The following is a 72,089-nucleotide window of genomic DNA, read 5'->3' as shown; positions in this document are numbered from 1 at the left end:
TCGTGTACGCTGAAATAAATAGTCTCCACTACTATCTCAAAATTGACCAGTTCGACTGAGGAAATCATTTTATGTACGCGAGTCAATTGAAATATTAAAAATCAAGTTTTTATATTTACAAGTTCAATTTCGTGAACTGGTAAAACAGTTTGTGAACTTTAAGAACTAACTTGACTACTCCTTTTAGCTTGCAACCTTCTTTGCAATGTTCATCATAATACTAAAGTCACACGACATGTATCAGTAGATATAATGGTAGATAATATGAGTAAATAGGATAGTCAGTATTCGCATACCTTTATCGATGAAGTTTCCAGTGACACCGTTTTTAGTCTTCAATTCTTGAAGGTCGATTGGTGAATTTTGATACTCAACTACCATGTTCAATTCCTAATTCGAGACTAGCTTTAATAGGTTATAGAAAAAGACACAACTAAAATTGACAACAATCTTGACTTACCAAAACTTGTGAGCTTGGTCGAGTGATTCTCTAACACTACGAGTAATTCATTTATGAGGTGTTAGTACCACAATAACCAAAGCTTATCCTCAAGCCTCAAAATCTGTCAAGCGAAGAAGAAATTCGTATGCATCCTCCCAAGTAGTTTCTTACTTGAAATGATTTTTCCACTTGACGGGATAACGAGTTCATGCACGATTCCTCTTTTTAAACATTCTACGACCTGAATATCCTACAGTTCCTATTCGAAATGGTCCACAATAGTGGGAAGGCTTGCATCAACACTAACAGTATACCTGAGTTTCAACTTCAAAGAGGAAACATGAAATACTGAGGAATGTGACTTGTAGACAGCAATACCAACCTATAAGCCATTATTCTAATCTTCTCAATGATACGAGCAGCAAAAACGAGGGGAATGCTTGGAAAATGACTGATTGGCTAAGGTCGTCTGATGATATATTTGCAAACAAAGAAAAAACCCCATCATTTATTTTCAAAATTTTCTTCGTGTGATGAGCATCAGTATAAGTCTTCCTTCGATCTTGAGCATCTTGTATATGGGTTTTCAAAATGTGGAGAGTACGTTCCTGAGTTAGTGTAGAATCTGGAAGGTAAGCTGAAATTGTTGGCGGAGGTCAATTATATAAAACTTCAAAAGAAGTTAATTGGATTGCTGGAAGGAAAATCCTGAGTTGCATTCCAGCAAAATAACAAAGATAACACTCTAAAGTTTTATTGGTAACCTCTGTTTTCCCATCCATTAGAGTGTGGTGATATGCAGAGCTTCAACACAGTTGAGTATCTTGTATAGAGAAATAGTTTCCAAAAAATTACTCAAAAATACAGGATCACTAGTCAGTTACTATAGTCTATGGCATGCCATGAAGAATCACAAGATCACGAATAAATATATCATCAATAATAACATCAGTATAAGGATGCGGAAGAGTGATTAAATGAGCATCGTTTGATAAGCGATCCACGACGACTAGTATGGAGTTTTTACGAATAGAGGATGGCAACCCAAATAAAACCCATTGAAATATTTATTCATACATCTTTTGGAATATGTAACGGTTGAAGAAGTCCTGGAGGAGCAATAGCTTCGGATTTTATTACGTTGACAAATGTCGCATTGAGTAATGTATGCTTTAATTGAGTGTTTCATACCATTCCAATAAAAATTTCGTTGACGACACTTATAGGTACGAAAAAAAACAGATTGGCCACCAAGAGGATTGCGTGAAACTCGTGAAGAAGTTTAGCACACCATGTAGAACTGGAAACCATCGTGACACACCCTTTGTAACAGAGAATACCATGAATATCAATATAAGAATACTTTCCTTTACAATTTGGGTTGTCATATAACTCTTCTATAAGAACACTAAATTCATTGTCATGATGGCTTTCTTGAATAATGTCATCTACACTAGAAAGATGTAGTAAATACCCAAAATAATGAGGATCGGAAACACGAGATATGGTACCCACAACTTTATTTGCGGTATCACATTGATAAATAATCTCATAGTCGTAACATAAAAGTTGTGATAACTATTTTTGTTCAACTGAATATAACTTTTATTTCAAGAATTATTTAATACCATGATTATCCGTGTAAATTTTAAAATGTCGACCGAGCAAGTAAGGTCGCCATTTTTGAATTGCAAAAACAATAACAAGCATTTCTTCGTTATAAATCGTCAGATTCATGTTTTTACCTAATAGAGGCTTGCTATAATAAGCAATAGGTCTGTTGGATTGCATAAATATAACTCATAATCCATTACCAGAAGCATCATATTCTAAAGAAAAATCTTTCAAAAAATCCAGAATTGTGAATATAAGAGTAGTTTTTAAGGCTAATTTGAATTGTTTGAATGCTTTTGTAGCCAAATTTGTCCAAGCAAATACAAAATAGTTGAGTAAGTGGAGCATTTATTTTCCTGTAATCCTTGACAAACTTAAGGTAGTAACCTGTTAAACCCAAAACTCCTTGAAAATCTTTAATTGAATAAGGAATTTGCCAATTGACGACGCTAGAGATCATGTCATTCTCAATAAAAACTATATCAGTTGAAACCGTGTGCCCAAGATAACCAGTAGATGACTTCGAAAAATCATGCTTGTACCCTTTTTAGAACAAATGGTTGGAATACAATACAACAAAAACAAGTTTTGAATGTTCAATATGTTCAGAAAGGGAACTACTATATATTAAGAGGTCGTCAAGTAAGAGACCAAACATTGAACTACTATATACTAATGAATGAAGATACCATTGATTAAACTTTGAAATGTTGCAAGAGAATAAGAGACCAAACATAACCAGAAATTCTTAATGTTCATTACGTGTCCGAATGTTGTTTTATGAATATCGGGCTCGTAGAGACGTGTTTGATGATACCCATAACACGTATCCGTCTTGGAAAAAAATTATTGCACTATGAAACTCATCAAGTAATTATTCTACCAAAGGAATGAAAAATCTATCCTTCATTGTATTTTTTTTAACTTTCGATAATCAATGCACATACGCCAAGAGCCGTCTTTTATACGTGCTAACAACACTGGTGAAAAATAAGGTCTAGAGTTTGGACGAATTAGACCTGCATTTTTCATTTTTGAAATGTGGTCAACTGTGGGGCCTCACAATCACTGGGGAGCCATTCGGAACCAATGAAATTTGGTGATCGTGGTAGCGCATAAGTGTTAAGAACGTAAATCAACGGTCATATTAGATCATGTTTACATAAGGGCTACCGTTTCATCTCTCATTAATATTTCTCAAACCTTAAGAGTCTTAAACATTCTCATCTTTCGTTCTTCTCTGTCTCCCCTCTCTCAATAACTCCATCGTATTTCTTTATCTCCATCGTCTTTCTTTACAAGGACGTGTGTGGATTGTGGACTTATTCGAACTCAAAAATCGTAAAGGTAATCAAACATTAGTAGTCTGTGCTCACAGTAATATGAGTTGTTATATCAGTACAAGTGTGTAACCGAGGAGTCTGTATTTACATATTCAAAAAATTGATGCATACCCTTGAGCTTCCTTTTAGTCGTTCAATTTCATATCTGAACGTCATAAAGTGTTTCTTTATATGAATATGTTTTAGTACATATTACATTACAAATTCTGGGTCAAATATATGAGTTCATGTTGTTTTTGCAAGTTTTGTTTCCACTAATCGTCCAATCACAAGGAGAATGACATACAATATGTGGGTTTCAAAATCATGTTCTCTTTTTTATTTGATATGTTCAATTGATGTTATCATCCTTATTGCATGTCTTTGGATAATTTTGGTATTAAATATTGACTTACTTAAGAAATATAATATATAACAGATAAAGGTAGTTCGATACACATTTCCATTAGTAACATGTTATTTGCGGGTAAAAACAGTTTACTAGTTTTTGAGCAAAAGTGGTGGAGTAGGAAAGTGCTCGATGAAGCAAATGCTTGATGAAACAAATCGTCTAAACCTTTAACAAATATACTGCACGGGAGTACTTTAAGTTCGAGAGACTAATCTTTAGGACTTTGTCCCAACTAAGATATTGTCGATTCCAGAATTCAATTCGGTCACAAGGAAAGAGAAAGGTCGGTATGTAGGGAGGGAAGCTGAGAACGTATATATAGAGATCAATGAAAATTGATTGACTGTAAATGATATTTTGAAGATGGTTTCTCTGTGTAATGTTGAGAGAAATCCATTTTGTTTGATATGGTTGTTGGACGACAAATATCTGACGAAAGGAATTCAGTTATGCTACGTTGTCCGTATCACAGGTTAATGAACCTATTTATTGTTGAGGTAGTTAGCACATCAATCTCCTGTAAGTGGTGACGGTTGAAGAGTGTGGAAGAATGGGAAAGTTGGTAAATTGTGTGTTAACCAGATCCACTTTGCATGGGAAACTTGGTTGATTGGTCATCCACTATTCCATTTACTCCTTCAACTACCAGCACGACTTACTCACATTTCTCATCGTGGATGTATTGCACATCGCACGCATTGTAGACTTCCAGACCAAAACTCTAGTGAATACCAACCCCCCCCCCACCCACCCACCCACATGTTAGAGCACAGCTCGGTTGAATCCACCAAGCATTGGTATGTCAAGTTTGGTTATCATATTTTAGTGAATCAAAACTCATTTAAAGAGTCGCTTGATTATATACTAGAGTCAACTTCGTATAGGTTAGCTTGAAAGTGTTAGGATATGAGACTTACAAGTATTACATGAAGACTTGAAGAATGTGAAGAAGTATGAAACTACAACGACAACATCATCCTTCCTCTTGAGGTTAGTAATATTTGACTTGAATTGTTTCTTTCCCTAACGTATTTTTCAAGTCGTGCATATTGAAAACATAACTGTGAAGCTGTGTATGAAACTCTAGTTAGACATAGTATTAATGAATACAATACGGGGTTTATTGCTTAACCATTAAACTTTGTATATAAGAAATCGTCATGATCATATGAATGCTATTGTGATTATGTATGGGTATGAGTGAAGATTTCATCCTAGGAAACAATGTTTTACATTATTTTAAAGGAAGTAAGTTCATAAACTCGTTTTGTGAATCGAAAGGGAAATCGCTAGGCTTATTGGTATTGTTATTCATTGCAAATCTATTTTGAATTACCAATATATGTGTTTAGTATAACCGCTCATAAACTTGTTTATGTATCTTGGTAAAACTATTCACAAGGACTGACTTATGTATTGGTATGACTTTTATTAGTGAAACCGATCTTAAGTAATCACTCAAGATGGTATGATCGATGCCTTGTAAATAGAAACTTTTATCTAGTCATTGGGGAACCGATCCTATTAAGAGGTGCAACAAATTTCCAAGAGGGAATCAATCCTTGTAAGAGGTGCAACACGTTTTTAGTAGATGGGGGAACCGATCCTATGAACATGTGCAATAAGTTTGTAGTTTTTGGGGAACCGATTCTATGGACATGTGCAACCGAATATAAGTAGTTACCATAAGTTGTGGGGAACCGATCCTAGTACCTAGTCAACCGAATTTTGGTAACTAGCGTGACTATGCACAATACTCACATGGAGGTAGAACCGAACTTGTTTTGGTAGAACCGTGAAACGCATAATTGGTGATTTGATAGGATAATCAATCACATAGTTCTTGGAATTTAGACGAACCAATTCTAAACTTGTTTGGAAGTGTGGCAAATCGTTTCCAAGATTGTAAGTATGAAAAGGGACTTGCAAAGTAAAAGATGTCGACATACTTTGAACATGTGCAGTAACTCTTATCATTAATTGTTCAAAGATATTCCTTAATAGATAAAGGAGAATCCCAGGATCGAAATAAATTGAGAATCTTTTAATTAAGGTTTCTTAGTTTTTATATGCTATTTAATCTCCAGCAATTAAATGCATATCTTTAGAAAGTAATAACTAGTAATGTGCATTTAGATCAATATAGATTTTTTTATTGTGATTTCGGTTTGGACAGTGCATTTCCAAGAATTATGAAAACCAATTTTGTGTTTATTGCATATCTTTGAGAATATTCAGTTATAGAAATTCCTTGGTGTCCAAACTTCCTTGTCTATAAATATTGAAATTTGCATTTCTAGCAAACTAATCCTCAGAGCCAGCAAAACTACCTAGTTGTGTTGTTACTGGTGGATCCGCCTATTCGGAGAGGAAAGTAACCTAATTAGGCGAAATATCTTACGACCGCTCAGTTTAAAGACTTCTTTGGGATTGAGAATCTCTATTAGTACCGCTTGTAGGAAACTAGAGAATTGCGGTTTATTATTAGTTTTCGATTGATTTGATTGACTCACGGTTGTTGAACTTTGATTGCACCTAGTTTTTTTATGCTTGAGAATCTTCTCTTCTGATATAAGATTCACTCAAACTAGATCGAAGTTTCGACGGGGATCTTTAGACTGTTTGTAGATCTAAAGACGTCTTGTGATAATCCAACGTTAACAGACTCTGTGTTGTGTATGATTGATAACAAGAGATTCAAGTTGATTGTGTACAGGTGCTGACTGAAGATTAAAGAAGATTTAAAGACAAGAAGACTTTTTGGGTTCATAATCTTTGGTGTGCACAATACTTGTTTCGGCTGGAAAGGGATCCAACTATAATCGGTTTATCTTTGTGATAGATTGGATTGATTAGTTGAGTAGATCCACATCAATACACTTCTTTGTGATTAATAGTATTGATTGCATAGTCTAATAATTACTTCGGTAGTTGTTGAGAGATTGATCTAAGGACCCGACAAAGGAGTTTATTGGTTAAACGTAAGAGCCTTTGTCAAACTCAAATCACGTTGTCTGAAAAAAGTTGTTACCGAATAGATTTGTTGTTCTTTTAATATTTGGAATACGAACCAAAGGAATTGTTCCAAGTGCGTGACTTATTAACAAGTTGGAGGCGCAGGGATACTGAGGAAACTAGGTGAACTATAGGTTTAGTTGCTTGGTCTCAACTATACGAAGTTGGTTTGATTTTTTATAGCGGCTTAATTCTGAGAGTATTCAATTCTGGACTAGGTCCCGGGGGTTTTATGCCTTTGCGGTTTCCTCGTTAACAAAATCTTGCTGTGTCATTTACTTTTATTTTCCGCAATTATAATTGTTGTTATTATAATTTAAAGTAAATTGCACAAACGTTAATTCCTATATCACTTGATAGACAATCCTTAGAATTTGGTTAAGTCTGAACCTAGTATCAAGTAAATATACTTCGTTGTTGTATTATCTCGATCTTGTATCCATATTCAATCACACAAGTTATCTTGTTGTCGTATTGTCTCGATCTCGTATCCATAGACGATCACACGAAGTGTGAACGGATTAGTTGTACTGTCTCGGCTCAGTCTATATACAATCACTTTCGTAGAAAGGACTTATAGGTGGAAAAGTTTTAGATTGAGGTATATTTGGTACCCTCGTCTTTTCAATTGGTATCAAAGCAGGAAAACATGAAAAGATCTAACAATCTGTGTTTGGTGCGATCCAACCTATAAGAAAATGAATCTAATGAGTGATTCAATTAACGTACCAGCAAGATTTAATGGGACAAACTACCCATTATGGAAATCTGCTATGAAAGCTTTTCTTCAATCCCGAGATTTTAATACTTGGCTATTAATCGAAAACGGATATCAACAATCGATGGATTATTCGGAAACAGAGTTCAAACTTTTGGCGTCTTATACTCATGAAGAAAGGATTCTTGCAAAAAAGAATTCTGATGGTTTGAATGCCATCATACACGCAGTTAGTCATGACCTTCTACATCATGTGCTGACTTGTAGAACTTCTAAAGAATCATGGTATATTCTTGAGACTGTATACGAGGGAGATGATTCTGAAAAAGAAGCTAGACTTCTTTCCTTTTCATCTGAATGTGAACACCTCAAAATGGATGATAACGATACATTCGAGGAGTTTAACTCTAAACTTTCTGAGATTGTTAATGCATCTTTTTTTCTTGGAAAGGCCATACCTGAAAAGGAAATAGTATGCAAAATTCTCAGATTGTTACCATCCAGATACGAGTCTAATACACATTCCATAATAGAAGGAAATGATCTTTCTATACTTTCTTTAAGCTCTCTTGTAGGAAAGTTAAAGATCTTTGATAGAGAAATTCTGTCGAAGAATCAAACTGTGAAACGCTGCCAAGAGGAAAAGGTACCTGTTGAAAAATATCTTGACTCAACTATTGTGCTTCTAGCGCAGTGAATTCAGGACATTTTATCTATTGATAAACATGTTCCTGATACATTATCGTTTTTCCATAAAAAGGGTAATGATGATGTACAATGCTTCAAGTGACTTAGATTCGGACATATAGCAAAACATTGTCCTAGCAGAAGAACTCAGAAGTGCAACAAGGCGTATATCTACACTCTTAATGATATTCCGGAGGAAGAATCCAATGAAGAAATATCTTATTGTAATGCACTTCTTGCCAACTCTAACAGTGATGAAGCCTGTAAGTCTAATCAACTTTAAAAGGGTCTGGAGTTGGGAATTAAGGAAAATAAAATCTTAAGCTTGGTACTTGAAAACCTTTTGAAATTCCTATCAAATAAAACATGTAAGGTAAAATCTGAACAAGAAAAATTGGGTAAAAAACCAAAAGAATCAGAACCTAGTTTTTCTGATAATATGACAAGTTCTTCATGTGGAAGAAATAACCACACTGCAATTTTCCTTGGAAATAAATTTATCAAGACACTTCACAAGGGGATAGGGTTTTTGAAGGCTGGTAAGTTTATGGGATCTCAAAAGGAAGTTGCAAACTCTTGCAATTACAAGAGAAAGAAAGACCAAAAGGAAACACAGTCCATTGTGTTGATAAGTCATCCTAAGGATATATTTGTTAACTATGGTGACTCAACACACACTGATTGTGTTGAAATATGCATCCTCACTTGTTGCCCAAAACTCTGATTGTGAGGAAGCATAAATCTGGGCAAGTTGCTAATGATATTTTTTTTCTTTAGTGAAAAATAATAAATATCTTTTATTTTTGGATAAAATAGTTTTGGTTTCCATAAACCAAATTATTCCTTGATTTTCTCCCATCTTATATACCTTCTTCTTGTCCGAAAGAAGTCTATTTTTTATGGATAAATCGGTAAAAGAAGGGTCATCTCTTGATGATTTTGCACTCTGTGCATCAGTTATGACTGAAACTCATGATGTCTCTATTCATGATTTTGCACTTTGTGCTTGTTGAGACATCAACAAGTTTTGTGGACCATAAACGTCGATTCTGATGGGTCACCAATGATTGTGAGATATATTGTGCTAGATGAAGCAACAATGATTTGGATTCATAATGAGATGGATCGATCGTAAACCATTATGTTGATGCATTAAGCATTTGACAGGAAGTCATATGAAGATGATCATTGTTGAATGATCATAAAAGGTTCATCTTCGATCCACATGTCATGAGTAAGTCGAATGACAACAGAGATATTACAATATTAAAATATTGGTTGACTAACGAACCAATTGGCTGATGGACTAACAAAGTACTGGTCAGTGAACCAGTAAAATATGACATGTTATATCTCCAACATTGATGGCTGAATCAATATGAGAAATATTGCTTTGAAGGGAAGTTGATAGTTGAACCAATAAAATATTGGCAACTGGACCAAATATTAAATTATTAATCATGATTGCTGGATTAGCATAAAATTATTGGGGTTTGAACATGTTCAAAATTATGATACGCAGAGCATTAGGTTCAAAACCCTAATTTTGATCGACGAATGATCTATGAATGATTAAATGAGAATTAACCAATGATCTATGATTGATTAGTGTTTAATCATAATTAAAATTGTTCTCTGCAGAGCATTAGGTCGTAAAAGCTAATTGTGGTAGAAGGAAGGCCCGACCAAGGGTATTCGAACCGGCCATTGGTGGTGGTGGGAACAACTAATGGTGCATGGATGATGATACAAGTTATTGGAGAGAGTTAATAGACACATTTTTGTGACCAAATTGTCCTCAATTTTCAGTATTGTTGGTACTCGATTTTCTACTTATTATGGTGTTTTATGTGTTTGTAGGTATTTTTGGAAAATTCGGCTCGAAAAGTTGGTATAGGAACCCGGAGGACACATGTTATTCGGACTCTCAGTTTTGGATAAGGGGCACCTAACTGATAAGGGGCACCCCGGGGAACCAACTGCTAATCGCACCCCATTACTGGTTAAGGGGCTCCATCTTCTTCCTTGATTTGAAAAGAAAAAATTGGCGGGAAATTTGGTTTCAACGGTAAAGGATTTATTATCTTTAAGATAGGAATATCTTCTTGCCTTACAAACATGAAGTTTTGAAGAAAAAGGAAGTTATCTTGTAAACAAGAAAGATATCCTTAGAAGATTTTATCTTAGATTTTATTCTGCAAATTAAAGAAGATATGGGTTTAGTAAAAAAAAATATATAGAATAAAGAGAAGGAAAAATTCTGAAGATATTTTTAATTAAAAAGAAGAAGATTTTGGAGTTATGGAAGAATATATTTGAGTGATGTGTATTAGTGTGAATAAGTAGAGAGCTAGAGAGCACATTTGGGGAGAATTTTTGGGCGAGAAAAGAAAATCACCGTTTTATCATTGTTTATCCCATTTCATCTTTGTAAACACCCTTTGAGAAATAAAAATGAATTTTGAGCGTGTTTCCATGATGATGAGCTAATTCTCGTGCAACCAAGGCAATGGATGAAACTATCTATGCATGAATGATTGGTAACAATTTTATTTTCTTTAATTTACAATTTATAATTCATTAAATCACCGCTTTTGCGGAGTTCTAAATGTTCACATAATTTTCTTAATTATTTGTGATTCAATTTGATAGATTATACTTTGTTTAATTGATTGATAGTCTATTCTTAGGGAATACAATTAATATTTGGGAATATGTTTGATTATGTGTGAATTAAGAAATAAAGGACTTAAAGGATAGTTAGAGTTTTGAAACATATTTGGTATCGTTCATTCATGTGTAATAGTGGAATCTAGTGTCTTGGTTACTTTTAATATCTTGAAATCAATTTTGAAATAAGTTTTCTATTTTTAAGTTTTATAAGTCTAAAATCATTTGCTTTCACAAGTCTCAACAAACTTATTACTACAACATCATTGAAAAACATATCAATTTTTGGCGCCGCCGACGCGGACTTGTCTTTAGGCTAGAGTTTCTAGATTTTTTTTAGGTTTTTATTTGTTTTTCATTTTTATTTTATTTGTTCTTCTTTACGTTTCTGGGTTTTTGTCTTTTCCTTACAGATTTTGGAATTTGGAGCGAAAGAAAAATTTGCCAAAGCTTTTGGTGAATACTTAAAGATTTGGAGTAAAAGCAAAGTGAAAGGAGCGAAAGAAAAGGTTAATTAAAAATTAATAAAAAAAGAGAGAGAGAGACAGAGACAATTTATTTATTTATTTTAGAATTTTTTTTTAGATTATCTTTTTCTTTTGCACTTTATTTTTGGACTTTGGACTGTGGACTTTGGGACTTTATTTTTTTAAACCCTACGGAAGGGTAGTTTAAATATAAACTGTTTGCAGATAAGGAAGGCGATTATGATATCGCCTCGGCCCCTCGGGTTCGTACATGACATAGGAGTCGTGGCCCGTGTCGACTTCAGCGGTTCATCCCCCGTCTGGTATGGGAGGTAAGTTTGTCGAAACAATCGCGAATCTCCTGTCAGCGAGTTAATGTATTCCTTCGTTTGCATATATGATGAGGATTTGAAAACGGCTGCTTTAATTTCCTAGTAAAGGGCAAGGACTGGCCATACAAGATAAGGGTTCGGATTTCATCACCGTTCCCTTCTTGCCCGCCTTAGAAAAACGAAACCAAACGCGAACCTAAGCCTAAAATTTGACTAGAACGAGACCTATAGGGTAACGAGCTTAATAGGAAAGTCATTCGAAAAATATTGGTTACTCTTTTAAGCATGCTTCAAAGTTCATGATGGTTTCTGCGAGTTGAATACGACGCCTGGTAACGCCGGTGAGTCCTTGGGTATCAAAGCTCCATTGAGCTTCCCTCGTCTCAATTCAACTTATTTAAACTCGGATTGATTCCAGAGGGGTTTGCTTAAATTGTAACGAATTCCCTTTCGAAGGATTATAAGCTGGTCTACAAACAATCTAAGTGGAGCCATCATGCTTTTTGTTTGCTAGAAATCTTTAGGTTTGCTTTGGTGGAGTCAGCCTGCTTTGTGTTTGCATAGAACTTCCCTTCCTTTTAGGATTTCTTTCTTTTTCTTTTGTTTTTCTAGTGTATGCCCAAGGTTATTAAAGACCGGGATTGGAAAAGAAACACTCTAGGTCGTTTGATTAGTGATAAACCTAGTAGTTCTTCTTGTGAAGGCGGGGAGCTCGAAGACTCTTCTTTTGAGAGCCCTGTTTTTGGAAACTTCAGTTTTGAGAATATGTCTCTTCGTGAGGAAAATACCCCTAGTACTTCAGCTGTGCCAGCAATGGAAACTTTGAAAGATTACGTGTTCCCAACTAGGTCCACCCGAGCTTCGTGCATTAAATTGCCATCCACTACGGCTAATTTCGAGATAAAACCTAGTATTCTTCAGATGATCCCTATATTCTTAGGAAAAGATGATGAGAACCCTTATTTTCATATTAGGGACTTTGAGGAATTTGTGGGATAACTAGAATAAAAGACCTTACCGATGAAGTCTTGAAACTTAAGATGTTTCCCTTTTCCTTAAGAGATAAAGCCAAGACCTGGCTGAATAACCTACCACCTGAATCCATTGAAAAAGGGCAGGAACTTATTGCTGCTTTCTATATGAAATTCTACCCTAAGCATAAAACTGCGTCTGTTAGGCAGAAAATTAGTGCTAGTGTGCCACAAGAGGGAGAGTCTCTTTATAGGTTTTTAGAGAGATTCAATGATCTCCTATCCCAGTGTCCTCACCATGGATTTGATAAGATGAAACTCATAGAGATTATTTATGATGGTTTATACTATTCAACCAAAGCCATGGTTGAGTCTATGTGCGCTGGTGAGTTCACTAGTAAAAGTGATGATGATGCTTTTACCTTCTTAGGAGTTGTCGCTGAAAAATCCCAACAGTGGGAGTCTTGTGTTGAACCCCCCAAAAGACTCTTGGTCAATAGAAGTAACACCAATGTGGTAGATACAAGCTTCGGGTCTGATGCTAAGTTTGCTACTTTGTCTAGAAGGTTAGAAGCTTTGGAATTGAATCATCCTAAACATAGTTATCTTGTTGAACCCGATGATAGGTTTAGAGCTTCTCAAGTATCTAGTTGTGGAGTAGAACCCAATAACTCATTTTGGGAAGGTCAAGAGCAAGCCCATGTTTTCTATAACAAAGCTAGGTTTGAGAACCGTCAAAAGTTTGACCCATACTCAGAGACTTACAACCCTGGTTGGAGAAACCATCCTAATTTTTCTTGGTCTAAGGGTCAGAATCAAGGACAGTCTAGTAATTCTCAGCCTCCTCCAGGTTTTGGTTATGCTAAGAACTCTTCAGGTCAACCCCAGTTTCAGAATGAGAAAAAGATCTCCACCTTAGAAGAAGCGCTTACTATGTTAGCAAAGAACCATGAGATGTTATCAAAGAACCACTGTGGTTTTCAAGAAGAAACCAGGAAGAATTTTAAGAACATTTCCCAGTCTCTTGCTAACTTAGAACTTCAAGTTGGCCAAATAGCTAAGTTTCTTAGTGAAAGAGAATATGGAAGGTTCCCTAGTCAAACTAATCCTAACCCTAAAGGAGACAAATCGTACAATCATGTGAATTCTATAACAACCCTTAGGAGTGGAAATAAAGTTGATAATAAGGTTGCCATGCCTGATAGTGAACATGATGTAGTTCACCCTTCTGAGCCAGAAAATGAGGAGATTGATAGAGTCTCCAAAGAGACCAATGAGGGTCCTGCTGAGCCCGACTTTGTTCCCAGAGCCCTGTTCCCCCATCTGCTAGTTCCAACTAAGAGGGAGTCCAACTTTAATGATATATTGGAGGTTTTTGAGCAGGTTACTATCAACCTCCCATTGTTAGATGTGATTAAGAAGATTCCTGCTTATGCCAAGTTTCTTAAGGATATGTGTACGCGAAAGCGAAAACTTAGTGTCCAGAAGAAAGCCTTCTTAGCTAGTCATGTGAGTTATATTATTCAGAATACCACTACTCCTAAGTATAAATACCCAGGTGTCCCCTACTATTTCTTGCACAATAGGTTAACATCGTGTCGAGAAAGCTTTGCTTGACTTAGGAGCCAGTGTGAACTTACTGCCATACCATGTGTACCTTAAGCTAGGACTTGGTGAGATGAAACCTACCCAGATGACACTTCAGTTAGCTGATAGTTCCGTTAAAATTCCTCGTGGTGTGATCGAGGACGTTCTTATTGAGGTCGACAAGTTTATTTATCCAGTGGATTTTGTTATCCTAGATACCGAACCTGTCCCTGACCCAGAGAACCAAATACCAGTGATTTTAGGTCGCCCGTTTTTAGCTACATCCAATGCGATCATAAACTGTCGAAATGGTATTATGAATTTGTCTTTTGGAAATATGACTATTGAGCTGAACATTTTTAATATTAGTAAGCTACCTTCTGAACTAGATGACTCGAGCATAGAAGAGGTGAACATGATAGGAACATTGGTCGAGGAGTCATTACCAAACACTTTGTTAGAAGATCCATTAGAGAAATGCCTAGCCCACTTTGGGATTGGTTTTGATGATGACGATGTGATTAATGAGTTGAATGCTTTTTTAGATTCAACCCCTTTGATAGACACTAGTAATGGCTGGAAACCTAAGTTCGAACCTCTACCCGTTTCTGAGTATACCCTAGTTCCTTCGTTAGAAAAGCCTCCTAAGTTGGACCTTAAACCATTACCATATTCCCTGAAGTATGTGTTTTTAGGCCCATCTGAAACTTTACCTGCGATTATAGCATCCGACTTTGATAGTGATCAGGAAAGTAGGCTAGTGACTGTCCTTCAGAATAACAAGGAAGCTTTAGGGTGGACCATAGCAGACATTAATGGTATAAGTCCTACTGATTGTATGCATCATATCTATTTAGAGAGTGACACCAAACCTTATAGGGAGATGCAACGTCGACTGAACCCTAATATGAAAGAAGTAGTTCGAACCAAGGTTCTTAAGCTGTTAGATGCAGGCATTATCTACCCCATTTCAGACAGTAAGTGGGTCAGCCCCGTTCAGGTTGTTCCCAAGAACTCCGGTATTACTGTAGTCCAGAATGATAACAATGAGTTAATCCCAACCCGGGTGACCACGGGTTGGCGTGTCTGTATTGACTATAGGAAATTGAACAAGGTCTCTAGGAAGGACCACTTTCCCCTTCCCTTCATCGACCAAATGCTAGAGAGATTAGCTGGACGTAGCCATTATTGCTTTTTAGATGGATACTGCGGTTATAATCATTTGTCATAGCCCCCCAGAAGACCAAGAGAAAACCACTTTTACCTGTCCCGGTACCTTTGCGTATAGACGCATGCCTTTCGGGCTATGTAATGCCCTGCGACCTTTCAGCGTTGTATGTTGAGCATATTTTTGACATGGTAGAACGGTTCTTAGAGGTCTTTATGGATGATTTTTCAGTGTTTGGTTCGTCTTTCGATGAGTGCTTGCATCATTTGTCATTAGTTTTGACTAGGTGTAAGGAAAAGAATTTAGTGCTTAATTGGGAGAAATGTCACTTTATGGTTCGTTCAGGAATTGTTCTAGGGCATATCGTATCTTCGAAGGGTATAGAGGTAGATAGAGCCAAAGTTGACCTTATTAAAACTTTACAGGTCCCAAAAACCGTAAGAGATATTAGGTCATTCTTAGGGCATGCAGGTTTTTATCGTCGATTCATTAAGGATTTTAGCTTAATTTCTAGACCTCTTTGCAATTTGCTTGCAAAAGACGTTAAGTTTGTCTTTGATGATGCTTGTTTAGAGGCTTTTGAGAAGCTTAAGAATTTACTCACTACCCCCCCCATAGTCCAGGCACCCAACTGGAACCTACCCTTTGAGATCATGTGTGATGCTTCAGATTATGCTATTGGTGTTGTGCTAGGTCAGCGAGAAAATAAGTTACTTCATGTGATTTACTATGCTAGCAAAACTCTGAATGATGCCCAGTTGAACTATACCACTACGGAGAAGGAACTATTAGCTATTGTGTTTGCCTTAGACAAGTTTAGATCCTACCTCTTAGGTTCTAAGGTCATAATCTTTACTGATCATGCTGCTTTGAAGTATCTTCTTTCCAAGAAGGATACTAAACCTAGATTGATTAGATGGATCCTATTGTTGCAGGAATTTTCCTTAGACATTAGAGATAAAAAAGGTGCAGAAAATGTAGTAGCAGACCACTTGTCTAGGCTTGTTGTGGATACCCTTAATGATTCTCCTCCTGTTAGGGATAGTTTTCCTGATGAACAACTGTTCTTTGTTACCCAAGCACCTTGGTATGCGAATATAGTGAATTATCTTGTTACTGGTCGAATGCCCCAACATTGGGGTAAACAAGATCGTTCTAGGTTTTTAGCCGAGGTGAAGCACTTTTTTGGGATGATCCTTATTTGTTTAAGTATTGTCCAGACCAGATTATTAGGAGATGTATACCTGAGAATGACCAGTCCAGTATTATTTCCTTTTGTCATGATCATGCTTGTGGGGGTCACTTTAGTGCTAAGAAGACTGCTGCTAAAATATTGCAGTGTGGATTCTATTGGCCTTCGTTGTTTAAAGACTCCAGTTACTGTGTTACTTGTGAACGTTGCCAGAAATTAGGAACCATTTCCCGTAGGAACATGATGCCCTTGAACCCTATTTTAGTTGTTGAGGTCTTTGATGTATGGGGTATTGACTTTATGGGTCTTTCCTAATTCTTTTGGTAACCTTTACATCCTTGTCGCTGTAGACTATGTCTCTAAGTGGATTGAGGCGGTTGCGTGTAAAACCAATGACCATAGGGTTGTGATTGAGTTCTTGAAAAATAATATACTTACACGTTTTGGTACACCGCGTGCTATAATTAGTGATGGAGGGTCGCACTTTTGTAATGGACCTTTTAGGCTTTTGATGAAGAAATATGGTATTACACATAAGGTAGCTACCCCATATCATCCACAGACTAGTGGTCAGGTAGAGGTTTCCAATAGGGAGATAAAGCGTATATTAGAGAAAACAGTTAATCCTAATCGGAAAGACTGGTCGTCTAGGCTTACTGATGCCTTATGGGCTTACCGTACTGCGTTTAAGACCCCCATTGGAATGTCGCCTTATCGGCTTGTGTATGGAAAGGCATGTCATTTACCTGTTGAGTTAGAACATAGAGCTTATTGGGCTGTTAAGCAGCTAAAATTTTCACTTGACAAGGCAGGAGCCCATAAGAAACTCCAGCCCAATGAGTTGGAAGAGATTCGTATAGATGCTTACGACAGTGCGAAGGAGTATAAGAACAAAATGAAACTTGTGCATGATAAGAATATTTTAAGAAAGTCATTTTCTCCAAGTCAAAAAGTTCTTCTGTATGATACCCGCTTGCATCTTTTCCCTCGGAAGTTACGTTCTCGGTGGACGGGTCCTTTTATTGTTCGCACTGTCTTTCCTCATGGAGCTGTTGAGATCGAGACACCAGATGGTAGTAGTTCTTCGAAGGTTAACAGTCAGAGATTGAAACCCTTTTTAGATCCCTTTCCTACAGGTGATGTTGAGGAGATCCCTCTGGAGGACCCTATTTACCCTTGATTGACCATCGAGGCGATTGTATGTTGTATATTAGTTTTTGATTTCTCTCTTCACCCAGGTACTATCTTTCCGACTTCTCTCTTTACTGATTCCTAGTGTTACCTTACTTTTTGGTATTGCTCTTTCATTAAAAACATTGAGGACAATTTTAGATTTAAGTTTGGGGGTGGGGAAGAAACTTTTTGTTAGCTTTTAGTTGCAATAAATAAACTCCAGAGCCTAGAAATTTATGCTTATTAAGGTTGACACTAACAAATCTAAGTGGATGGGAATATCTTGGTTGTAGGAGTTGAGGAACCAATCTGATTAGATGGAAACATCTAAAGAGTCTATTCATAAAAGCACAGAGCTCCGGTGTTAGAATTTAAAAAAAAAACATGGTAGTTTCGCCATAACTCGTTGAATCCTAATCCCTTCTGTTTTTATTTCTTAATAGGGTGATTGAGATACCTTAAAAAAAAAGTTTGAGATCAGACCATCAGACCAACCGGAATAAAATCAATAAAGTCGACCACTGGTGCCCCTGTATATGCCAGTTGTGTTGAACTAGAGTTAGGTTTATCGACCACTAGTCCCCTTGTATATGCCAGTTGTGTTGATATTAGTCAGACCGGTATCTCAGTCCATTAGGATATGTTCATCTTGGCAGAGGCCTTTAGACAGATATGGGAAACACTGTTCACTTTGAACCATCTATTTTTATCTTTATCCATCTTCTTAATATTTCCATGTGATTGGTTGACTCCGGTTATGATGTCTAGAAACTATCTGAGTAGAGCTCTGTCACTTATATATGAATTTTAGTATGTTGAGTGCAAACTCGTGTACAACAATTGGAATTTCGCATCAGGGTACTTCCTCCTATAGTAAATGATTGCATGCCAACCAAGGAGATTCTTTAGTGCCTTCCAAGGTTCTGCGTAGATAGCTAGGGTCTAAAGTAAAGGTTTTGTCGGTACACCTCTGGCAAACCCTCCGGAGACAACACTCCGCCGCTAGGGCCACCTAGCGGTTTAACGGCTTGCTGCACGTGCTAAGTGTAGTCATTTTTATTTTTCTAGATTAGATTTGCTCGAGGACTAGCAAATAATAAGTTTGGAGGTATTTGATAGACACATTTTTGTGACCAAATTGTCCTCAATTTCCAGTATTGTTAGTACTCGATTTTCTACTTATTATGGTGTTTTATGTGTTTGTAGGTATTTTTGGAAAATAAACATTTTTGGAAAATTCGGCTCGAAAAGTTTGTATAGGAACCCGGAGGACACATGTTATTCGGACTTTCAGTTTTGGATAAGGGGCACCTAACTGATAAGGGGCACCCCGGGGAACCAACTGCTAATCGCACCCCATTACTGGTTAAGGGGGCTCCATCTTCTTCCTTGATTTGAAAAGAAAAAATTGGCGGGAAATTTGGTTTCAACGGTAAAGGATTTATTATCTTTAAGATAAAAATATCTTCTTGCCTTACAAACATGAAGTTTTGAAGAAAAAGGAAGTTATCTTGTATTAAACAAGAAAGATATCTTTAGAAGATTTTATCTTGGATTTTATTCTGCGAATTAAAGAAGATATGGGTTTAGTAAAGAAATATATAGAATAAAGAGAAGGAAAAATTCTGAAGATGTTTTTAATTAAAAAGAAGAAGATTTTGGAGTTATGGAAGAATATATTTGAGTGACGTGTATTTGTGTGTATAAATAGAGAGCTAGAAAGCACATTTGGGGAGAGTTTTTGGGCGAGAAAAGAAAATCACTGTTTTATCATTGTTTCTCCCATTTCATCTTTGTAAACATCCTTTGAGCAATAAAAATGAATTTTGAGCGTGTTTCCATGATGATGAGCTAATTCTCGCGCAACCAGGGCAATGGATGAAGCTATCTATGCATGAATGATTGGTAACAATTTTATTTTCTCTAATTTACAATTTATAATTCATTCAATCACCTCTTTTGCGGAGTTCTAAATGTTCACATAATTTTCTTAATTACTTGTGATTCAATTTGATAGATTATACTTTGTTTAATTAATTGATAGTCTATTCTTAGGGAATACAATTAATATTTGGGAATATGTTTGATTATGTGTGAATTAAGAAATAAATGACTTAAAGGATAGTTAGAGTTTTGAAACATATTTGGTATCGTTCATTCATGTGTAATGGTGGAATCTAGTGTCTTGGTTAATTTTAATATCTTGAAATCAATTTTGCAATAAGTTTTCTATTTTTAAGTTTTATAAGTCTAAAATCATTTGCTTTCACAAGTCTCAACGAACTTATTACTACAACATCATTGAAAAACATATCAAGAGTTTGAATCAAATATGGACTTCGGAAAATTAATTAGGTCATTAATCAATGAATAAGGTGGACCGGCCTTTTGATGGCCAATGGACCGACAATGGTTGTCCATGGTGGTGATCGTGCCACTATGTCATAGACGGACCATTCCTGAGAATTTTAGTATTTTCCAGATGGTCGATCGAGCATTATTTTGTATTTTCAGAAGAGTTTGATCTTGTTTGAAACTCTTGATTTTGCTCGAAGGATGAAGTAGATTTTTGCTTGAAAGATCAGTATTTGGAAATATTAAAAATCATATCATTTTAATACTTTTATGGTAGAAAATCATAATAATTACGTGACCACTTGCTTTGAAAATCATATGGTCCATGGGGCAAGATTTGGCTGCATGGCCAGCCTGTTGGGTGGGTATAAGGGCCCACTCGTACGGTTTTCTTTATTTTGTTAATATTTTTTGTTATTATTTTCTCTCTCTTCCTTTCCTCATTTGATTAGTCTTCCATTTTTTTTTTCATCCATGTTTTTTGATGCTCTTTGGAGCATTATTACTAAATACGCTCATGCCTTATACTCAAGGCTTACTCTGTGGTGGCCCTTATACCCGAAAGGTGAATATTCATTACTAATCCATGGAATTCAGCTGAGAAAAACCATGAATTGAAATAAGTAAATATTAGGTTAAAATAATTTATTTTATAGAACTTCATCTGCGAAATATTCAGCACTAGATTTAATTAATTAGTCGCTTTATACTAGCAAGCAATCTTTCTAGCAGCATTTAGTTGATTCAGATATGAGATGAAAGCATCATGTTTGTTCTGAATATTATTCTGGGGTGAGTTTTTTAGCACCAAATACATCTTTCAAATGAATTCTGAATATTGAAAGAGATATTGAGCCGCTCAGCACAATGATAAAATACATGGAATATTGAAAGCTCTTGTCTCAGAGACTCTAATATTGTCGTCATGTATTATTTCTTTGATGAACTGCAATTCACTTATCTCGCGGAACGTGAAGATGTAAATTTTCTTTTGCTTCCAGTGTTATCAGAGCTACATAATTTCCTATTCAATTTTACGAATCTAACCTTCGTTAAAAATCCACTATCAACACATGTATGAATTTGTTATCACATTTCATTAGTGTATTTGGACTTATCCGTATGATATTATTATTATTATTATCGAGTTTAAGTTTTTTGGTTTTTATTTACAAAATTGTATTAGAGCGTTACAAACAGAATTTGAACGGGTATGTTTTTAATTCAGCAACATGGATTACAACAATGGAAAACATTTTTTTTCATCATGCGGAATCACGAAGAAAACGTACAAGGCAACAAGAGAATTAATATTTGTAATGCTAATAAGATGTGAGTGCTTAGGCATAGGCTAGAAGAAACTGAAGATGTGATTTTACATAAGTTATGTCATCTACATAATCTGTCACAAAATGGATGGGAACACTACTCATCGAATATTGGACCTGAACATCAATTATGTGTTAAAGCAACGCCTGGTCAAACTCACAAGTTTTGGTATGTCAAGCTTGTTATCAAATTCAGATGATCAAAGCTACATCTTGATTTATAGTCTACTAAAAGTCAGTCTCGGACTTAGAATAAAGCATGGTAGTTCAGTTTCCGAATTCACCAATCTCCTTGAAGACCGAAGAACAACAGTGTCAACTGAAACTTCATCAACATAGTTACGTGAAGGATGACTATCCTATTTACTCATATTATTTATCATTATATCTACTGAGACATGCATTTCATATCGTTTTAGTATAATAATGACCATTGCAAGAAGAATTCAAGCAATAAGAAGTAGTCAAGTTAGTTCTTATGATCACAAACTGATTTTCTCAGTTCACGAACTTGAACTTATAAAATAAAATACTCGATGAATTAAGTCTCAATTAACTCGCGTACCCGAACTGATTTTTTCAGTTCGCGAACTGTTTGATTTTGAGATGTTCCTGGATACTTTTTCTATTAAAGTAATAATTTTTTTTGTATAGTTCACAAAATTATCAAATAAAAAATGCTTGTGAGTTACGAGTCGACTATTTGTTTACAAATGGTTTTAGCCAGTTCACGAACTTATTTTTGGTTTTGTGATATTATGCTACACTTTATGCTTTTCGGTTCCAGAACTACTTAGCCATTGTTGTTAAGCTAACCACTTGGTGCACAACGTATAACATACGGTTGCACATTTCTTCTTTGTGAATCAAGATAAACTTGTTACATGCTTAAATGATCAATCTATATGGAGAAGTTAAGCTTGCTTGGTGAAAAAGTAATTCGTAAACGCAGTTCATGAACTTAAATTTATTTGTAAGCTACTAAACCTTGTTCATTAATAAAAATAGAGAACTCTCTACAGGCTTCAATCCTGGCACTTCTTTGTCTTAGTTGCATCTAGACTCGTCCTTTGAAACTAGATTTCTTATGTGAAACTGTATTAGGTTACGACTTTGGAAGACTTTACTAAGGGATTCGTGAAGCCCGGTCAGACTATCTTTTACCTGATAGATCTTTTTTTTTTCTGAATCTTGTTCTTATTGATTATTTTAATTCTCAAACTATAGATCAGGAACACATAGAAATCACAAAGTATTATTCGTCTCACACTTTGTGATTCCACAAGATATATATCTTAATTCTTCTTTGGTATGTTTGGATTTTTCTTGTGAGGTGCTGGTGATCTAGGCTTCTCTTTGATAAAAGTGTAAGTGTTCCAGATACTTGAAGTTTCCTAGACTATTTTTATTGCAAACAGATTCCAGACCTTGATTGAAATAACTATTTGTAAGAGAATTGGTATTCTGCTAGAAGATATACAAGAACAACTTTCAAAGACAATTGAGATTCTTCTAGAAGTTTTACATGTGTTTGAATACTACTAAAGCAGGGAAATATTTTGGGTATAATTTGTCTCTATTATATCTCGTCTGAAGTTTGATAGTATACAAGCGGTGTCAAAATCAACATGTGTTCAAAACTGGACTAGATCTCACGGTTTTTCCGCACATTACAGTTTTCCTTGTTAAAAAAAACCTGGTGTATGTGTTATTTCTTTTCCGCATTATATTGTTTTATCTTTATAATTTAAACATCACAGATTGTACGTTGTTAAACCTAGACAGGATCAACTCAACTGTAAAGAACCTACAAGACTCGTTCTTGTTGAATTCGTTTCTTAAAATATAGATTACAAGACTTGTTCTTGTTGGAATTCATTCTTGTACTGTTCAAGTACATATTAGGTTTAGCTTGTAAAAACAATCTTCTATGCAGTTTCATAACCTAACGTATATAATTTACAAGGATTGTCCATATAGGTTCCCAAACGAAAAAATTGGTGATGTCCTAGGTGCCCCGTCCTTTTCATCGTGGACGATGATGACCTGAACATCTATTATGGAAAATGAAATCATTTATAGTAGGTGTAACTGAAGAAGCCTGGCTTACAAAATATGATAATGCACGAAATAGTCTTAATATTTTTGGGCAATACACAATTTCTAAACTTAATTTCATACCGAAATAATAGGAACTTCGCTTTATGAGAGTTAAACTTAATATCATACCAGAATAATAAGAATCTGACTTTTGTTAAGTTCATTCAAATATAAAGAGCAAACTTACGATATACATTGTAATACCCCAATCCGGCAGGTAGGGTTCCCGATTGGGATATAGGTAATGGTTTGTCCTTTCCTAACACCAAGACCTTTTCAGCATAATTAGCTTCAGGGTTGGAAAAAACTCTATGAGTTAATCATACTAGGGAGAGAATAATCCAGGGATGGGTAACCTCTCGAGAAGCTGCTGCTGGATAACCCCGACGGTGCCCGTCGAGAACTCCACAGTGCTGCATAACTGCAACAGATAAGTAGAGATAATATTGGTAGAGGGTCGGGTCATTAGAAGTGGTATCAGAGCTGACGAAGAGTCACCTGACGAGAGTGTAAAGGTACGACGGAAAGGGTTGGTCCAGGTGCTTGTCTCATGAGAGGTAGGGAACTCTGAGTTCTGGGTTTGATTATATTCCAGAGCCGAGAACGACTCCAATTTAAGGTGGTAGTACTGTAATACCTGATCCGGCAGGTAGGGTTCCTGATTGGAATATAGGTAATGGTTTGTCCTTTCCTAACACCTAGGACTTTTCAACACAATTATCTCCAAAGTTAAGCATGTTTGGGAGGGAGTAATCCATCGATGGGTGACTTCTCGGGAATTTGCTGCTGGATAACCCCGGCGGCGCCCGTTGAGAACCCCACATCGTCGGATAATCGCAGTGGCTAAGTGGAGACAGTATCTGTGGAGGGTCGGGTCATTACATACATGGTGCATAGCAGGGTACAGATCTAGTATATCAGAAAAGAGCAATATCAAATCTTTAATCTCAGAAGATTCTTTTGAAATAGTTTATGAAACCATGTTAATTGTCGATGATAGGTACAACATAATATTTGCGTAGATGTATTGTCGAAAAACATTATTGTTGTTGGTGAATTATCACCTACTAACAAATACTCACAACCTTTGGAGTTGGTGATTTTGTATGAGAAGCATAAAGTTACCTCCAACTCAATAATTTCAGTTACAAACTTTTTTCTAAGAATTTCTTTTCTTGCTTTCATTCTTTCGCTCTCTGCGTGACTCTCTTTTGATTGGCTTCTTGTTACCGAATTTTAATTAAATATTTTTAAGTGAGCTATTTTAAATCTATCTACTATGATATTTTAAACCTGGAGTTTGTTTATTTTGCTCCCACTATGGAATGAACAAACATGAAAATAGATGTTCAAAACGTCAGATTTGTTGGTTTGAACATCGAGTCGGAACAACCAGCGCGCGTCTGTTGCGAAGACGCGCGATCGTGCCATTGACGCTGGCGCTCGAATGTATGTCTCCGGCGTTAGAATGAATATCGCTGGCGCTCGAATGAATGTCGCCCCTCACATATTCTCTCTCCAAAACTTGATTATTATAATTATGGTTTATTTTTTATTATTTATTTTATTAGTTAAATAATATGTGGGACCAAACTCTTATTAGTTTATATAAATAAAATGATTAGTGGGACCCAACTCTTATTAGTTTATGTTAATAAAATCAATAGTGGGACCCTAAAATATCATATTTGTTCGTTTTTCCTTGTTTCCTATAGTGGAAAATGCAGTTTGTTCATCCACGTGGCTCAACAAATTTTTATTTTTGTTCATTGTCATAGGAACTGCTCTTACTCTATGTGGAGGTCAATCGCACCACTTTTTTCCAAGTGTAGCTGAATAATCTTGTATTGAGAACATCTTGTTGAGAAACTAGTTTTATCCACAAGTAATTTTGCTGGCTATGACTAAAACTTTCGGCAAACCTACTCAGGTAGATCAGAACACTCTTTCTATGGAATTTGGTTTTTCGCTAGTGTTTTGGTCGAGGTTAACTTTGCAAATAAAATTTCAGAACGAGTTTGGGTTGGTGAAGATGTTGAAGACATCGAAGAGGGTTTTTGGTAGTGTGTCGAGTTTCCTAAGGTTCCTAAATTTTGTTCTCATCGCATTATTATGGACACTTAATTTCTGAATGCAGGTCGATCAAAGAGCATGTTTCAAATGAGTTTAAGGACACTACTGTTGTAAAAGGGATCACTAAGAAAAAGACAGAGAGTTCTGAGAAAAACAAAAAGTCATTGTCGCTTCAAGAAATTCAAGAAGACAGTATGATGGGTTGTGAAATAAGAATCACAACCCATGGATTTGAGATGTTTAAAAGATCTCATGGGATTGAAAAGGATGAAGAGGCTGTTTCAACTTCCTTAGTAAAGGAAGATATAAAGATCGGCATCTCAAAACGGATTTCTTTTTGCCCTCATAGGATGCAGCACAAGCTCGAGTCTAAAGTCTACAATAATGGGCTTGTTCCCTAATGGTACGTTAAGTTCAAAAAACAAAGGTAATCCTAAATTTCTTGACGATCCTAATAAAATATTAGATGTTAAGCTCATTGATACGGGTTTTGTACGGGGTTTAGTTTCCCCTCTTCAAAAGAAAAGTCAAAAGGAAATAATTAACGATCTTAGGAAAAATCATAAACATGTAACCATAAAGGAGGTAGATGAGAATACTACTTGAATATAAGCTTCCTAGTTTGCAAGTTTCCGTTATTATTTCTTGGAACTCAAAGATGACTATTCTTTTTGAGTAGTTTGAACTTTTACTTCTTTAATTTTCTCTTTCTGCTCTTGCTTTTTTTTAGAATTTTGTTGCTCTTTTTAAGTTATATTTGCCTATACATAGTTTGTATGTATTTTAATTTATTTCTTATTGCTCGATTAAAAAAATAGTTTTATCTATATAACTTTTTTCAATAGTTTGGGTAGTAGTGTGAAATAGAAGAGGGGAACAAGATAATTGGAAGGAACATCAAAAGATAAATAATGTTAGTTTTAAAATACGATGAATAAAAGCCACTAGGTTCAGAATTTAAATTGCGTAAGAAGCTGACTTGATCTCCACCAAAGTAGGTATACTTCCTTTCGATTATTATTATTATTATGGCTAAAGCAAGAATCAAATTGGTGACGCAAGACCCATTAACACCATTCGGTTCCATTTTTACCAACCTTACTCTTAAAACAATTCCTAAAACAAAAAGAAAAGCAATGTATATTGGAATCCCCATAGGCTTGGAAGATTGCAAATTGATGGACCAACATCCCAATTGCCAAGGAAGATTCTCCCCCTTGTAGATTCAGGAAAAGGTTATATCTATCTTAGAATCTCCTTTAATTACTAAAAGCACTTATATATGCAAAAAAACAATGAGTAGACTTTGCATATGTAATGGCATCACACATTTCCATTACCAAATGAATCAATCTTTGCGGGGATGATTCCATCTTTAAATGTAGATCTTTATGAAACCAATCGATTAACAAGTACTAAATATAGTTAATAGTTATTATATTTACCATTCGAAATTTAAATAACTAACCCGTTAACACCATAGGGTCATCAAAGTGTACAATGACGTATTCGAGTCCCGACCAAACGATTAACAAGCCAAGTTCTGAATATTACATAATTATTCATTACGTATAAAATTCAGTGTATTGCATTTTCTTGGGTCCTTTGAAGTCCAAAATATTTAACAGAATCCGATTAACGGTGGAAGGCTCTGAAATGAAATGAAGTCATTAAAATTCAAAGAGAAATTAGTATTTCATCTATAGGTTGTTTTAGGATTATTCAAATTTAAACTCACATCAGATTAATATAGCTTGCCAAACGATCATTTAACATTTTTAAGCAAAGCTCACTCAGATTTAGTGCAAGAGGGACCAAAAATTGAAATAAGCCTAAATTAGGCGTATATTTTGGGGTTGCGTTCCACCACGACAACCCACTTGTTGTTGTTGGAATTATGTACGTATGCTCCGTGCCAAGGTAAGAGAAAAAGAAATAACTTGACATGTTCTTAGACAATCATAAAAGCATCACCTCCCACTAGTACCACTGCTTCAGAATGAGAGAGGACTGGATACATCAACACAGAAGCACCTGATTCTTATTATTCTTGTGAGACAAGCCCCTTTCATTTCATGTCGCCTATGTGGTAGTGACGTGGGTGTTCCGCGACGTGCATCCACCTTAAAGGATATTTGATTATGCATCTAGCAGTATTTGCTCATAAACATGGTCGAATCATAGTTATAAGGCGAGTACTGATCACATAGTATTTCTCCAGAAGAAAATAGAACATCAGTAAAGAAGAAATGCACAGCAGTATTTCAGTTTTGTACTTTTATAAAACCATTTCATATACCATACTAATCAATCGGAAAAACTGGGGGAGAAAAATCAAATCTACACTCTTTCACTCTACAAAATACACAACATGTGAAAGAGCACCCGAAAACATCAGGGAAACCTACTTAAGCATAACCTTGACAATCGACAACTAGCTACTCTCTGTGCAGAAGAAGCAAAACACGATAAATATTGTATAGTATGCACTACAGAATGAGAAGTGACTATATTACTTGCCATATAAAATCAATTCTGTTTTGTTTCACCAACAAGGGTTTTTCGTCTCAAGACATGGAACTTTCATGCGCCTTGTTTGAATATCATTGCCTTTCTCCCCTGAAAGCCAGCTAAGCAATATCAAAATGTACAGGAACCTGTATCCTTTTTCTACTTTCAGCAGCACCAAAATGGTCTAGGCATGACGAGGTTTCTCTGTTCAACAAGTTAGAAATCTATTATTGTTATTATTATTGTTGTCCTACTGCTTGAACATCTTTATAACTTGCCGCATTTGTTTCAGTTTCATGTTTCTGCCCAATTTCTTGGTCAGGGAACACTTCAGATTGCAAAGATGGAGCGATATTATTTACGTGTAGCCATGTCAGTTCCCACAAACTATCCCCACCTAGGGCACTCCTCTGCTGCAAAACTCCCTTAGCCTTCATAACAAGCAACGTATTCTTTAGAAGCTCGGGGATTAGTTCTTGGAGTTTCTCACTCCTCTTCCCTCTAATCTTCGCCCTCATATACTTCTCCTTGCGGCTAAGCACACCAAGCCACAATTTACAGAACGTAGTTAACTGGGAGAGATCGTGGAGTAACTGCAAGAATACCTTGGCTAACAGCTTCATTGCTAGCACAAGAGTGCCTTCCATGTTACGGTAATCTTTAGGAGAGTGACCCTGTGCAATCTCAAGCAAATCATCGATAGCAGTGAAAATCACAAGATCGAAACACGACAACCACGAAGCATGAGGAAGCCGAACCCCTTCAACCCCTGTCAAGCACTTCTGAAGCGATGCCAGAGCGTGGTTCCTAACCTCTTCTCTCTGATCCAGACAAACTTTTCTCAGACCCTGCACTAGCCTCAGCCACATCTCCCCTATATCCTGAGCTACTTTTGTTGCTGTATCCTCCCCTGGAGCATCTTTGAACTCTTTAGACCACCGAGCTAGGCACGTGACAGAACCGGCCATCAGATCCACTGCTCGCACAGATCGATCTGACTGCCCCACACGTGATTCAGCAAACTGCCTTGCAGCATCCACACAAAGCACATAATTAGCGGGTGAAAGATGGACCCCTCCGTCGGACATGATGAAAATTAGTGCCTCAAACCCTGATTCAGATGCCTCCGGATGTCGAGCAGTGATGGAAAGCAGGGATGTGATTGTTCGCCATCCCATTTGTGATCTGATGTGCGTTGTGTTTGCTTTCACGAGACGCATAACTTCCTGAGTTATGTGCTCACAGTAAGCATCAGCAACCCTAGCATCGAGCTTCAACACCAATTGGAGTGACCTAAGGAGCTCATCAGCCAAATTCTCTTTATAGGGAAGCAGCCTCTGACATATCCTTAGGAGTCCGAAAACAGCCTTTTCAACCAAGGCACACGGCATTACAGTAGACTGAACTATGTTTGAAATATGCTCATACACACCTTGCCACAGAAGAACGATCCTGTCCCTGTTGTTTAAGGTTATAGCAATCAACAACTCTAAGCAGAATACGGCAGTGTCCTCATCCTCGGGAGACGTGTTACCCTTCTGCGGTCGTCCAGCTGCCCAAATTAAAGCCCGTGCGAGCTGCAATAACGAGTCTGCCTGTAAGAACTTACTCTCGGTAAATATGCTATCAATGTGGCACTTCTGAATTGTCTGAAGAGTTCGTTGATGAGCTGCAAGTTGTTGTTCAGTTGGTTGTGATCTTGGCTCTTCTGTTTCTAATGATAATAGCTGGCTGAACCTTCCCATCAACCCTGAGGATCTCCGAGGAGTACCCATGGAAGGCATCTGAGATGCAGATAGGGAGCTCGTAACAGGTTGCCCACGTCCAGATTCTGAAGAATGTTCTGAATCATCGGCCACATCACTGGCCACTCTAGCAGGGAGAAGACCAAGCTTGTGTAATCTTAATATGCAATCCAGAATATTTCTCCAACCAGTTCGAATATAGTTACCATACTTGTTCGCTATGGTAAAAACTGATATAGTTGCCATCCTAGCTTTTGTGTCATCACCGAAGGCTAAAACAGGTTCCTCGACAGAAGATGGGTTCAATAGGGTTGTGAACTTACATAAAGACACCACTAGGTCGTCTAATACATCCTCGAGATGATGACAAGCTGATATCTTTGCAACAGCCAAGAATCCATCAACACATGTTTGGAAGACATCTTCATGCTCTGCATGATCAAATACAACTGAGATAGCAGCAATCGTGGGACCCGACATGATAGCAAACATATCATGATCTAGAAATGCGCGAGAGTCACACATAATGAACGGTGAAGTCTTCTTGGATTTGCGCAACAGATCCACCCAACGACTTGGTGTCATTTCCGGAAAACCAGCACCTTGCTCTGGGGTCGTCCGGATCTCATTTTTGAGGATTGAGTGGTACAGGTCAATCAAGAATTCCCGAGGAAGATCACCACCCCCATTAATGTGTCGGTTGTTTCGAATGAAATCTTCTTCAGTCATCTTCTTCTTCACCTGTACATTGTGCTGATCCGTATTGAGCATAATTATTGAATATGATAGTAATAGTGCAGCATCCTTGTTGGCAAGGATGAGAGGTGATTGCTCATAATATCTCTCTGAGAATGCCTCAAGTACCCTCTGGATCTTCTGAGATTCTCCAGGAAGACGGAAAGTTTCCAAGAACAGACGCAGTGCAGTATCCAGATTCATATCTTCAAAGTCAAATGTCCAAGCAAATTCATGGAGGACCAGAACACAAAACTCATCATGATTTCCCAGGAAATCCCCCACGAGATTCTTATCTAAACCAGCAGTATACCTGAAAAAGCAAGCCACGCTTTGCGGGTCAAGTTTATCAGGCAACAGATGAGTTCCTTGTAAAAACTCCAGACCTTTTTTTGGGTCCCGGTTAAAGTGATCCGCACCAATCATCAACCTTCTCTTTATGTACTTCCTCCGGCGAACAAATGGAACCCAATGAGTAGGATCAGCATAATTCTCACACTTTACAGTCCAGAACGGACTATATTCCGCAAAATCTATCTGACTCTGTTCAGATATGGGTGATCCATTTCCAATCCTTTCTGCCATTCCCTGAATCACTGCAATTAGACCGTCTAAAGCCAGAATGTGCATTCCCGATAAAGGACAGTTCACCGGAAACGCACTCTTCGACAACAAATTAGCGAGATCTTCGAACGCATTACTACAGGTGATATCACAATCCAAGTTGGCATACATCTCAACCATGAATGACTTCTGCCTGCAGAAGTCAACAAGAGCCTCCATGGCAACTTCCTGCTGTTGATATGAAGCCCCATGCCTACTTTGAGCAAGTCTCAGTATAACACAGTTAAAAAAAGCCTCGAGTTGTAGCTTTAGCTCCATACGCAGATGCTGATAAAGATTGAGAACGATGCTACATACCATTGAAAGAATGAGAGGACTCATTGATAAACCAAACTGCATCAGGTTACGAAAAAGTTCATCCTGTATCAAACCTAACAACTTAGGGTGTTGACATAGAGAGGGCCCACCAAGTTCAATAGCTGAATTGATCAAGCCCAAAGCAAAAAGGGGCACATCTTCATCAAATGCTAGAGTATTTGATCTGGGACCCATTCCATTGTGCTCGATGATATTTAAGAGGGAACACAGAAAATGAAATATCTCCACCATGCATGGAACTCCATAAGGCTCTGTCATAAGATGTACATTGTTTGGACTGTCTTTGCCATTAGCAGCCCCAATAGTATTCGCATCCATCATGCTCGCTATGGAACCTGAGGTAACTGTTGAAGCAAAACCAATAGAAACGGGTGCACCCTCATATTCAGAATTTCCATTTCCGTTGTCTAACTGTTTAGTCCCAAATGCATAATCCTTGTCAATCCCCATCTGGAAACAGAAACAAAGGCTTTCGACATTAGTAAACAAAAGTAAAGAAGAACAGTTACTCACACAAAAAGCATCATGATGCGCTACCTCTTTTTTGCTATAAGGCATGCTTCCATTAGCTGATGAATGTTCCTTGCTTTCAATATCTCGCAGGTGCAAAAAGATACACCTAACAAGTTCGTGCATTGTGTGGCGTGCTATGCGCTGCAATAACTCACCTTTACTTCCTGCTTGATGAACTACACGAAAACATGTGTTTACAATTGTGCATACATGCTGGTTGCTCAATACAACAGCTACTTTGCTTTTCATGCAAGCCAAAAGAACCTGGAGTATCTTCATCAGTACCACTTCCTCTGATGCGGGATCAGTCACCTCAAACCTGCAACTTGTGACAGCATCAACAACTGAATGCATCGCATCTTCCACATTCACGGTATTTAGATCTAGCATATTAATCGTGAGGATCTTGTAGACAGATGATAAGGCAACCCCAGTAATTGCTGCACCAGTTTCATCTGATCTAATCACATCCAAGAATGGCTGAAGGTACAGAGCTGGATTAATTGTATTCCATTGACTTTGCCATGTAAAGATTTGTCTTCTTAATGATTTTAGAGACTGAATCAGGGAGTGCTCTAGCTGATCGTCACCAGCCATATACCGCCCTCCCCACCTAACATTTCTCCTCATGACGGCCAACACAGCACCTACTTCTGAATTCACCATACATGCTAAAGCACCACTGCTAGTCATAGATTCACATTCTTCGAGAGGCTCTTCCTCAATGGAATTAATTCCAGATTGCAGCTTGAGACGGCCCATATTTTATTATGATTCCAGATCGAGTGTAGTCTGGAATTTTCTTGAAACTACACAAGCAATAGACACTACTTACAAAAGCATAGTCTTTACTGAATCTGCCATGAACAGAGAAAAGGAGAAATCACTTAAGTTTCATATAATTCGTGAACCTGATAAAGCTCAAAACAACAAATAAAGTAAAAAGTGACAAAATCTGATCCTAAAAATAGCATATTATCTGACTATCTCTTTGTATTTCAATCAACGATAGTTATATATATTTATTAGCGAGGCAAACAAATTATAACAATCTCAAGTACACCAGTTAAAATTCACCTATCATGGATCCTAGTAATCATTCTGTGAATCAGTTAAGTCTTGCTGCAACTTTTATGGTGCGCGAAGGAATCCATGAATATGCTGAAATTCTCTTAAAATTGGGTCATATGTCAGGAGCTTGATAGCAGCTGAAAATATATAATATGCATAACGAAGGTCATTTGGGATGCTGTGAGCGTTATGTATGGTAAATATATCCCTGCTTCAGCTGGACATAAAACCTTTTTCTGCTTTCATATATCAACCTAGTTTGTCATGCACACGATAGTTCAGTGACGTTGATCTCTACAGAGAAGGGAAACAGAAATGCCAATTCAATATTTCAGCACACTAGAACAATATGATGAACTACTTATACATAAGACATGGACTACTGATCACAGCCACTCCTGTAAATCATAATTCCTTTGACTACAACTATGTTTAGTCCCAAGATGCGGCCCAAATTCACATTTGCTCGCAAGTGAGAGATTGTTGTGGCCATCTATTGCCTACTCCTGTAAAGATAATTGAGGGAGGTTCTGTTGACATAGTAAGAATGATATTGTTTGACATTACATCACTTAAATATAGGGTCCAAATGGAAACTAGTTAAATGCTATATTTTCATGGAATGATCTTCTCATTGTGTACTACGTACCCACACAAAAACAGTGTATTCTGGGGCATGTCACCCCACCATCTACCAATTTGAAAGTCAACCGTTGATAATTAATGGTCGAAATTCAAACCAATAGATCATGAGGTTACAAATCGTATTGCATTTTGTGGAGTTGCATCTTCGACACCGTTATATATCGAAGAATCCGGTTCTGCATTTTTTTAAATGGCCAATTCGGATACCGCCCGATACGGCATACATATAATTTAGTTAGTGTAATTTTGCAGGAATCAATAATGTATTAGGGCACACAAACTCAATTTAATCCCACAAACACTCATTGTACACCTATCTATGTTGTAAAAGGCGAGGGCCTTTGGCGCCTAGGCGCCAAGAAATGCCCATTTCTGCAATTTTCCATTTTTTCCGCGACGCCTAGGCGCGTTGAAGGCGCTAGGTTTGGTGCCTCGCCTTGCCTTTTACAACATAGACACCTATATCTCACAACATTTCACATTGCTAGCAAACTTCGAACTTCCCTCTCTCAACCCTCTTTATGAGGGGAGTAAACTCCTTCATTTTCTTTTAAAGTGTTTCTCCACTTCACATGTACAAAACATGTGAAAGCAAAAGAGACCTTTAAAATAAAATGAAGGAAAAACCTTTAAAAAAAAATAAAATAATAAATTCTTTATAAGCCTTTTGGGAAGTATCTGAGGGTATCGGATTGGTACCCGCGCAATCTAGGGTGGAGTGTAGCACACAGTGAGAAATCATGCTGAAAAAAATAGATTCTAAGTAGTTTTCATTTGGACTCCACAAAGAAATTAGCGACAAAAATGTCAAACAAACCTATGTCATTCTTGTAATGTTCAAGCTAATAGCTTTGATAATATAGGAATTGACTCATTGTAAGCAGTGGAACCTGTCCCAGATTGTACTAGAGGTAAGAGGTTGGCAGTGAAGGGGATTGTTCTTTGGAGCACAGGAAGTTCCCTGGCCAAGCAGGCAACAGAAATGACCGGTTCAGAACCTATTATTGGCCAACATTGGTGATAAATCTCTTTTCTCTCTTTCTTATTTTGGCATAGCCGCCTTTCTTTCTCGCACTGCTCTATTTTGTATTAGTAGCCTCTGTTCATGCCATGGGAGTTGGATCAATATTTGTTGTTACCTCATTCCATGGCTTAAAAGGACACTGGTGATATCGCCCTGGTGCTGAATTTGCAGATTCTATATCTGACTTTTCCTCTAAGTGGAAGTGTTAACTCCTGACCTTAATAGTTTAAGTTAGGACGAAACTATTTTATTATCATCAGCTGTTCTTGTTGTTGATCCAACACAAAGACCCAGAAGATATTGCTTCAAGATTTATAGGCACCCATCTTAGACCAGATCTGTCTGCTTCTCGACCATCATAAGCGAACAACTTCATCTATAAGAATCAACTATTTTCTAAAACTCGGGAGGGAGGGGCTCATTCTTGCACCTACTTACTTTCTATCCATGTCAAGGGAAGTAGCTTAGCTAGCGCCATACCAAAATTCTCATTTTCTCAACTTTCTATTCAGTGTAACTGTAATGACACGATTTTTCGCAATTGAGTAACTACTATCATCTGTTTATTAGTGAATAGAAGCGTCTTTAAGACACAGTGGAGTATCTAGCGGAAAGACATCATAAGGTATTGACACAACGTTAATCTAAGATAATGCTGACAATGTATTTGGGACATCTCGCAATACAAACAGATCACAGAACTCAAATTTATCTTATACGCAGTTGAAAACTACATATGCTAGTAGTGAATACCACACTATACGAGTATTATAAACACTGTCAGAAATTACAAACACTCAACCAACAGACATAGCTTAATTACTTGTTCCAACGACTTTCAAATTACATTAAAGAACTTAGCAAATGGCAAACTGACTAGCCCTGATCTATTCTACATTTGATACAAGTTTAATAAACCCTGAAAAGGTTGTTCCGGATCAACCAACAATACTAACTGCGCAAAAGCTATATATAAAGTAGTCCAAATAAGACTAATGTCATCAAAGGAAACAAGCAAAGTAAACAAACACCATCCAAGCACAAAGAGAAACAAAACAAAAATTGATCATAAAATTCTGGATGATAGCACTAGTGGCATCTAAATTCCCCCCACAAAACAATCTGATACAAGGAATCAACCAAAGAAATAGAATAATCTAGCATGAAAAACTAGCATACCACAAAATGCCGTGAATTACAAATCTCAGTGAGTCCACTACTATCCAGAAAAATCAAAGAAAACTAGGGTTTTCATTTCCCGATAACTTTACCATCCTTTACCGAGTATGCAACACTAAAAATAAAATAAATGGGAACTTCAATTTCATATGATCTACTATTAAAACACTACATACCTGTAGAGAACCAAACCGATCTGAAATTTTTTCCTCTGAAAAATCGTCCAAAAGTTAGTGAGAGAGATTGAGATTTTTCTCACTGGGAATTTTTTTACAAAGCCAAGAAGAAGAAGAATTTTACTGGCGTCTCTCACTCTCAATCTCTCTCAAACTCCGAGATGCGTTGAGACCAAGAATGGTCTCTTCTTCTCTTGCGCGGTGTTGGCACAATTGAGAACAAAGACAAGAAAGCACGATGATGGAATGGAGTGGAGGAGCGGAGTAGAGAGAGAAAGAAAAGAAAAGGAAAAGAGGAATGACTTATTTTTACTGGGAACGAATTACTGGATCAGATCAGAGTAGGTAAATTCTGGTCTTCTATCAGTCTCACTCTGCCAATGCAAACATGAAACATGGTGGTTTTATGGGCCTATTTGAATGTATGGACCTTAAAACTTGGATTTGGTGCTGAAATAGTGAAAAAATCGTATATGTTCAACAGTTTTAAGCCATCGTTAAGATTTAATTTTGGGACTAGCATGTATCTCTAGGGAAATGAACATCTAGGAGTCTTCCAATTTGTTGGGAATTATGCTCCTCATTCCCACTTCTTTATTGTAGGAATTACCTATAGATCCTATTATAGTGTTCTTAGTTAGTGGCAGGTCCACTCACTAAAGCCCAGTAAACAGAGGTCCATAATTAAGAGAAAACATAAAAATGGATCTAATTTTTTAAGCCCAGATCCTTACACGTGCGGGATAACTAATGCGAAATTTAAAAATATCACAAATAACCCTCCCTATTTAACAGGGATTATAAGCACGAGAAGAACATTAACCTTTCATATTCGTTTTCTTCTTCTCTTTCTTATCACTGCTGCTGCAAATGGATTCTGTACAGATCCAAAAAAAATTCTTCAATCTTTCTCGTTTCTATCAAATCAATGTTTATTTTAGGGTTTCACGATCGAATCGTTGTTGTGTTTGATTACGCTTTTCTATCTCCATGTTTGATTTGTTGATTATTTACCAGATCTAGATGAATAATCATATTTTTTGTTCATTTCATTGTTAGATTTACTTATATCACTTCCATTTTGTTGGTTTTAGATGTTTTTCAGTTTGTTTTTGTATATGAAGCAACAGTGCGTATATCCCGTACTGACAGAAATTCAATTTATTAAGAAGAAGAAGAAGATGATGATGATGATGATGCATCGTTATGATTTACGACGAGAAGATTTGTTTGTGTTTCCGGGTATGTTTTTTAATCATCTTTTTTGATTATTTTGTTTGTTTTTCTTCATTTGATTTTTTTTTTCGATTGTATTATGAAGATCAAATCGATTTTCATGATGCTATTATGTTTTTAGGTTTGATACAGTTTGCTTTTGTGTATGAATTGACAGTACGTATACGACGTACTGATACAAAATTCTTATGATTCGGTTATATTCAAATTTTTGCCATTTTTTTTGTTCGATCTATGAGCACGTATGTGTAGTACTGAAATATGTGCTTTGATTCGGTTATATTCAGAGTTTTTCCATTGTTTTTGGGTTCGATCCATGAGTATGTATGTGTAATACTGAAGTATGTGCTTTGATTCGGTTATATTCAAAAGTTTTCCACTGCTTTTGGGTTCGATCCATGAGTAAGTATGTGTAATACTGAAATATGTGCTTTGATTCGTTTATATTTCTGAGTTTTGCTATTGTTTTTGGGTTTGATCCATGAGTACGTATGTGTAATACTGAAGTATGTGCTTTGATTCAGTTATATGCATGGATTCATCACTTCTTCTTGACATGCAATTGATTTTTTAGTTCATGAATATGCAGTACATATATGACGTACTGTTACAAACTTCTCTCTTACATCAAATAATTTTGACAGAAGCCATTCTGGTTTTTCCTTTTCATGGTATTCCAGTGCATGTATAATGAACTGGAATACTAAATAAGAAAAAGACTATTCTTGTCTCATATTAGTTATTTAGATATGAAATTGCCGTATTAGCTTGGATTCAAGATTATGTCCACATAGCCAATCCTTAAGTTAAGGATTTAGTTGCAACAAAGCTAATCATTTCTTATTTCAGGTTCAAAGTGATCATTTTGATGAGTTTTTCGCCCCTGAGTTGGACAAACATGGTTATCAAGCTCTCTACAAGAAGAAGACAACAGAGGTTTGCTTGCAGACATTTTTGATTTAATGGTCATAAACTCCAAATATTCAGTTTGTGATAATGAATCTGTTCACTGTAGGTTTACACCGGGACTTATGCTATCGATGGTTGTGCAACATTTTTCCGAAGGGACAGATTTTCCCATGTGAAGAAATACGAGGTTTGGAGATGACAGACTTTCTTTTGAATCATTGTTACTCTGTTGGTTCACATGTTAAACAGTTTACTTTTGTATGCAGGTCGAATTCAACAAGGCTGCTCAGTCACTGACAGATGTTGTGGTCCCAATCACTCAGAAGAAAGCTGCTTTGTCTCGACTTCTTAAGGTGATTTTTCTTCTTTGGGAGTCTCTTATGCAGTTAGTTGGTGCTTAGATTCTTTCCCAGAATCTTACTCCCTGTATTATTCTATTTGTCCATTCAATTTTGTATAGGATAATGTTGCGCTAATAGCGGTTCTGGAAGCAAAATTTAGCAACCACGGAGCCGATACTCCTGGAAAGCGGCAGCTTCTTTGTGTGTTAAGAAAATTGAAATGTTGTCTGTTACATTTTCATTTGTGCAAAGCATCCTAATATGTTACTCTAGTTTGCTATGTATCACTCGATCCTTGATAATCACTTTCAGGGTTTGCTGTAGATATTCAGTAGCTTCTTATGGACATTAATTTTGTTGGTTAGTTTTTTAGTGGTTATGTCACCCTGTTCAATCATGCAAAACTGTACCTCTTTTGTATTAAAGAAATACTAGAGATTAATGGTATGATCCTACAATATATGTGATGTAAAACGTTTTCTAATTTATTTATCATTGATTCTAACAAACATGTACTTTTCCTGTAAGCAGTTCAACAGATACATACTCGAATTCGTAAGCAGCAGATATATACTCGAATTTGTAAGCAGTTTAGCGGATACGTGTTCTATTTGTAAGCAGCGCGACAGATATGTACTCAGATTTGTAAGTAGTGTAGCAGATATGTACTCGAATTTATAAGCAGTGTAGCAGATATGTACTCGAATTTATAATCAGTGTAACAGATATGTACTCAATATAATGAATGTGTAAACACACATGTTTGGTAACAATGGGTATTATGGTCATTTCCATGTTTTAATTAATTTCGGACCTCTAAATAAAAAAAAATCCGGTTGGACCCTACTATAACTAACTTTGTGGGCTTATGACCAAACATCAAAGTTTCCTTCTTTATTTGAGTTCCACAGAGTTTGTCGAGTATTTAAAGTCAGCCAAATGATGAACACCAAAATTATGACACTGTTAAAATGCAGACGTTTTTTTAGCGAACGGATCGATGGATATTTCTTTCTTTCAGATTGCATTTACAATTGAGCAGAAGGTTCAGGTTCATTTAGGTTGAATTTTGGTTCTCCACACAAATTATTAAATAATACTCCGCTCTACTATAAGAAAGACCAAAAATGAATTGGTGCTCACGTCTACTATAAAAAGTCTGGAGTACCATTTTGTTTCTTTCTTCTAACTCGGCCAGAATCTCGACGTGAGTGACACACTTAGATAATGGGGTTCACGTTCTCTCATTTGCAAATTGCAATATAGAGTGTTTTCGCATTGATGGTTGATGCAAACTAGCTACTGAAATTTCAGTCATCCAAAGTTAAGATTTTCTCTCAAATGGATCAGGATTCTAATGAGGAAGCAGCAGCACATCAAGAAGTTGTGGTAGTGGTGGTTCCGTTACCATCACAAGGACATCAAAACCAGTTACTTCACTTTTCTCGACTTTTTTCTACGCATGGAATACCGGTATACTACGTCGGTTCAGCTGTGCACAACCATCAAGTGAAGACCCGTATGCATGGATGGAACGACTTCTCTGACAACTCCAACTTCCATTTCCATGATTTTCCAACTCCATTTTACGATCTCAACCAAAATGAGCTTCCCGTTTCTCTTGACAATATCGTTTCTAGACATGTCGCGAACAAATTCCCTTTACACCTTATTGAATCCTTATTTGAGGTCCTTATAAACCTTGAAGAACCCATTTCTGAACTACTAAACTCTCTCTCACTGATTGCTCGACGAGTCGTAGTTGTTCATGACCCTCTCATGGCATTTGTTGCTAAAGAAGCTTCTTCCATTCCAAATGGAGAATCATATTGTTTCAATGTTTGTTCAGCCTTTGGTCTCCTGTATTTTAAATGGGTGAGTCTTGGATGCTCATATTCGATACCTAACATTCAGACTCTTTGCGAGTACTTAACTGCTGATGATCATCTCTCAAAAATTGACGGTTCCTTTCCTGACGCCTTTCTGGCGCTTATTGCTTCACAAATGGAATTCCAACAATTTGATGTTGGTGAACTTCATAACACATGTTATCCATTAGAAAGTAAGTTTATCGATCTGTTAGGCCAAGAGCCATTTCTTGCGCAAGACCATCGGCAGTGGGCATTAGGTCCATTGAACGCCGTAACACTCAATTCAACAGAGAGCTCCGCCGAGTCCCGTCATGAATGCTTGGTATGGCTAAATAGCCAACCAAAGAATTCAGTTCTTTATGTGGCGTTCGGGGCAACAATAACATTATCACACGAAGACATTATGGAGCTCGCAACTGGACTTGAGTATAGTGAACAGAGGTTTATTTGGGTCTTGAGAGAAACAGATCGGCCAGACGCTTTTGTTGATGGCGGCGAAGCTTGCAACATCGAATTACCAGAAGGTTATGAAGAGAGGATGGAAGGCATTGGTATGATAGTCAGGGATTGGGCACCACAAATCGAGATCTTGGCACACCCATCAACTGGAGGATTCTTGAGCCACTGTGGTTGGAACTCATGCATGGAGAGTTTTACTATGGGTGTGCGAGTGGGAAAGTAGAAGCGAGGTCATATCTTCGACCATGATAGCAAGTGCAGTTAAGATGTTAGAATACGGGCATCCAACTCAAAATCAGTAGCCTCGTAGGGTCTAACACGTGGACAATAAATCGGGTGATGCGGAGTTAAGATGTTAGAATACGGGCATCCAACTCAAAATCAGTAGCCTCGTAGGGTCTAACACGTGGACAATAAATCGGGTGATGCGGAGTAAATGCGCGGTCAATGACTCGTCGCAAATAGCCTGCTCTGAAACCATGTTAGAATACGGGCATCCAACTCAAAACCAATTGGCAATGAGTGGAGAGGTTCTAAGAGATTATAAACCGCAGGATCTTAATTGCCCATACAATGTGGGACTAATAATCTCAACATAAGAAGTTGATGGTTTCGGAAGATGGGCATGAAATGAGAGAGCGAGCAGAGCAATTAGGCGTTGATGTCCGTAGTTCTGTGATCTCTGAAGATGGATGCTCGAATGCGGAGTTGAGTTCGTTCATTGCCCATATCTCTAGGCCTTAGGAGATGCCTTATGACAACAACTAACAGTACATAAAAATAAATTGTGGCTCATAACCATGTACTCTAAATTTTCTTTTTCGTGTTTGGTGTGTTTGGATTGAGTTTTATTTACGAGATCCAGGGTGTGAGAACAGTTATCTAGTTTACAGAGTTTGAGTTAACTGTTTTGAATTTGTATACTCCCGCGTACTGTGAGTACTTCATAACAGCCATGTTTATGAGCTTTAACTTCATTCGTGCACTGTTTGGGTCTCAGATCGATGTTCCTAAATGGATCAGGTCGGAAAAGATCTGGCACGTGATTTTTCACAACTTGTTGCGTTCATCTTCCTGTATACATGATTTAACTGGAGAAGAAAAAAATTGTACTAAAGCCAACGCTACACCTTTTGTCCTTGAAATTTTGGAAATAACGACTCGTTTTCTTCAACTTGTCATCTTCCATCTTCATCAAGACGGGAGTAGTCTATTTATGTCTGTCCTGTAATTGGTTTTGCAGGTTCTGCTTCCTCCATATATATACGTCCCATTCTGGGTTCTCTGATGTCTAGTCTCTCTCATCTGTGGCACTCACTGACCAGACTGAGACCATGAGCTTTTATTTGGAAATTATTGTTCCATCGTTTGGGGCTTATTATACCACCTAGTCACCTACTAAACGTATAACCTCCGAGTTTCGACTAGTTAACATGGTTGTTAGTAGGGTACAGCTTCCACTAAAAGAATCACATGTTCAAGTTCAACTTTGTACTGGAGACAATTTGCCTTTATCATTATGACATTAGTCCCCCCTTCAAAAAATGTGTGTTTACTTAACCTTTTTGTGCCCGTCTAATATCAGTGGTGGTCAAATATTACCAAATCAATCGACTAAACTTTTGATTTGTTTTTCACTGAGAAAGAGGTCGTCTTTATGACGGTTCCATTTGGGTGTGCTTGACAAATACTTTTAAGCTAGCCCTATCACTGAGTAAGTAATAAAGTGCAATTTCGAAATCCACCAACCAATCTCATGAGCAGTTGTGGCTCTAAAACGAGGTAGAGGTAGAACCGTAAACAAGTAGATAACCAGGAGACCTTACGTACCCAAATTTTAGAACCATCATGGAAATATGGGATGGATGGAGATGTAACCAAAACTGGTCCAATCACAATAATTTCTTTTGTCGTCTTCAGGGATTCTTGGTAGGCGTAACAACAATGAGCACAAGACTTATCCTGATAAAAAGAACACTTTTAGAATGTAGATGAAAATGACCAACACCTAAAAACTCAGATTCAGGCAACACTTTCAAGATCGAACTCTGTAACCCAATGGATATCGATCACCATCTAAAAGAGCAGGAACCACATAAGGCGGCAGTGGAGGTTGTATTGGTTCCTCTACCAGCACAGGGTCATCTGAACCCGCTAATCCACCTTTCTCGTCTCATATCAGAGCGCGGAATACCAGTTCATATGGTGGGTTCAGCCACGCACAACCGTCAAGCGAAGAATCGTCTCCATGGTTGGGATCTGTCCATCATCTCCAACGTTCATTTCCATGACTTTCCACTCCCATCTTTTCCCACACCTCCTGCTGATCCAGATGCATCCAACAAGTGGCCAATTCATCTCCTACCAACTTTTGAAGCCACAATTAATTTCCGTGAACCCCTTGCCCAACTTCTACACTCTCTCTCACTCACTGCTAAACGGGTTGCCGTTGTTCATGATTCTCTCATGAATTTCGCTGCTGAAGAAGCTTCTTCCATTCCTAATGGAGAATCTTATTGTTTCAATAGTTGTTCAGCAATTTTTACACTCTTTTACCAATGGGAGAGTCTTGGGAAACCCTCAAATCCTTATATTGAGAGTCTAAACATTTCTTCGATCAAATCGATCGATCAATTGAGCCAAGATATTGTACCGGATGGCTTTCTAAAATTTATCCTTCAGCAGAAGGAACAATCTCAATTTGATGCTGGTAAAATCTATAATACGTGCCGTCCTATTGAAGGCAAGTTCATCGATATACTAGGTCAGCAACCATTTCTCGAGGAGAACAAGAAACAATGGGCTTTTGGACCACTGAATCCGGTGGCATTCCACTCCAATTCTATGGGAAGGGAATCCTCGCGTCACAAATGCTTGGAGTGGTTAGATGCACAACCTAACAGTTCAGTTCTCTATGTCTCATTTGGGACGATGACATCTGTGTCTGATAAACAAATTGAAGAAATTGCGTTTGGACTTGAAAAATGTCAGCAGAGATTCCTTTGGGTGTTGAGGGATGCCGATCGTGGTGACATTTACTCTAATCAGGATCAAGTTAGGAGAATTGAACTGCCAGAAGGTTATGAAGAGAGGGTGAAAGGAGTTGGGATGATTGTACGAGACTGGGCGCCTCAACTTGGGATCCTAGCACACCCATCCACTGGAGGATTCTTGAGCCATTGCGGCTGGAATTCTTGCATCGAAAGTATAAGCATGGGTGTGCCTATTGCAACTTGGCCCATGCACTCGGACCAGCCTAGTAATGCCTTGTTGGTGACAGAGGTGTTGAAGATTGGTGTTGTTGTCAGAGAATGGGCACATAGAGGCGGGGTAACCTCATCGACTACGATTGCAAGCCCAATAAGGAAGTTGATGGCATCGGAGGAAGGAAAGAACATGAAGAAGCGAGCAGAGAAGCTAGGTGCTGCTGTGCGCCAGGCTGTGTCGGAAGGAGGGACCTCTACTGCAGAATTACATGCGTTTCTTGGTCATATCAGTAGACCACAGGACATCCTCTGACCAATCACTAGATTGAACAATGATTCATAAACTTGCATCCTTCATTTTGAATGTTCTTATCAATTCATTTTCCAAATCCACCTATACAATAGGGAGTAACGACTTTTGTTATAGCACATTTTCAGGGCATGGACATTATAAGCAGATTCTAGAAACTTTTTATTAGCAAGCTACACTGCCACATACGGAAGAACTAGACATGACTAATAACTTCAGTGACCTTCAGTGACACCGGTAACGGCGTTCATGAACTAGATCAACGCAAGATTGTGTTGAAAATTCAGCACGCATACCCTGGTCTTGAGCCAAGATGCAAGAAGATACCACTTGACCAGAACAGACTCAACACCATGATGTTTTTCACCACTAATTCAAGAGGTGCAATGGATACGGCACCAAACTTCACTAGTTTTCACGCAAAAATATACAAAATCTTTAAACCAAGAGTAGCTAGATTTTCGCATATGTTAATTCTGTGTTCACATCAATAAAGTGAGATTGATAGACAAAACGCAAAAGAAAAAGTCAGGTCAATCCTAAAACTAGCAGATAGGCACAACCAGATATAATTCATTGTCGCCAAGTAGCACTGAAAATCCTTCGGGACAACACACAACCACCCGAATGCCAACGAAATCAAAAGCGTCTCCTAGGACTCCTCGAGCGATGCCCACGTGGGGATCTGCAAATGTGAATAACCAATGTTTTACAAAAATCAATCTATGATGACAACTCCAAAATGAAAAATGAAGTAGAACAAGCATTTTAATAGGTAAGCATCTAATATTAAATATGTCAGAAGATTGTTATAAAAATCACATCCAATAATGTAGAAATGGATTTCCTAATTATGAATCTTCATACAAATGATATTAGGTAAGAATTTAAGATGCTGATCAAAGAAAAAAAAGAAATGGAGGTTGTAAGAAACTAAGAGATGAAACAATTTCTTGACTCTTGAAAACAATTTAACTGAAGATAGCAAGAATTTAGACAGGTTCTGCTTCCCAAGAGCAACAAGTAAGAGATTCGACGAATCGAAACTAAATTGCTTCACAGAAACAAAACAAAATACAAAGAGTATTTCATAGAAGTAACAAACCTCCTTCTGGTGTTCCTTTGTTTGAATGGTCCTTTGCTGAAGGCCCAGTCAACTGAGATGATCTGTGTTAGAAGTTCCGCACCATTCATTGCAGATATGGCAGCTTGAGCTTCATCAAACTGCTCAAATTCCATCAATGCATATCCCTGAGTACCAAAGAGGAGTCACTTTACAATCAGGAACGACAAAAATTTCCCTACAGTAGATCTTCATCAATAACTACAAAGTGAAAGCTTAACAAAGTCATTATAAGGGTCTGACACAACAAGAGCTCTTTGCAAGGAACACTGTTTGGAGCCAACGCTTGTCGAGACTCGAGTAACAACTAACTTAAACAGAACCCTTTATAAGTTTGGTTATCTACTTCAGAAGGCAGAAGGTCAAAACAGAGCTCTCAAAAAAAGAAGAATAGGCCAAAGATATTTCTCTTTTCTATCAACTTGTAGGCTTTTTTATCTGCACCATTTAATGATACACGATATAAAGTACCAAACCCAAATATCTTATCCTAATCTAAGTTCACTTAAAAAACTTAAACAACCATGCCAGAGAAATTTGTGGAGTTTAGGATAACATCAGCAGCAGCATTGCAACAAGATATGCTTCCTGTTACTAACAAAAATTGAATACATGAATGAAACCGAATGAGCTTACCTTTACAAACCCAGTCCTGCGGTCAAGATTTAGATGCAAATTCTTCACTTCCCCAAACTCACCAAATGCAGCATGTAGATCATCCTCTTGAGCTTCTTCGTGGATTCCAGTAACCAAAACTATCCAACCCTCGATAGCTTTAGACAAATGAAACATCAAATAAAAGTGTAAATTACAGAGGACCCAAAAAATAACCCTAGGTCATCAAATTCAGAGTTAAAATCATCTAACACCCACCAACATCAAGAAACGAAATCATTGTAATTGACCAAAATCTAACTAGATGAACACTACATACCCAGGTCCATTCCCTTGTCTTAAGGATAATCATGCTGAAGTTAACCTACCAAAACCCCACCTACCCACCATCAATTATCTAAAACCCTAATCCTATCTTTAGCTTCAAGCATCATAATACTAGTGGACTAGTGGAAGATAAGGCCTGTCTGTAAAATTCTAACAAGAAAATTAAAAGAATAAATAAAATGACTGTAAATTTCGAAACCCTAATTTTCAAATCAAAGAAACGAGAGAGATGGAACAAACATCGTTGAGCAGCAGGACCACCACCGTCAGAAGCGAGTGAATCAAAATCCTTAGAAGCGAAGCGAGTATTGCGTTCAGCTTCAGCTGTCATTGCTTCACGAAAACCTCGTCCTTTGGTCTTTAATGGAGCAGATGAGGAATCGGTAACGGCTGATCTGAGTTTGGGTGCATCGAATTCAACTGCATCTTCCATATCTTCGTCTTCATAATCTACAACATCTACTTCAGCGTTCGCCATTGTTAGATAGTTTAGATTCTTTGGTTTAAACTCTCTCTGCTGCTCTTCTCGCGCGAGAATGGTCTGCTTGGAATTTGTTATTAGAGCAACGACAAAAAAAGAAGAAGGGATAGATGGGGGGTGTTAAATAGAACTTCTTTGGTAGCGCACTAATCATCGTTGTGGGCACCAATGTGAGAAACAGTTTTTCTTCTGTCAACGGGGCTCAGCCGCTTCCACCTACCGTTATGATTTTCTGACGGGAATCTGAAGATCAAATCCGATCCCGTTAAATCAAAATTTATCAGATATTTCGATAATTTCCGTTATCTAACAGAAATCATAAAAATCTATTTTTCAGTTCAAATTATCATGTTTTCAAGTTCAAAAATCATGCCAAGCACACGTACAAATGTGCATGATTGCTTAGTTACATGTTCTTGCAAAAGAAAAACATGAAGAAATTCGTAAGAAGTAGGATCCTTGGACTGAAATTTATATATTGTAACTTGTAAGCAGCCTGCAACATGCATTTATCCTTCCTTATTCCTTACATATTCAAACTTCAAAGTATCTGTACATCTACATTTCAAAGAAATTAAAATGTGTGTGCAAGAAATACGAAAGGAAAAGAAAGTTGCTAAGCACTAATAAGTATTAGCATTGTCACTGAGATCTGCCAACTAATTATTTAAGCAAAGCAATGCTTGAACAACTTCTGGAATTAATGAATTTATGTGTGTTGTAAGAACCCTACCACAAGCACTGAACATAGATTTTGATGGTACACCTGTCACTGGTACAACCAATACGTCTCTTGCAATCTTTGCAAGTGTTGGGTATTTAGGAGCATGATTCTTCCACCAACTCAATATATCAAACACAAATTCCTCATTGGGTGTGCCTTTATTAAGCAATGGTTCTTCTAAGTATTTCTCTAACTCTGACTTCCGAACCTCAATCTCACTATTTTTCATCATAAACTCATCATACTCATAGTCATTTCTAGTATTCTCAATTCCAGTTGAACCTATTCCACTAGTTGAATTTTCAAAATAATTTGGTACTGTAGAGTTACTTTTACATTCATATGAAGAGATCAATGTTATTTGAAATTTATTATGACGAGTTAAACAGTTATGCATACCATATAATTTCTTATTAACAAACTCAATACATCTAAAATCACTCATGTGCTCAACAACATGTTAGACTCTTTCCAATAATTATCAAGCTTTGACCTCGTCTTCAATCTCATTTCTCTGATATACACATGAGGACTAGATTCACATTACTTAATACTTTTATTAATCTCATAGACCCATTGTAATACATATTTTTTGTTGGATACTTAACCCATGCAAATTTAGTTGAAATAACATCAAACAATTCCAAACACTCACAAATATGCATTCCTTGTTACCGCTCCTCTGGACTTAGTAGTATAGCGAAATCAGAATCTAAATCAGCGAACCTGACAAATCCTTATCTCAGATCAATTATATCCTTAAGCATATTAAAGGAGGAGTTTTATCTGGTGTCCACATCTAAACTGACAAACCTTGCAGGAATCTTAACTTGTGCCAAAGCATTTAACAAACCTCTATTTCCTTGCCTGACTTGACTTGGCATATTTCATACAATCTCTAATACTTTCTATAAATGCAACATATACTTTCACCCCACATAATATAATTAAATGCAATATATGATTGCTACACCTCATTTGAAACAAATCCCCCTCAAGAACTAGACAATTCTTACTACCAAACCAAGTTTTCAGATTTTCCATCATAACATCATCGGCTCTAGGATTTTCAGCATCTAAAGCAAAAGGCTTACTACATATATATATTCTAACCTAGAGCTGTTGCACTTTCACAAAATTTGCAAGAACTTCTCTAGTGTGGTGATGGTGCTAAATTGTATGCTAGTGTTTTCTTAATCAGTTTCCATTCATCACCTATGTATTGCATTGTTACACAATAATAACCATCCTTTGTAAGTTTACAAGTCCAATTATCAGTTGTTAAACTATATTAAAAGGTTATTGAATCAAATTGTTCTTGTAATTGAAGTTTGAACTCTACATACAGTTTCATAATGACATCCCTAGTTTTATTCCTACTGTAACACTTGGCAGAATGATTCGAAAACCTGATAAACTCTCTAAACTATAGATATTAAACCATATTTATTAAATAATCATGCCCCGCAATCATCTTAGTAACAAGTTGTTAGAGCACTGCTCGATTGAACTCGCAAGCGTTGTTATCTCAATCTTGTTTGCCAAGTTTAGTTGTCAAAACTATAAGTCTTGATTTCTAGTCTACTTATAGCTAAGTCTAGGATTAGGATAGAAAGTGTAGTTGAGCATTAGACTTCACGGCGTTCATCGATTGGAGACGAAGAACTACTAAAGGGAGCTTGTGGAACTTCATCAACAAAAGGTATGTAGAGACTTGAACTCATCTATCACTCAAAAGTCTGTCTATTCTATCTCCTATTTGAGACAAAATTCGTATAGCTATATAGACTTCGATTATACACATTTGATATTTCGAGTTGAGTTTAACTCACTCACATATTTCTCGAAATATGTGTTGGTAAGCTTTCGCTTTAACCAAGTTCATCTTATATTCTTGAAGAAAGTCAAAAGATGATCATGTGAAAATCTCCTTGTAACATCTTACACGATTTCTGTGAGACAGTCATTTGATGTAGACTCGGAATGTTTCCTATTGATCATTCGATCACTTGAAAATTGCTTTGAAGCTAATGGTTATGTGAGACAGCTATTGTCGTCTTCCAAGAATGTTTCAATGGTTGAAATGGGAGTTTAGAACGATTAACCATGATTGGATATAAACACAGTATGCGTACTTGCATATGCGCAGTCCAAGACCGGCACTCTAGTATGCATACCCGTAAGCGTACTGGTTGGTCAGGTGAAGTCCGGGAGCTATAGTATGCATACCCATATGCGTACTGGCGAAGTCAGTTGAAGTCCGAGAACTTTAGTATGCGTACCCGTACGCGCACTATATTCAACTGAGTTCGGATGTGAACGACAGTATGCGTACCCGTTTGCATACTGGGGAACACAATCCAAGTCTGGCTACTTAGGTATGCGTACCCGTTTGCATACTTGAGTAGGTTATGTTCTAAAATCGGTTTGTTCATAAACTAATACATTTATATATTAAGAAATGTAATCTTTTGAAAACCGTGGCTATAATGTTCATGAATTGATTCGAGTGAATCAAAATTGATTTTGCTTCAATAGTGTCTTGTATACTTCTGTGAGAATATAAACAATTGAACAACTCTAGAACTAGTTTCATTTCAGTCATTTGAACTAGTTATGGTTAAGATGAATATGGTTCGTATGAAAGTGTTCATATGGATAACTTCGCTTAACTATTGTTGAGCCAACAAAGGTGTATACGTTTAGGTATGGTTACTCATATCTAAATGAAGTCACTTTTCATATGTGTGTAACAAGATAAGTTCGATCTAACTGTTGAAATATATTAGCTAGAGTCTAATCAGGTTTTGATCTAACGGTGAATATTGAATGCTTTGCTACCAAGGTAGCATTGACTGCAAACCATGATATTTATAGACTATAGAAGGGATAACTCTAGCAAATGGGAAACCTAATCTCCACACCTCATGTGTGATACTAGTTGCGACTAGATTCGATTCTCCTTTAACCTTAGGTTTTTTCAAAACCTTGTATGTTAACGACTTGAAGACTTCATTGGGATTGTGAATCCAGACCCAACTATTTTCTCTGTAGTTGTTCTGATCTTGCTGTTTTCTATCGTGATTGAGTATTATCTTCTCTAAGATCGGCTCGAGATTTAATCTCCAATAGGCAAGATAAAAAGTAGTCACAAACATCTTCATATCATCGTTTGTGATTCCACAATATCTTGTTTCGATACCATACGATTAAGATTATTGTGATGTGGTTGATATTTTTAGGCTGTTCTTCGGGAATATAAGTCTGTATATCAATTGGTTCCTGTTCACCTTGATTTACCAAAAGACGGAACAAAAACTCATAGGTATATCTGTGGGAGACAGATTTATCTAAATAAACTTTTCTGTGTGAGACAGATTGGTTTATCAAGTCTTCGACTTTGGGTCGTAACAACTCTTAGTTGTGGGTGAGATCAGCTAAGGGAATCAAGTGCGTAGAGTCCTGCAGGGATTCAGAGACGTAAGGAACGCAACTGTACCTTGATCAATGTGAGATTCGTTAGGGCACAACTACATTCTAGTCCGAAGTTAACTTGGAGTAGGCTAGTGTCTGTAGCGGCTTAATACAGTGTGGTGTTTAAATATGGACTAGGTCCTGGGGTTTTTCTGCATTTGCGGTTTCCTCGTTAACAAAATTTCTGGTGTCTGTGTTATTTCTTTTCCGCATTATATTTGTTTATATAATTGAAATATCACAAGTTGTGCGTAAGTTCAATCAATTGTGAATCCAACCTTTGGTTGTTGACTAAATTGATTGACACTTGGACATTGGTTTTTGATGTCGTCCAAGTTATTTCTTATATTCAATCGGGCTCGCAAATTCCTATTTGTTTGATTGCAGATTGAATTGAGAAATTGAGATATAACTCTTTGATATACTTTTCTTAAGATTGAGTCTGATTGAATTGAGAAATTGAGATATAACTCTTGAAAGTATATTGAAGTTGGTCGATACAGATTGCAAAGTGAAATATTGGGTGTGGTTGTTAGACCCCCGCTTTTTCACAAGTTACCTAGTAGCATCGTGATCATACTTCAAATTAGTTAACTTAGTTTGTGTATTAATTACTTGTTATGGTAGTAGTTATTGAAATGATGAGGGTACCAAGTACACCACAATCATTTCAATATAAACTTATAAGTATGAAAACTTGTGTGAACGTCTATGGACAAAGTCAAGGTAATACAACAATAAGGTAATCACTTGATAATAGTTACGGTACAAAATCGAGATACGACAGAATCAACATCAAGTGCTTTGGATTAATATATAGTGTAGTTTACTTTATTATAACTAAATAATTATAATAAGAAAGTAAATTAAATCACACAACATAGAAACTGCAAATGCAGAAAAACCTCGGGACCTAGTCCAGTTTTGAATACCCTCAGAATTAAGTTGTTATACAAAGACACTACCAACTTCGTATAGTTGAGATACCCATAGTTACCTAGTTTCCTCAGTATACCTTCACCTACAACCAATCTGGACAACGCACGTGAATCCTAAGATAGAATCCACTATCTTAAGTTGCTTCAGTCTCTCTAAATACTTAAAAAACTAAACCCCTTCGATCGTCTTCCAATCAGTAAAGGACTAATTTATTTGGTAACCACTCTTCTATCTCAAGAAGTCAATCATAGATATAATGTTGTGTGTGAGAAAGACTTTTCTGTTTAAAATCAATTACACTCCTTTGTCGGATTTCAGATCTTCCAAGATCTGGATTAAACAAGTTAACCAGATCAAGTCAAACAAAACTACCATATTCGGATACTCAAGAGTACCATCAAATGATAGCTTGTCGACTTAAATACGACTAGTCAATAATAAGTCTATCAAAAGATAAACCAGATTAGTCGGATCACAGCCAATCAAGTTTTTACGAAAAAGGAAAAACACAAGATACCAGAAGTTTTATTAATGAGATAACCGCAATAACGTAGAAACCCCGGGATCTCGTCCACATTTGAACACCAAATTATATCAAGACGCTACAGACACTATCCTACTATCATACTTCGGAATGGAATATAGTTGAGATCGAATCCACCCTCCAAGTGATTCATTATAATATCGCTCCTTATGTCTCTTGAGCCTCGCAAGTCTCTATGCATTTTTTCCCTTAATTGACGTCCTTTACAGCGTAGGAATTGCTTCAACCTAAGTGAAGAATTTTGATACCAATCTGCCTCTAACAGATAAGTATAGTTGATTTCCATTTAAATCAAAGATCAAGGTGAGGAAATTTGTTTGTAATACAAAGATAGCATGTAAACCTCACAAATCCAGAACTTACGAATCCCGAAGAGAAGCCTAGATTCTTAACCACCTCACAAGAACAATCTTCAATAGATTAATTAAGATCAGTTTTCAGATATCTAACTTGAGGTTTCACAAAGTCTGAGACGAAAAGAACTTTGTGATTGCTATTTATCTTGCCTGAAAGATATTACTAAAACCTCGATAACAGTAAAAAATATCATGATTCACGAACTGCCAAGGTAAAAATAGTCGGACCTGGCTTCACGAATCCCCAAAGTGAAGTATTTTAGTCATATACCTTGTTATGATTCTCAGAGGAAACCTAGTGTTAGAGCATTGCTCGTTCGAACTCGCAAGTGTTGTTATCTAAAGCTTGTTTGTCAAGTTTAGTTGTCAAAACTATAAGTCTTGATTTCTAGTCTACTTATAGCTATGTCTCGAATTAGGATAAAATGTGTAGTTGAGCTATAGACTTCACGGCGTGCATCAATTGAAGATGAAGAACTACTAAGGGGAGCTTGTGGAACTTCATCAACAAACTCCAATATCACTCAAAGGTTTATTTTTATTCTATCTCTTATTGAGACAAAATTCGTCTAGCTATATAGACTTTATATTATACACATTTAATATATTGAGCTGAGTTTAACTCGCTTACATATTTCTCGAAATATGTGTTGGTAAGCTTTCGCTTTAACCAAGTTCATTTTTTATTCTTGACGAAAATCAAAAGATGATCATTTGAAAATCGCCCGGTAACATCTTACATGATTTGTGTGAGACAATTATTTGATGTAGACTCGGAATATTTCGTATTGGTCATTTGGTCACTTGAAAATTGCTTTGAAGCTAATAGTTTGTGTGAGACAGTTATTCTCTTCTTCTAAGAATGTTTCAATGATTGAAATGGGATTTTAGAATAATTAACCTTTGATTGGATATAGCACAGTATGCGTACTTGTATGATAAGTGTTGCAAGTGTATTCCAAGTCCGGGAATTTAGTATGCATACCCGTATGCGTACTGACTCAACAGTTGAAGTCTGTGAACTATAGTATGCATACACGTATGCGTATTAATTTCAACTGAGTTCGGTTGTGAATGACAGTATGTGTACCCGTTTGCATACTGGCGAACAAGACCAAGTTTAGGAACTTAGGTATGCGTACCCGTTTGCATACCTGAGTGGGTTGAGTTCTAAAATCGGTTATGTTTGTTTACATACTCATGAACAAATACATTTATATAATAAGGAATGCAATTTTTGCAAACCATGTCTATAGTGTTCATGAATCAATTCGAGTGAATCAAAACCGATTTCTTCAATTGTGTCTTATATACTTCTATGAGAATATAAACAATTGAACAATGTCATGTAGTCACCTAATGCATGGGTTGTACTTATCTTAACCTAGGGTGCCTTCATCCATTCTTATCTTTTGTTTACTTTTTATGTTTTTAGCCTCTAGGAGTCTCACACGTGTCGTGTGTGGATTGAGTCCTGCTTTGTTTAGTTTTGCCCTATTAATAGTGTAGGAAGGGCAGCTGTAAGGATATCAAGAATTGAATTTATAAAGAACTTAGTTCTTAGGCTGATTTCCGAATCAGAGTTACCATTTTCGATTCATATGTTGTTTCAATTTTTTCATTATAGAACAATTGGCATCAGAGCCAATCGATCATGTCACCATGGGAGGACAGGGAGATCAAGCTACTAAATATCTACAGGATACACAGAGAAAACAACAAACCCATCTCGACAAAGTGAATCAAGATGTTTCGGAAATGAAAGAACATCTTAATCAAGTGCTTCTACAATTACAGAATCTAAACAACAGAGAAAGTGATCATGGAGAATCGAATGTCGTACCAAAGGAGGGGAGTACTGTACCAGTCGTTAATCAACTCACTGAGAATCGGAGTTTCAATAGCTACAATCGATTCCCAAAGTTAGACTTTCCTAGATTTGATGGTACTAATCCAAAAAGGTGGATCCAAAAGTGTGACGGATTTTTTCTTCTCCAGAACATCAGAGAAGAAACTCAAAAAGCGCAGATGACACCTACGTACATGGATGGTAAAGCAGAAAGGTGGATTTCTAACTTACAAACTTATAGATCTATCTTATGCTGGTTTGAATTAGCTGAACAAGCCTGTTTTCGTTTTGAAAACCCATCAAACGATAATATTGTGGGTTTGTTTAATAAGTTAGCTCACACAAATACAGTAGATGAATTTTTTGATGAATTTGAGGTTGCTAGGTCCTTAATGATGAGCATTCATCCTGAATTTTCCGAAAGTTATTATGTAATGAGTTTCATTGGAGCTCTTAGGGAAGAAATCCAACGCAATGTGCTGATGTTTTACCCTACCACCCCCATGAGAGCATTTACTCTAGCAAGACTACAGGAACAATCATCACTTCATCAACAAAAACCTTCAAACCCACCACAATTTTTTTTTTTCCAATTCTTTTACCTTGGGAAAACCAACCTATCAATCTAATCTGTCCCCAAAACCACCATCTCTCCCACCAACAAATCCAAAACCACCACCACTTCTTCCTAAGTCAAACTCCACCCACCCTCCCATTAAGAGACTCACTTCTGAGCATATCAAACTAAGGAAGGCACAAGGATTGTGCTACAATTATGATGAGGTATATAGACAGGGGCATATTTGCAAAACATAGCAACTATTTTGGATAGTTGCAGAAGGAGAGAGTGTTGACACCATTACTAAAGAAGACATAATACATGATGAGGGTACTGATTCTCCAGTTGACAGTAACATGGAAATTTCTCTAAATGATTTAACTGGTACTAGTAGAGGGGACACTATTAGAGTTCCTGGTCTTCTTAGGACACACAATATCTCTATACTTATTGATACTGGCAGCACCAACAATTTTATAGATTCAGCTTTAGCTAAGCAACTACACTGCATTATGATGCGTGTCGTAACCACAACAAATTAATTAAGATATTTCCCACTAATTAACTGGTAATATAGCGGTAGTAAGAGATCGTTCCCACAGAGATCTGTGTAATTGATAGGTTATTTGAATTTGCAAAACAAAGTAAAAGACAATGGGGGATTTTTTAAAAGTGAAATAAAAAGAAGCAAATAATAAAAAATGATCACGGAATCCTTCGTTGTTACCAAGCGATAACTGGATTAGTATACTTATCTACCTTCGTTAGAACCATTCATCACCAACTGTAGGAAAGCAGCTGGCGCAGTGCTATCCCCAAAGTCCCTTATGTAACTTGATACCGAAGCGCTCGCATATCAAATTCTATCCAACTAAACCACCAAATAGTAGTGCACTCAAGGTGTAACCCAACCGGAAGCTTTAAGTTATGTGAACTTAGGTTGATCCTAGCAGTTAGACTCTTAGCTCAAGGTCCACTTACTAGTGTTGTCTTCACACAAGATTGCTCCACAGAATCCCTCTGCGAGGTCTCACGTTCTCTAATTGTGTAAGGATTATTCAACAATTACACGAATATCCTAAACCTTTACTAGCAATAGAATGATCAAAAGATTGTACACTTGAACAATCTAGAAATCAATCATAAACCCTAATTATAGTGAAAATAAGCGATAAGATGATAAAACTCTGAATAGATTTGTATAATAATAAAGCTTCACGCTAGAACATTGAATTCATCCTCAATCAATCAATCAAAGGTTTAGCTACACATGATTACAAAAGAATGGGTTCCCCCTAAAGGGGTAAACCCTAGGTTTTGATGTAGAAAATGCAATATGAGAGGTAGAATTGTGTCTCCTAAGGTGTGGTATATCTCTTAATGTATTAAGAGTCTTATTATATATTATTCACGATATCTAGGGTTTAGAATCCTTCCGGGACCAAGTTTTACCCGTTTTAGAAGTCCAATTTTCACACAACTCGTACTGTCTACGGTTGGGTTTTTCTGATTTCCAAACCGTAACTTCCCCTGACTTTATGTACCCAACCGTAGGTCCCCCTGAATTTGTGTACGGTTGGGTTTCCCAACTGTAGGTGATTCAGAATCTCCTCTTTTGTCTTCCTTCACCATTTTGGCCATAACCTCTTCATCCGACGTCCGATTAAGCTCATTCTTTTTGCGTTATTTTTGTATCGTCGTCCTCTACAAGATGGTGTATTCAAATCCTTCATATTTTATAATTTGTACCTACAGTTTGGTTGAGATGATTTCCAAACCGTAAGCTTTCCTGGATTCGCATACGGCTTGCTTTCCTCGTCGTAACTCTGACTCTGACAACTTCTATTGAACCTGGTGTATCTACGGTTGGGTTTAGATGATTTCACAACTGCAACTATGATAGAATTATTGCTTCTTTCCCCTTCTTAGATCTTTTAACCTTAATTTCGTTGACCCTGGATGATTCACCTGAGTAAACAAATAAAATCGAAAACAAGAGTAATACAAGGATAACATGCAAGAAATATAACTAAAACAAGTATGGAATTGACTCTCTAAACATGTAAATTAAGCACTTATCAAATTCCCCCACTCTTAGATTTTGTTAGTCCTCGAGCAAACTACCTAAAGTATAACAACTCCATGTCGTCGAGGATACGGTTACACTTAGCATGTGCAACAAGCCTTTAAACCCCTAGGTGTCCCTAGTGGACGAGTTGTAGTCTCGCGAAGGCTTACAAGAAATATACCCACAAAACCTACTCCAACTTCAAAGAGTTCCAGCTTCCCAAGCATCCAAAGAGCTATGAGGACATAGAGTTTCTGCATGCTAGTAATAAGAATTTAGAAATACCAAAGAACATATTCTCATTCTTAAATGTTGAGTGAGAAATAACCACACCATAATGAGAGAACGCGTGTTTGAGAGCGACCAATAAGCATTTCGCCTCGACTTCTGCCTCACTTAAAAATAATTTATGATAATTGCACTCAAAAAGACGGCTTTTTTATGGGTCTCACATGTGTACAGGTAGGAATGAAGAGAGAATCCTACACCCGTTTGAATGGTGGGAAGGAAACCTTTCCGAATTATTTCTGGAGACTCCACAAAATCGTGGAAAACAAAAGACTTTTTCTGATGATCTCTAGGAAAGGAAATCAACCATTATTATTAAAAATAGAGGATGAGAGTACTTACCACCTTCACATATGATTGCAATGATGATAACACCACTCTCATAACATCCAATATAAACATAGTCTTCAACTCGTCTTCTTCATCTTCTTGGTGTTCGTCTTCAGTCTTCAACTGTTGATGATAAACTCTTTAACTTCGTAGAACTTTGACAATTGTAACTCTTTTTCTCAAATTCCTTGTTGCTTGAAACTTCTTTATATATTTTTATTTCCCATGGCCTTATTGAACAAATAACAACCTAAATGCAAATCTCTCTCTCTCTCTCTCTCTTTTTGTTTTTGATAAAAAGATTGCAACTACAAAAATAATAACGAAATTAAAATTAACATGCCATGAAAGAAGTACTTTACCACTTTGTTCTTCACAAATTGTATTGTGTTTGTATCCTAAAATTCAATAACTTTCATCTTTTGATTTTCTTCGCTCTTGTAAATAAGTCTTCATACTTAGATATAGAATTTCGCTCCTTATATGTAAGTCTTCAACATGTATATAAAAATCCGCTCACTGTTTGTTGCTTTACTCGGATATAAAATTTGCTCTTCCTTGTATTGTTGCTTGTAAACCTCAAACGTTTTCAACTTTCCTTGTAGATTTTGATTTCGCTCCCTTGTTGATGATGATGGTGTTTCAATGGATCTGTTGTTGGCGAGAAAGAGAATAGTGCTAACTGCAAATCAAACTACAAAAAAGTGGTTTTCGTCTACAGATGTCACCCTCATGATTGACAAAATTAGCACTCAAGAGATCAAAGAGTAGTGCTTCTATTGGTGGGAGGTTGGGTAGCTCACCATTCTACCCGGAATTAACGTACGGTGACACACACTCAAAAGAAAGCTCTTTAGTCAATTGACAAAGAAATATGGTCTGGTGCCTCAGTTGATATGAAAATAGGTAGTCTCCACTAATGATTGATCAACAACTCTAATAATGCATTTCTCCCTGCTCCTAATTTGCATCACCGACATGATTAAATCCATTATTTAACACTCTAACAAGCAAGAAATCCTATGTAGTTCCCTAACACTTTCAAGTTCAGTTATGTCAGTAAGAATTCTCTATGTAAACATACCTAGAAGTATGCTAGTGACTCTAAAATCTCTACAAGTTGGAGGTTTTTTATGCAAATTTTTTGAAAAACTCTATATGCAAAATATCCAAACACTCCCCCACATTTAAACTTTACATTGTCCTCAATGTAATTGACTCGCCCTAAGTAAAGTCAATGTGGGAAATACTAATATGATAAGCTTTCCTGGATTCGCATACGACTTGCTTTCCTCGCCGTAACTCTGACTCTGATAACTTCTCTTGAACCTGGTGCATCTACGGTTGGGTTTAGATGATTTCCCAACCGTAATTATGACAAAATTATTGCTCCTTTCCCCTTCTTAGCTCTTTTAACCTCAATTCTGTTGACCCTGGATGATTCACCCGAGTAAACAAATAAAATAGAAAACAAGAGTAATACAAGGATAATATGCAAGAAATATAATTAAAACAAGTATAAAATTGACACTCTAAACATGTAAATTAAGCACTTATCACATTATTACTCCTACTACTCAGTTGGCTATCACTGTGGCAAATGGTGCCAAAACTTTCAGTTCAGGCATCTGCAAGTCATTACAATGGACAATACAGGATCATACCTTCTCTGGGGATCTCAGGCTGCTTCCCTTGGGTGGTTGTGACATAGTGCTGGGGGGTGACTGGTTAAGCCACTTTGGTAATGTACTTTTTAACTTCAAAACTTTGAGTATTTCCTTTCTGCATCAGGGTGTAAATGTTACTCTCACTGGTACTTCTACAACACCTAGTTTGAGACCCATAAGCAATAAGAGTGTCCATAAATTCTTCCAAAACAACACTCATGGAATTTGTGCTCAATTAATGTCAATCTCAGACACTCCCACTCCTACTTCACATCCTCCAGAATTTTCTTCCTTATTGCAAGATTTTCAAGATGTTTTTGCAGAACCTATATCTTTACCACCTCACAGAAGTCTGGATCACACTATTCCTCTAAATCCCAATTCACAACCAGTCAATCTAAGACCTTATAAATGCCCCTATGTACAGAAAGGTGTCATTGAGGACTTGATTCAGCAAATGTTACATCAAGGCATCATCCAACCTAGCCATAGTCCATTTTCCTCACCCATTTTATTGGTCAAGAAGAAAGACAATATCTAGAGATTTTGTGTTGATTATAGGAGGCTAAATGATCTCACAATTAAGGATAAATTTCCAATTACTATATTTGATGAGTTATTGGATGAGTTACATGGTTCTGTAGTTTTCACCAAGATTGATCTCAAATCAGGGTACCATCAAATCAGATTATTTCCACCTGACATACCTAAAACATCTTACAGATCTCATCAGGGTCACTATGAGTTTCTTATCATGCCTTTTGGCCTCACCAATGCCCCTGCCACCTTTGAGGCACTAATGAATGACATCTTCAAACCATTTTTGAGGAAATTTGTTTTAGTTTTCTTTGATGATATCCTTGTTTATAGTCCATATATGGAATCACATAAACTTCACCTTCAACAAGTACTTTCTGTCCTGAGACAACATCAGTTACATGCCAAGTTATCAAAATGCTATTTTGCACAAACAGAATTGGAGTATTTAGGCCACATCATCACAGCTCAGGGTGTTCTAGTTGACCCTACAAAGATTAGTTGTATGACTTCTTGGCCAACTCCCACCACTATCAAGGCATTAAGAGGGTTCTCGGGCCTAACTGGATACTATAGAAAGTTTGTCAAAGGGTATGGCACTATCAGTAAGCCATTGACTTAACTTTTAAATAAAAATGCTTTTCATTGGTCCCCAGCTGCTGAAGAGGCCTTCAAAAAACTTAAAGTAGAAATGACAACTACTCATATGCAGGCACTTCCAGATTTTTCAAAGAAGTTCATCCTAGAAACAGATGCTTCTGATTCTGGCATTGGAGTTGTATTGATGCAAGATGGCAGACCCATAGCTTTTCATAGTAAACCATTGGGTCTCAAAGCTATGGGATTATCAAAATATGAGAAGGAGCTAATGGAAGTGGGCTCAGCAGTCACTAAATGGAGGAATTATCTCCAAGGACATCACTTCACCATCAAGACTGATCACGAGAGCATTAAATTCTTTCTAGAGCAGAAGATCACCACTAGCTTACAGCAGAAATGGCTGATGAAGTTATTAGGATTTGATTATGACATAAAATACAAGAAGGGGACTGAAAACAAAGTTGGTGATGCCTTGTCCAGGATAAGTCATTCAGATATTATACTCCAAGCCATCACACTGTCCAAACCCATCTGGATGCAGGAGGTCATTCTTAGTTATGTCAATGATCCAAAAGCCCAACAATTGATTTCTCAACTGCTGCTTTCACCTTCTGCAACTCCTCACTTCACCTATCATGATGAAGTCCTAAGGTACAAGTCAAGATTATACATAGGTACTGGAAACAACATTAAATCCTCTATTTTATCTTCATTACACTCATCAGCCGTTGGTGGCCATTCTGGTATTCAAGCCACCTACAATAGAGCCAAACTACATTTTTTCTGGCCAAAAATACAACAGGATATTATTGCTATGGTGACTTCTTGTGATGTCTGTCAAAGAAATAAGCATGAGCATACTTTGCCTGCTGGTCTGTTGCAGCCACTGCCCATTCCTAAGAAAGCATGGCAGCATATATCAATGGATTTCATTGAGGGTCTTCCCCAGAGTGAGCACAAGGATGTTATCCTAGTAGTTGTGGATAGACTCACCAAGTACAACCATTTTATTGGCCTTAAACACCCCATACTGCAGTCACAGTGGCTAAAGCATTCCTCCTTCATATCTTAAGATTACATGGCTTACCTGCTTCCATCATCTCTGAAAGAGACAAGATATTCACCAGTAATTTCTGGCAAGACCTTTTTCATCATTTGGGTACTACTCTCAAACTCAGCACTGCCTATCACCCTCAGAAAGATGGTCAAATTGAGAGGGTTAATGCATGTTTGGAGAATTATTTAAGATGTATGACAGGATTTCAACCCAAGAAATGGTTCAACTGGTTAGCACTTGCAGAGTGGTGGTAAAATACTAGCTACCATACTAGTATCAAAATGACTCCCTTCAAGGCTTTATACGGTTATGATGCTCTTCATTTGGCTTTCCCAACCACTCTAACTACTTCTGTAGCTGCAGTTGAAGAGTATCTTCAACAATGAGATGCCATGCTAGATATTCTTAAGGACTCCTTGTCAGTTGCTCAGGCCATAATGAAGTATTTCTTGATCAAAAGAGAACTGAAAGATCTTTTGAAGTGGGTGAATCAGTCTACCTCAAGCTGCAACCCTACAGACAAGCCTTTGTCTCTCTAAGAAAGAATTTTAAACTTTCATATAAGTACTATGGACCTTTCCCTATTATTGATAAAGTGGGTTCCTTAGCTTACAAGTTGCAACTTCCTCCAGAAGCTAGAGTACATCCTGTTTTTCATGTGTCTCAGCTTAAGAAGAAGATTGGGTCTACTTACGTTCCTTCCCCAACTCTGCCATTAGTGGATCATGAAAGGCAGATTATTGTTACTCCAGTCTCAGCTCTTGCTTACAGAACAGCTACCAAGGGTGATCACCGTGTTCCACAGGTTCTTATTCATTGGTCTAATGCCACAGCAGAAGAAGCAACTTGGGAGGATCTTCCAAACATTACAAATCATTTTCCAACTTTTGTCCTTGAGGACAAGGACAATCTGAAAGAATAGGCAATGTCATGTAGTCACCTAATATATGGGTTGTACTTATCTGAACCTAGGGTGTCTTCATCCATTCTTATCTTTTGTTTACTTTTTTTTTTATGTTTTTAGCCTCTAGGAGTCTCACACGTGTCGTGTGTGGATTGAGTCCTGCTTTGTTTAGTTTTGCCCTATTAATGGTGTAGGAAGGGCGGCTGTAAGGAAATCAAGAATTGAATTTATTAAGAACTTAGTTCTCGGGATGATTTCCGAATCATAGGTACCATTTTCGATTCATCTGTTGTTTCAATTTGTTCATTATAGAACAAACAACTCTATGGCTAGTTTCATTTGAGTCATTTGAACTAGTTGTGTTTAAGATGAACAAGGTTGATATGAAAAAGTTCATATGGCTAACTTCGGTAACTATTGTTGAGCCAACCAAGTGTTCACGTTTAGGTACGGTTACCCATATCTAAATGAAGGCACATTTAATTTGTGTATAAGAAGCTAAGTCAATCTAACGGTTAAAATATATTGGCTTGACTCTAATCAGATTTTCATCTAATGGTGAATATTAAATGCTTTGTTAGAAAGGTAACATTAATTACAGACCCTGATTTGAAGACTATATAAGGGAAACTCTAGCAACTGGGAAACCTAATCCTCACAACTCTTGTGTGATACTAGTTGCGACTAGAGTCGATTCTCCTTTAACCTAGCTTTTTCCTAAACTATGATAGGTTAACGACTTGAAGACTTCATTGGGATTCTGAAGCCAGACCCAGCTATTTTCTTTGTAGTCCCGTGTTCTAATCTTACTTTGTTCAATCGTATTGAGTATTATCTTCTTTAATATTTGCTCGGGATTTAATCTCCAATAGGTAAGATAAAAAGTAGTCACAAAGCTCTTCGTCTCATTCTTTGTGGTTCCACAATATCTTGTTTCGCTACCATATGATTAAGATTATTGTGGGGTGATTGATATTACTAGGCTATTCTTCGGGATTATAAGTCCGGTATATCAATTGGTTCATGTTCACATTGATTTATCAAAAGACGGAACAAAAGTTCGTAGGTACTTCTATGAGAGACAGATTTATCTATTCAATAGACTTTTCTATGTGAGACAGATTTGTTTATCAAGTCTTCGACTTTGGGTCGTAGCAACTCTTAGTTGTGGGTGAGATCAGCTAAAGGAATCAAGTGCGTAGAGTCCTGCTTGGATTCAGAGGCGTAAGGAACGCGACTGTACCTTGATCAGTACTAGACTGGTTAGGGCTCAACTACATTCCAGTCCGAAGTTAACTTGTAGTAGGCTAGAGTCTGTAGCGGCTTAATACAGTGTGGTGTTCAAATCTGGACTAGGTCCCGGGGTTTATCTGTATTTGCGGTTTCCTCATTAACAAACTTTCTGGTGTCTGTGTTATTTTTTTTCCGCATTATATTTTCTATATAATTGAAATATCACACGTTGTGCGTAGTTCAATCAATTGGTGAATCCAACCTTTGGTTGTTGATTGAAATTGATTGATGCTTGGATATTGGTCTTTGCACCATCCAAGTTATTTTTCTTATTAATCCGGCTCCCGGATTTTTATTTGTTCGATTGCAGATTAATTTGGGAAATTAAGATATAACTCTTGAATATATTTTCCTTGATTGATTCTGATTGTCTAGTTGATTCTCTTGGAATTATATTGGAGTTAGTCCATACAGATTTCCTAAACGAAATATTGGGTGTGGTTGTTAGACCCCCAATTTTTCGATTGGTATCAGAGAAGGCCAACACGTTTAAGACTGCGTTTGTAGTACTCTATGGACAAAAGCGCTATCTTTGTAAACGTACCACCAGTATTTGGCTCGAATTACTCGTGGTGGAAAATTGTTATGCGTGCTTTTCTACAAGCACGTGATTTTCAATCATGGGTTCGTGTTGTCAATGGTTATGATCCTCCGGTTGTTATAGAAGGCGATATAATTTTTTTAAAGGATATTGGTAGGTATGAGCTTGACAAGATTCTTGCCGCGAAGCAAAATTCTGACGGATTAAATGCTATCATACATGCCATTATCCCAGATTTTCAGCACCATGTGACTACGTGCACTAAGTCTAAAGATGCCTGGGATATCTTAGAAATTGTATTCGAAGGAAATTCCTATGAGAAAGAAGCTAGGCTTCAAAACCTAAATTCTGATTGGGAAAACCTTCGTATGGCTGATGAATATTCTTTTGATGAGTTTAATCACAAAGTGTATGAAATTGTTAATGCATCTTTTGCATTGGGTAAGACTATTCCTGAAAAAGACATTGTGATGAAAATTCTCAGATCGCTTCCAGCTATATACGATTCTAAGAAATATGTCATCGTTGAAGGAAATAACCTTAATACACTTTCCAGAAATACTCTTGTTGTGAAGTTAAAGATCTTTGATCACGAGCATACATCCAAATATGGAAAGGATATTGCTTTCAAAGCACAAAAGAACACTAAATTACTTGAATAAAAGTAAACGCGTTGGTAACTCTATAGTTGATCCTATTGAGACTGATTCACCAGACGAAGATCTTGACAACTCAGTTTCACTGATCACAAGACAATTTAGAGATCTTATGTTGAAGAGAAGTAAACGGTTCATCAGAGATAAACTCAGGTCATCAGTCATGAAAATGCGGGGGTCTAACAACCTCACCTAATATTTCGATTAGCAATCTATATGGACTAACTCTAATATACTTTTAAGAGAATCAATTAGACATCCAGACTCAATCTTAATAAAAAGTATATCAAGGAGTTAATATCTCGATCTCTCGATTTAATCTTGTTGATGGGGAAAAACGATTTGCTGGTTTTTTAAGGAATGAAGAGACGATCGAGCGATCGAAGACTCCTCAACCGAGCAAACTGTCGAACCTCAAACAGATGCACTGCACGGGAGTGCTTTTAAGTTCGAGAGATCAATTTGTAGGACTCCGTCCTAAACCAAGTCAATGGTCGTTCCAGAGTCAATTCGGTCACAAAGAGAGATGAGGTTGATCTGTAGGAGGAAAGCTGAGAAGTATGTGAGATCAATGGTAATCTGTGAATGTGTTGTGGGTTTCTGCAAATGATGAATAAGTTTGAGTGATTTAAAGAGTGTTGGTCACACGATTCTTGGTTAGACGATGGATTGTTTGTTCAATACTTCGTGGATTTTCTATGTGTTTTACGTACTGTTGTTCAATTATGGACTCAGAGACTTATTTATACTGCCGGAAAGTGTAAACATATTGATCTCCAGTAATTGTGACGGTTGATCAAGTGAAAGAGTGGGAAAGTGGGAAATCGTGGTTTCACCAGTTCCTCGTACGTGAGAGGGTTGGTTAATTGTCCACCCACTGCTTTGCTAACTCCCTCAACTGCTTGAACGACTTACTCACATTTCTCATCATGGATGAACATACGTGCCGTAATCCGCCAAACCAAAACCCTAATAGATATCACCCATGTGATGCGATTGATTGTCTCACGAACGTGGATTTGGCTAGTCAGTCGTTTGATTTGATTAGACGATGGGTCTAAGTTTTGTTTAGTGGAGCATAATAGTCGAATGCTTTATGACTCATGAGTTGAACATGTCTCTTGAGACGTGGTTCTATGAATAAGCGACGATGATAGTCTGAGCAAGTATTGCTCATTCACTGAATTACTGAATATTAATAGTTGGATCAATATTCGAGCAATTGAGCAAGTATTGCTCATTTGATGGATTATTGGTAGTGTGACCAAATAATAATTAATTAAAATATTGGCAGGGTCGAATATTATAAAATTAATTTAGATGTTGATTGATGGATCAATCATAAAATTATTAGTATTTGAACTGCTCATAATTGTGGTTCAGCGAGCGTTTGTTCGAAACCCTAATATTTGATCTCGTCAATTCATGAATTAATGAAAATAGGCTATTGAGTAAAGGAGGGACCGAACACATGGGATGATGGACGACCATGTGATTCCCAAGTGCTCGAGTGAGCGTGCTCCAGGGTCCTTTGCTGACCGGTTGGTGAAAGAATGATCAAATGCTAGTGTTGATCCTTTATCATAATAGTGCTCGAGTGAGCATTAGGAAGTAAAACCAAATTGTGGAAAGATGAGGGACCGACCAAAGAGGCATGGGACCGACCCTTGGTGGTTGTGGGACCGGCTGCCAGTCGTTCAAGTCAGTTGAAGAGAGTTTGGACCCAATTTGAGCAATTGCTAGCAAATTAGGTCAAAACCATGAGAATGTGTGGGACCGACTCCTTGCAAGCCTTAGGGCTGGCCTTGGTCAGTCAAGGAAGCATGCCCGTGTCACCACGGAGTCCATCCTGAGAATTGTGGTATTTTCTGATGATCGTTCGAGCAATTTTAAGAGTTTGATCTTGACTGAAACTCTTGATTTTGCTCGAATGAGCAAGAAGAACTTTGCTCAGGCGACACATAATTTGAGAATATTAAAATAATAATATTTAATCTTTGACGTGGGAAGCCTAGTTGGTCGAGTGACCATTTGACTTTTTGGCTTTTCCATGGTTTGAGCAATATTTGAGAAAATATTGAAAAACTAGGGTTTTCGGTCAAGCGATGGAGTTCCATGAGATGATGGAAATAATAATATGAGAAAATAAGGAATTGTGAGGTGTGGGATCGGCCATGGCTAGGGCATGGCTGGCCAACTAGATGGCAACGGTCCCGCGACAGCTTTTCCTTATTTTTGTTCGATGAAAGCATGGAAACCCAAGAGTTTCTCACAAACGAGGGAGTTTGCTCAAGTGAGGGAAACCCTGTGAGATGAGGGAATCTATGTGGTATGAGAGAGAAAATAAAATAAGGGAGGGACCGACCACGACATGACCGGCCGGTGGGCCTGGCCCCATGCCTTTCCTTATTTTATTAATTATTGTTTTATTTACATGGGTCGCTCGTTCGTCTATAATTTGATAGTTCGTTCGTGTGTTTGGTGCTCGTTTGTGCATTATTCGTCGAGTATACACGCACCATTTTCTCAGGACTTACTCGATGACGGTCAGACGCCCAGTTGTTGAGTATTCATTACTAATTTATGAAATTCAGTGGAGAATGATTCATGAAACTGAGTAATAAAGATGAATAGTTATTTATTATCAACCCATAGGATCAGCCGTGGATTCGACTATGGATTCAGAATAATAAAATTATCTATTACCATTCCATGGGATCGGCCGTGGATTCGACCATGGAATCGGAGTAATGAGATAAAATATATTATATTATAGGAATTAAGTGGTGAATGTCACTGTAGAATTAATCTATTGTAGAATCGAGATATGAGATAGTTGAAGCATCATACTCGTTCTGAAATATGCATAGTCAGGGAACAACGTGCGGCGTTGTTAACGTCCTGAAGGCGTTTTTCCCTCACAACAAACAATTATGTATGGAGAACCACCTGAATCTATACACGGTCTCTCTACATAGTCAGGGAACAACAAATGAGTGTCGCCGACATCTTGAAGGCGGTTTTCCCTCTCAAAAAACAATTATGTATGGAGGACCGCCCAATCGTTCTTCTATGTAGAGGCAGGTATCTCTATGTAGTCAGGGAACAACAAGTGTCGCCGACGTCCTGAAGGAGTTTTGCCCTCTCAACAAACAATTATGTATGGAGGACCGCCCAATATTTCTTTTACATAGAGAGGCACGATGAAATGCGCAACATCCAACGCTCAGCAAGTGGGAGGCCTTTCGAGAATCATATTCATCGTGGCTCTGAGAGGTACTCGATCAGAGATCGTGAAAACGGTTCACGAATCGTAAAATACATGAATCATCACATGCGTTCCTGAAGCCAGGTCAGACACATGCAGTATCATGATTTTACGATTTTAACCCTTTGCTGAAAATCCACCATCAACATTAAGTCCCCTGCTTAGTGAGGGACATGCATGTTCCGCAGTAAGCATTAGATGGTGATTTTCCAGTTAAACGAGATAAGTAGTCGGACTCAGTCATACAGAGGTATTCTCAGAATCCCTGATTTGCTCCAATGGTGTCATGTACGAGCAAACCATAGGTAAGGATCAGGACATGTGATAGAATGTCGTCCCATGGTAACGGAGAGACGAGGCACTGCTGATTTGGATGGTAAGACATTCAGTTTTGGTCGGTTTAGCGTTTGCGAGACCAGACCCAAAAAAATAAACCCATGTTTAGGTTTTGGAAATAAAATTGGTATAAAAGGGAAGAGACCCTAAAAAGTTTATTTTATTTTTCCTAAGTGACCGATCACCCACCTTCATCTCACGCCCGGGCCGTGAGAATTTTTTTTTTTTTTTTTGTTTTCGATGTTCGCCGGCACTGACCATCATTCCACTGCTGTGTTCATGTTCATTTATGAGTTGTCCATGTGCATGCATGCGTAGGTTTTATGGAAATTTATTGCAAATAATCGTTAGTCCGTCCGTCGGTTTAAGGATCGAACGATAATCCATAGTATAATAAACATGTATATGTTTTGAAAATAAACCTAGTTCAGTAGAAAAATTTTGTTTATGAACTTTTCATGAAAACCAAAATTTTATTTTCAAAGTATGAATATTTTTTGGGAACGTATGCTCGTTCGCTAGATAAAGTAGTACACAATAATCCCTAGCATTTGAGATATTTCTGAAATAGACCTATGTCTAATAAAATTTGTTTGTGAACTTTCATGGAAACAAATTTATTTTGGAATATGTGGAATTATGTAGGATTGAAAAAAGACCCACTTTGACGAATAGACGCTCGTTTGAGCGATTTTTTTTCTTCTTTTATTTACGTGAGTTATTAGCTCAACGAATTTTTTTAAAAGGTGCGTGAGTTATTAACTCATGAAAAATAAAAAAAATTATTTAGTATGCGTTTGTTATGACTCAAAATTTATGTAGACTCAACTTTGGATTTCCAGCAATTGTTAGACGTAAACAATTTTTGGTAAAATGTTGGTTGTTTGGGTTTTGTGATTTAATAGTGTATGCACAAAACCAATGAACGTTCACCCAGTGGAGGGTTAAAATATGTGGATAGCTCATATGATAGGAGATTCGCGAATTACTCGTAGTTTTATGAAAATCATGTTATGATTTCAACTAATGAATTTTGTTCGTCTCTGCAGGTTTCAAGAGGCGAACAAATTCCAGGGATTTTGCATCACAATCACTACAACTAGTGAAACGGTAAACAGTTAAGAGTTAAAGTGTTACCATTTTTGTAGATGTGTATTTTCATTCCATGGTCTGTTGTCTTGTTGAATAATGTGCTGAAATAAAATGTGGCATGCTCAGCAATTTTTGCAAAGATGACCGATTCTCATGATGGCACTGATAGACACATTTTTGTGTCTAATTTGTCCTCAATGTTCTGTATTGTTGGTACTAGATTTCGTAGTTATTATGGTGTTTTATGTGTTTGTAGGTATTTTTGGGAAATAAACATTTTTGGAAAATTCGGCTCGAAAAGTTGCTCGGGGCACCCCCAGAAATGTACTAAAGACACCCTCATTTTGGATAAGGGCACCCCCAGGTACCCCAGCCGTTAAAGGCGCCCATACTATGGATGGGGGCAACCAACATCTTCCTCATTTGAAACTGAATTTTGGCAGGAAAATGGAGCAGTGAACTGGCAAAGTTTAAAATCAAGAATTTGACGTGATTTCTTGAGATTCAATGGCTGAAACTGTTAGGGAATGTTCCTTTGGTCGGGACAGGATTGGTATGGGCTTTGGAATCGGCTAAATTTGGCTAGATAACTCGCGAGAAGAAAACAGGGCAGTCCGTGCATGGGAGAGTTATTTCACGGGATTATGTTGATTTTGGAAAGTTGGAGCGAGTCTACAACGTGTATCAATCAGTTTGGAGTGTGTAAACAACAGCTAGTTTCGTGAGAAGTTAAAACAGGGAAGAAAATCCCTATCTTGCATGCAAATATTTTTTTTTTGATTGCCGGGGAGTAATGAGCGAGATCTCTTGGTCATGTTCGCTATAAAAGAGTTGCTGGGATGTCAGAGAAGGGGGACGGAGAGTTTGGGAGATTACAGAGCTGTGAAAGTCGAGTTGCAGAAGAATCACCATTTATGCTGCTGTGAAGAACACCAAGAACATAATACGCGCAACGGCAGTCGTTTATGCTACAGTACCTACGACAGTTCACAGTTATCGTTCTTTGTAACAGTGCGGTTTGTAACAAATATAATTGTTACAAACCTGGTTTTAATTGATTTTTCTCCCATTTCATCATTTGTACACCACCTTTGAGCAATAAAATTAATTTTGAGCGTGTTTTTCTAATGATGAGCTAAACCCAATCCTTGGGGCGACGGAGGAAGCCATTCTTTCAAGAATTATGTAGTAATATTTTTATATGATTAATTGCATTGGTAAAAAATAAATTAAATGATTTTTATTAATCAAATGTGTTTTCTCTTGATGATGCATGCTTATTTTTAGACTCTTGATGTGTTATACTTGCGACTAACATTTGATATTTTGGGAATCCGATTTTGGCAATACTTTAGAATCGAATCAATTGTTTAAATTGCATGATATAAATTAATTTAGAACCACATAAGTATTGATGAATGGTGAAATCCTAGCTCCAGCCTCTCCATAATTTTTACAACATATCAACATTTATTTTCTTTATTTTCTTTGCTTTAAAATTAAGTCTAAAATCCATTGCTTTCACAAGACTCAACGAACCTATTATAACTACAACTTAATTGAAAATCACATCAGGCACCTCCAAAGACGACGCTCCCAGGGATGATGATTCCGGAGATGATGATTCCACATACACTACTTCAGACAATGGCGCTTCTATAGATGAGACTCTTATTGACGAAGAAGAAGAAGAAGAAAGAGTTGGACCAAAGAACATTTCAAATGCTACTGATGAATTTTTCGTGGTCTAATATATGCCTAAGAAACGTCCCCCAGGCCCAGCGTTTCGTCTTCTTATAGATCCCATGAATATTACTCAGAGTTCTGTATTGACGAGAGACATTATGCCGACTCACATATAGACTTCAAGCTTTCTCAGAAACCTTTGACAGACTTTTCTGGATGGGCGAGGCATATGCTGGGACATAGTCATGTGAGGGTCATGTTGGACCGTGCGCAGGT

At 37.2% G+C, this 72,089-nt stretch overlaps 5 protein-coding genes across 5 annotated transcripts; 3 read left to right on the top strand and 2 right to left on the bottom strand.

Annotated features, from left to right (window-relative positions):
• Positions 1-27,865: 27,865 nt before the first annotated feature.
• Positions 27,866-36,429, bottom strand: LOC113322489 (ARF guanine-nucleotide exchange factor GNOM-like). The gene is made up of 3 exons (XM_026570576.1): positions 36,168-36,429; positions 32,097-32,929; positions 27,866-32,009 (listed from the first exon to the last, which is right to left on the bottom strand). The coding sequence occupies exons 2-3, from the start codon at positions 32,832-32,834 to the stop codon at positions 28,377-28,379; spliced, it is 4,371 nt and encodes a 1,456-aa protein (XP_026426361.1). The 5' UTR covers positions 32,835-32,929; positions 36,168-36,429; the 3' UTR covers positions 27,866-28,376.
• A 923-nt stretch (positions 36,430-37,352) lies between these two features.
• LOC113324465 (carbon catabolite repressor protein 4 homolog 1-like) lies at positions 37,353-38,913 on the top strand. Its single transcript, XM_026572786.1, has 5 exons — positions 37,353-37,409; positions 38,253-38,339; positions 38,419-38,499; positions 38,579-38,665; positions 38,773-38,913. The coding sequence occupies exons 1-5, from the start codon at positions 37,374-37,376 to the stop codon at positions 38,911-38,913; spliced, it is 432 nt and encodes a 143-aa protein (XP_026428571.1). The 5' UTR covers positions 37,353-37,373.
• A 1,081-nt stretch (positions 38,914-39,994) lies between these two features.
• LOC113324464 (zeatin O-glucosyltransferase-like) lies at positions 39,995-41,206 on the top strand. Its single transcript, XM_026572785.1, has one exon. It carries the CDS (start codon positions 39,995-39,997, stop codon positions 41,204-41,206), a length of 1,212 nt encoding a protein of 403 aa, XP_026428570.1.
• Positions 41,207-42,863: 1,657 nt separating this feature from the next.
• LOC113322270 (zeatin O-glucosyltransferase-like) lies at positions 42,864-44,671 on the top strand. The gene has a single exon (XM_026570332.1). It carries the CDS (start codon positions 43,042-43,044, stop codon positions 44,500-44,502), a length of 1,461 nt encoding a protein of 486 aa, XP_026426117.1. The 5' UTR covers positions 42,864-43,041; the 3' UTR covers positions 44,503-44,671.
• Positions 44,672-44,869: 198 nt separating this feature from the next.
• LOC113322271 (RNA-binding protein Y14A-like) lies at positions 44,870-47,149 on the bottom strand. The gene is made up of 4 exons (XM_026570333.1): positions 46,805-47,149; positions 46,259-46,395; positions 45,605-45,750; positions 44,870-45,184 (listed from the first exon to the last, which is right to left on the bottom strand). The coding sequence occupies exons 1-4, from the start codon at positions 47,040-47,042 to the stop codon at positions 45,139-45,141; spliced, it is 567 nt and encodes a 188-aa protein (XP_026426118.1). The 5' UTR covers positions 47,043-47,149; the 3' UTR covers positions 44,870-45,138.
• Between the last annotated feature and the right edge of the window lie 24,940 nt (positions 47,150-72,089).

Source organism: Papaver somniferum, chromosome 11, assembly GCF_003573695.1.
Source record: "Papaver somniferum cultivar HN1 chromosome 11, ASM357369v1, whole genome shotgun sequence".
Taxonomy (NCBI): domain Eukaryota; kingdom Viridiplantae; phylum Streptophyta; class Magnoliopsida; order Ranunculales; family Papaveraceae; genus Papaver; species Papaver somniferum.
The sequence above is the reverse complement of the archived record's forward strand: the minus strand, read 5'-3'. Positions and strand labels throughout refer to the sequence as shown.

What these genes read in the sequence shown, in the direction of transcription:
- LOC113322489 (XM_026570576.1), bottom strand. Translation starts at nt 32,834, where the DNA reads ATGGGCCGTCTCAAGCTGCAATCTGGAATTAATTCCATTGAGGAAGAG. An exon ending in TGCCTTATAGCAAAAAAGAG is followed by an intron (nt 32,010 to 32,096) that starts GTAGCGCATCAT and finishes TTCTGTTTCCAG; the next exon opens with ATGGGGATTGACAAGGATTA.
- LOC113324465 (XM_026572786.1), top strand. Translation starts at nt 37,374, where the DNA reads ATGATTTACGACGAGAAGATTTGTTTGTGTTTCCGG. An exon ending in AGATTTGTTTGTGTTTCCGG is followed by an intron (nt 37,410 to 38,252) that starts GTATGTTTTTTA and finishes TTCTTATTTCAG; the next exon opens with GTTCAAAGTGATCATTTTGA. An exon ending in CCCATGTGAAGAAATACGAG is followed by an intron (nt 38,500 to 38,578) that starts GTTTGGAGATGA and finishes TTTTGTATGCAG; the next exon opens with GTCGAATTCAACAAGGCTGC.
- LOC113322270 (XM_026570332.1), top strand. Translation starts at nt 43,042, where the DNA reads ATGGATATCGATCACCATCTAAAAGAGCAGGAACCACATAAGGCGGCA.
- LOC113324464 (XM_026572785.1), top strand. Translation starts at nt 39,995, where the DNA reads ATGGATCAGGATTCTAATGAGGAAGCAGCAGCACATCAAGAAGTTGTG.
- LOC113322271 (XM_026570333.1), bottom strand. Translation starts at nt 47,042, where the DNA reads ATGGCGAACGCTGAAGTAGATGTTGTAGATTATGAAGACGAAGATATG. An exon ending in GCAGGACTGGGTTTGTAAAG is followed by an intron (nt 45,751 to 46,258) that starts GTAAGCTCATTC and finishes TTTGGTACTCAG; the next exon opens with GGATATGCATTGATGGAATT. An exon ending in CAAAGGAACACCAGAAGGAG is followed by an intron (nt 45,185 to 45,604) that starts GTTTGTTACTTC and finishes TCACATTTGCAG; the next exon opens with ATCCCCACGTGGGCATCGCT.